This window comes from Mauremys reevesii, linkage group 1 (genome assembly GCF_016161935.1).
Source record: "Mauremys reevesii isolate NIE-2019 linkage group 1, ASM1616193v1, whole genome shotgun sequence".
Lineage (NCBI taxonomy): Eukaryota > Metazoa > Chordata > Testudines > Geoemydidae > Mauremys > Mauremys reevesii.
Window position 1 is genome coordinate 246484855 of NC_052623.1, and position 60948 is coordinate 246545802.

At 44.7% G+C, this 60948-nt stretch overlaps 1 protein-coding gene and 1 long non-coding RNA gene across 4 annotated transcripts; both read right to left on the minus strand.

Annotated features, from left to right (window-relative positions):
- Positions 1 to 27130: 27130 nt before the first annotated feature.
- On the minus strand, positions 27131 to 46565 carry MGST1 (microsomal glutathione S-transferase 1). Of its 2 annotated transcripts, none has more exons than XM_039504371.1 (4): positions 46418 to 46565; positions 32439 to 32586; positions 31177 to 31271; positions 27131 to 27518 (listed from the first exon to the last, which is right to left on the minus strand). In XM_039504371.1, exons 2-4 carry the CDS (start codon positions 32562 to 32564, stop codon positions 27272 to 27274), a joined length of 468 nt encoding a protein of 155 aa, XP_039360305.1. In that variant the 5' UTR covers positions 32565 to 32586; positions 46418 to 46565; the 3' UTR covers positions 27131 to 27271. The 2 variants fall into 2 exon arrangements, with proteins under 2 accessions (XP_039360305.1, XP_039360306.1); XM_039504372.1 differs by lacking the exon at positions 46418 to 46565 and adding an exon at positions 46119 to 46140.
- Positions 46566 to 49442: 2877 nt separating this feature from the next.
- Positions 49443 to 56216, minus strand: LOC120385695. 2 transcript variants are annotated; one of them, XR_005589390.1, is made up of 4 exons: positions 54667 to 56216; positions 53774 to 53861; positions 49924 to 49979; positions 49443 to 49760 (listed from the first exon to the last, which is right to left on the minus strand). It is a non-coding gene; the product is annotated as an uncharacterized LOC120385695 (long non-coding RNA). The 2 variants fall into 2 exon arrangements; XR_005589389.1 differs by having other exon boundaries at positions 53774 to 56216.
- Between the last annotated feature and the right edge of the window lie 4732 nt (positions 56217 to 60948).

The following is a 60948-nucleotide window of genomic DNA, read 5'->3' on the forward strand; positions in this document are numbered from 1 at the left end:
GTTCTTTGAAGTCTAGCATGCTGACTGATTCCCCAAAGGAAGTTGAGCACTCTGAAAACAATTAAAAAAAAAGAAGAGTACTGTTGTTAAATTAAGCAGTGAGAGTCTTGGAATAGTCTAGGGACTAAACAAGCCATTGAATCACTTAATAACCGCTCTTCCTCAACACAGGACACAGCAAGTGCCAACCAGATTCCTCCAAACTGAGACAAAACTGATTGAAAAAAAAAGAAAAACAAAACCAGAATTATATAAAAGAAAATTATTTTTGGAATGTAATAGGAGATAACAAGGCACCAAAACTGTCAGTAGTTACTGTAGCTAACCCTGTATTTTAAGATTGATCCTAATGTAAAAGTACTGTGCAATTTAAGAAATAAACATAATAATCCCTGCCATTTTACACAATACTTTTTAACTATGCTCCCCATTTGTATAAAGCATTGTATTAAAGCAATTTTGGGTGGCGCAAAAATCAAAATGTTTGTTTCCCAAAGATGTTATTGTGATACTGAGAAATATATTTTAAGGGGGGGGTGTTAAAAGATATTTCATGTGCAACACTGAGTAAACATAATTATATCCTGAATCTGTACGTACCACACAAAGAAAGACCTTCTGTATATTAAACAGTAGATATATTATATTGTGAAATGTATACTGTGTGGCATTTAAACCATAATGAAATGCATACATTGTGTATTGACAAAGTGTCATTATTGCTATTTTATTAGTAGTATTATGGTAGTACCTAAGAGTACCATTGTGCTACATATACAGAAAAAGTAACTGTACCTGCCTCACAGATCTTATAATCTAAATAGACAAAAACAAACAAAGATGGTGGGAAAGAAGTATATTATCCCCATTTTACATAAGGGGAAGCGAGGCTCATACAGATTAGCCCCTAAATGAACGGGAGTCTTTCCATTCTCTTCGATGGGCTCTGGATCTGGCCCGCAGTCACTTGTCCAAGGTCACAAATGACCTTGCTGGTGCTTGTTGTTTAAAACACACACACACACACACACACACACACACACACACACACACCTATACAACAACAAAACACCCCCACAGTTCAAAAAGAGGAAGCAAAACATAAGCAATCAAATAACTTTATTTTATATGCATTCCTGCTTGATACTAAGTGTCCCTCTCCTGGGTAGCAAGTGAAAATATAGGGGATTTTAAATGCTTTCTCCTCTCAAAAGAAAAAAAATGTCTCCTAAGCAATCAAGCCTAACTGTGAGAATTAAAAATATCTCTTCCATATGTTCAAGTCTCCAAGTAAAGTAATATTAAGTATGTATAAGAAAGTTCAGCTAGGAACAGCAAATGATTAAAACAAAGTCCCTAGGGTTGAAACGCAACAGGAGTGGACATAGATAAAGTGCCAGGGAAAGGAGATGAAATACAAACAGGATGTGCTGTGGTGTCCAAATGAGACACATTACTTAAAAAAGGTTGCATCATTAACCACTCCATCAACCAGGTCTGCTAGGGCTGCAATGGACTTTCCATTGCCAACACCAAGTTCACTGGCAGCAGAGAGTCCTTGGAGAATGTGAGGATCTTAGTGCTACTGTCCAGCATGCTTGCTATTTCTCACTTTAATACTTTAAAACACTTGAGAGAAAAAGTTTATAGTTCTTACTTTAAAAGAAAAAACCTGCTACATTAGCAGTTAAGAAATTACTTTATATCAAACATTTGGGCGTGGGCCCCTTGTTATACAGGTCCCATTAACGGACACCCCAAAGGAAGTCAGATATTGCTCCAGAACAGAAGTGGCAGGGGGTGTTAAATTCTATGAAGAACCAGCAACAATTTGCGCACTGATTGTGCAGCTTTTGTCATTAGTACTTGTCTGGCCATTCTCTCCTACCCTTATTATTCCTTCTGCATGCTACCTCGCTAGCTTAGGGTCTGCGCTTTCAAAGCACCACTGTCGCGGGGTAGATACACCCCATCACGGGTGTCAGGTCATGGACGGTCAAAAACAAGGGATGTGCTGGTGGCAACTAGATTCTATACTGGTGACCCTGACTATAAAGCGGGTTATTATGGTCTAGTGGTCAGAGTCCCTTGGACTGCCCTCACTCTCAGGGCAGCATGGTGTGACAGCCCAAGTCACTAGACGGCCCTTCCTTACAGGGCTGCGTTGGCCTATTGGCCAGAGTCACTAAAGTTGCCCCACCCCCTCTATGGGGCTGTGTGGCCTATTGGCCTCAGTCTATAAAGTTGCCCACCTGCATGGGGCTGTGTGGCCTATTGGCCCATCAGGGAAGTAGGACACCACCTAGGGGTGTGTGACATCTGGGATAGGAGGACTCGGGCCCTCCCTACTCCTCTGAGTCCCAGCCCAGGGCCCTGGCAGTGGCAATGGTGCTCACCACTGAGTCAGCAGAGATCCCCCTGAAATATGCTGACATGTTCCCAGGTTCTACAACTGGACAATCTCTAAGTCCCCAGGGCTGCTTCCTACCCTGTCTTCGGCTATGGTGATCCATGATTCCCCTGGGTCTCTGGGGTCCTTGGCTTGTGCAACTCCTGATGGCTCGGTCCCCTCTGTGAATTCCACAGGCAGCCTGGGATCCGTCTCAGGCTCGGCATGCCTTAGCACTGTCGTCAGGGCCTGTAGCAGCTCTCAGGAGAGAGCTTCCAATCTGCATCCTTCCCCTTCAGCAGCCTGCCCAGACTGATTGGGGCTGCTTCCCTTTATAGCCTGTCTCCAGGCTGAGCATGCCCTGGAGGGGCAGAGGGGCGTGGCCTCCTCAGCCTGCAATGTGCAGTTAACCCTTTCTGGGCCACAGTAGCATAAGTAAACCCCATCACAACCGCCTATATTTAAGAAAGGAAAAGAGTGATCTGGAAAATTAGAGGCCTGTTAGTTTGACCTCAGTTGTATGCAACATCTTGAACAAAATTTTGAAAAGAGAGTAGTTAAGGATATAGAGGTAAATGGTAATTGGGATAAAATACAACATGGTTTTACAAAAGGTAGGTTGTGCCAGACCAACTTGATCTCTTTTTTTAGAAGACTTCTGCATTTCCTTAGTCTAGAAAATCAGTTGATGTAATCTATCTGGATTTCAGTAAAGCATTTGATACAGTTCCACATGGGAAATTACTAGTTACCTTTGAGAAGATGGGGATTAATACAAGAATCTAAAGGTATGTAAGGAACTGGTTAATGGGGAGATTGCAACAGATCACGCTGAAAGGTGAACTGTCTGGCTGGAGGGAGGTTACTAGTGAAGTTCCTCAAGGATCAGTCATTTTTCATTAATGAACTTAGCGCAAAAAGTGATGTGTGCTCATAAAATTTTCAGATGACACAAAGTTGGGAGGTATTGCCAATACAGAGGTGGACCAGAATATCATTTAAGAAAATTTCTTTGACCTTGAAAACTAGACTAATAGATATGGGATAAAATTTAATAGTGTAAGGTCATTCACTTAGGGACTTACTACATTATTTTTTTCCATAAGCTGGGGAGTACCATTTGGAAATGACAGAGGAAAAGAAAGGCCTGGGTATAATTGTTGATCACAGGATGACCATGAGTTGCCATTGTGATGCAGCCATGAAAAAAAGACTACTGCAATCCTAGGATGCAGTAGGAGAGGTATTTCCAGTAGAGATAAGGAAGTATTATTACCTTTATATAAGACACTGGTGAGACTTCATCTGGAATACTGTGTGCAGTTCTGGTCTCCCAGATTTAAGAAAGATGACTTCAAACTGGGCCAGGTGCAGAGAAGGGCTACTAAGATGATTCAGAAGAGTGGAGAACCTACCTTATAAGGGGAGATTTAAGGAGCTTCGCTTGTTTAGCCTAACAAAATGAAGGCTGAGGGGAGATATGATTGCTCTCTATAAACATATCAGAGAGATAAATACCAAGGATAGAGAGGAGTTATTAAAGTTAAGGGCCAAAATTGTCACAAGAACAAATGGATATAAACTGGATCACAGGCTTCAGCTTCCAACTTTCCCCAAGGGTGTTCAACCCCTGCTCAGCCCCAGATTCTGCCTCATTCCATACCTTCCCTCAAACCCCCACCCCCACCCTGCTTCTTCCTGCCCTTGCTCCACCCCACCCTGCCTCTTCCAGCCCAGTTCTGTCCCCTCCCCCAAGTGCACCCCATCCCTGCTCCCCTCCCTCCCAGCGCCTCCTGCATGCTGTGAAACAGCTGTTCCAAGGCAGGCGGGAGGTGCTGGGGGGGGGGGAGTGGGGAGGTGGCTGCCAGCGGAAGCTAAGCACCTGCTAATTTTTTCCATGGGTGCTCCTGGAGCACCCATGGAGTCGGCACCTATGAACTGATCACCAATAAGTTTAGGCTTGAAATTAGACAAAGGTTTCTAACCAAAGGAGTGAAGTTCTGGAACAGCCTTCCAAGGGTTGCAATGGGGGCAAAACTTATTTCAAGTCTGAGCTTGCTAAGTTTGTGTAGGGGATGTTCTGATGATGCCGCCTACAATGGCACATAGCCCATCTGTGACTTATATTAGCAAATATTTCCAGTGGTCAGAGATGGGACCTGGCTGAGGGGTCTTGGCCGCATGCACAGGGACTAACTGATCACTATATTGGAGTCGGGAAGAAATTTCCCCTCAGGTCAGATTAGCAGAGACCCTGGGAATTTTTGTTGTTTGTTTTGTTTTTGCTTTCCTGTGCAGGATAGGGCATGGATCACTTGATGGTTTGAACTAGAATAAATAGTAGATTCTCTGTAACTTGAAGTCTTTCAGTCAAGATTTGAGGACTTCGGTAACTCAGCCAGAGGTTACAGACTTACCACAGGAGTGGGTGGGTGAAGTTCTGTGATTTACAATGTGCAGGAGGTAAGACTAGATGATCTCGATGGTTCCTTCAGGCCTTAAAGTCTATGAGTCTATGTGTCTTCTGTTCCCAAGGAAGTTGAGGGCACTAGGCAACCCACAAGAGGCATTCAGCACCTTGAGGGCTAGGCCCTTTGGTCTTGCTCTTGCAGAGTGCTGAGTGCCCTCAACTTGCACTGAAGTCCATGGGAACTAATGGCACTCAGCAATTTGCAGAATTGATCCCTTAATGAAGAACTCAGAGACCAGCTTCCTTGATGAGCCCCAGTACAGATCTACAGTCTGACTCAAAATGGAGCTTGTAGAGCTACACCAAAGACCAGTTTTGAGTAATCTTGAATGCTTCTGGATGCACCCTGAGCTCCACTGCACATTAGAATGCACAGTTATCTACAGACCACAGTTTGGGAGCTGTTACAGGAGTTGTATATCTGAGAGACAGAGAGAGATGTAGAGATATGTGACTATATGTAGACAGTAGCGAGGTACGTATAGCACAATCAACTGTCATGTTCATAAGTTTGTAGGACCAATAAAGTCTTGGTTGTACAGTGCAAATGGCTTCCTGATTATATTGCTCCTTCCAGGAAACATCGGGTAACAGTAAACACATATAGGTAGGAGAGGTAATATGGAAGACTCATTAGAGCAGACTCCAAAACTTTTCCATCGTGTTGACCACCATTTAGTTCTAGTCTTTTCAATCTCTCTCCAAGTGCATGTTTTTACATACCTCTATCTTCTTGCTCATCACTGAACCACCTTGCTAGACCAGCTCCTCTCCCAACCTCCAATCACAATCCAGTTTGCAACACCACAGTCCCCAGTAAACAAACCCATGCCCACCCTACACTCCATCACTTCACCAGCACACAAATTCAGTTCCCCCACAATCCATTCTCTCCCTACAAATCATTCTCTCCACACACCATTCCAGGCAATTTAAACCCATGCAAACTTCCCAATTCCCTGCCTTGTCCTACTTGTCCATCCCTCAAATCCTGTCTCTCCTGCTCCCAGACTCTTACTTCTTCCCCACCCTACCCCATCTTACCCCTTCCCCAGCTCCACTGTCTATCTCCCTCAGTTTCTTCTCTAACTCCAGGTTCCCCAACTGCCTCACGTTAGTCCCTGTCTCCCTACAGACATTCCCTTCTCTCACCAAGCCTCAAGCCAAGCTGTTCCTCCGATCCTCCCCTCAGTCCTTAGTGACACTGGTCCCTGCCTTTGTTCCACTCATCCACTCTTTTTTCACCTTTTCCCCTGCCCTGTCTTCCTGACTTCTCATGATAGCAGTCTCTCAATGGGAGGGGCTAGCCACCAGAGTATGTCCCTGTCCTAGCTATACTCAAGCAGCTCGCTCCTCCTGTTGCTTGCACCACTGCAGCTATATTCTATTTTTAGTGTGCTAGCTTGATCAGAGCTAGCATGGGTGTGTCTACTTGAGCCAGGAATCACATCCTCAGCTTGAAGCGTAGACATACCCTGTGTCTAATCAGATTCAATTTCCCCTCTCAGGTAAGTTAATTCACACAACACCTTAGACTTCCAAGCATTGTAAATACTTTGGTCTAATTTCAGTTGGCGGGTTTAGTGTGTGGGTGGCTGGGTGGTGTGGTGGCCTGTGATACAAGAGGTCAGACTAGATGATCTGGTCTTAAACTCAACGATTCCACGAACGAGTTAGTCTCCCTTTTAGCACAGTTTGTTCTTGCACCTAAAAATAGAGGAGAGAAAGAAGCATTTTAAAAAAATTGAAGTATCTGATTGCAATCCCATAAAAATTGGCACAAGGACTCAGGGGTAGTATCTGAAACTACATTTGGCTTGTTGTTAATATCAAGTTGAGAGTGTCCCTGTAACATTGTACAGAACAAAACAGCTCCACATGACCAGAAGGGTACATTTTCAAGTGGCAATCTCTCCTGACCCCTGCTGAGATATGCCCCATCAGTAACATGAAGCCAAAGACCACTTGCTGAGATCAAAAATATGAAAATGGACTGGACATTTCTAGTAACAGCAATTAAAACACAGGTAAAGCTCGGAGGGGTGGAGACTCCATGACAGGTTTCAGCTGAGATTTCACAATATAATATCTTGTCCGTGCAATTGCTGTATGTGGTAAAGGTATTTTAGCATTATGTAAATAAAGGGAATACTGTACAGCCTCGAATGCTGGGCTAGATCCAAATCTCATTGAAATCAGGGGGAGTTTTTTCAATGAATTAACTGATCTTTGAATCAGGTCCATGATGAAAATGTCCATGGTGATGGGAACTTAGCTCAGTTTTGTATTTTTTCAGTATATAACATATTTATCATGGTAAAATGTGTGATTTTTTTTGCATGTAGTTATTTGCAGTGTTGTAGCTGTGTTGGTCACAGGTTATGAGCGAGACAAGGTGCGTGAGGTAAATAAAAAGTATTATTTCACGAAACTCGTCTCTTGTATAGAGTGACACATTTCTGGGGCACACTTCTCTTCTTGAAAGCACATATGCATGGGGCTCAAAAAAATACTACAATCAGAACTGCATGAACTCAGGATGCTATTTCAAATGGGAAAGCTCTATAGAATTTAATAGAAAATTATAACTAGTCTGTAGGTTGCTTTTTTTTAAATCTCCTCTAAAGAATTCTATTACTCCTATTGAATGGATGTCATTCTTTAGTAAATGTGTGTGTTTTTAGAATAGTATCCATAGACCCCCTATCTGTTTCATTCTGTACATTCTATGGGACTTCCCCATGAGGTAGATCCATACTAGGGTTGGATGAACTGGTTCAGAGTGGAGGACGGGGGGAAAAAGCCCTCCATGATCCTTCTTCCCTTTCTAGAAGAACTAAAAATGAACCTTTGCACTTTTTTATTATAATTTTGTTCTCTTACAGCGAACAGGTAATTGTCCACGAAAAGTTCAAATCCATTAAATAAAAAACTCAATTTTAGATATTTTCCCTCAATCCAGCCAGGTCCTATTCATTATCTTGACACTGTGCTGCACCCCTCTGCCAAGTAGCTCACTCAAAGATGCCCCCAGCCACTTTATTTGGCATTTGGCGTGACAGGTAAATCTGCTACACATACACTATATTAAAGGGCAGCTTCGTTTTACAAAGACTCAAGTCATTTTTTTACATTATCTTTAAATTCTCCAGCTTGAACTCTGTGTATGGCCAGATTCTTCTAATGAAACCATTATAGAAAAGAGTTTTTCCTCCTAATCTGGCACTAAAAGCCAGGGAGAGGAAGGCAGAACTCCTGGGTTCTATTTCTGACTCTGACTTGCTGTTGGATTTTAGACAAGTCCTTTTTTCTCTATGTCCTTTACTTTACCCCACTGCTAAATATGTGCCATATTTATTTACCTCTCAGAGATATTGTGAGGCTCTTTACTTTTTTTAAATAAAGATTTGTACACTAAGAGCCTCAGATAAAAGAAGTTATACTTTTCAGTTACTTATTATTTCACTCATTTAACGGCAAATTTAAAAATTGGTCCAGCGCTTCAGCTGTAAATTAAAAATATTTTTCCATTTTTTCCCCACACAAAAGCCTTCTCCTAAGGTTCTTCAGTATAACGCTACTGTAGCCAGGCACCAATTTGCCTTGATGTCTGTTACGAATTTGTTCTTTGCAGCAAGCGAAATATTTGTTTCCTACAACCCAATCTGCCAGGACAGCAGAACAGCACTGTTTCGCTCTTTACAGATTGACTTCTGTTGCAATACTGGTTTCCAAAAGAAAAGCCAAAGAGGGACATCTAGTGGCTATATAACATCAGCAATTGACACAAAAATAACCATGTAGGTAGCCAAGGGGAGAAAAATTGTTGTACTTATGGAAAGGTGAGCAAGAAGAACTTCATTTGTCCCTAATAATAATAAGAAGAAGGCAGGGAATTGCTGTAAGTTTTTTTTAAAACAACTGCTTATTTTATTATTTTCTAATGGACACCTCAAGAGCCCAGGGGAAGTGGTTTGAAATTAGAACAATATGTCTCCTGCCAAAGGTGATGGCCCATAAAAAGTGAGCCAGCCTAATGAATTTAAAAACAATCATACAAGACAAAGAGGAGAGCTAGTGAAAAAAAGATTAAATCTGGATAAAGGCAGACAAAATGGACAAAGATGAACTGATGCCAGGTAGAAAAGTCTTAGGGTATGTCTACACTACAAGAGTAGTTCGATTCAACTTAAGTCGAATTTGTGGAATCGACCGTACGAAGTCGAATTTGTGTATCCACACTAAGGACACTAATTCGACTTTGTGAGTCCACACTAACGGGGCAAGCGTCGACTTTGGAAGCGGTGCACTGTGGGAAGCTATCCCGCAGTCCCCGCTGCCCATTGGAATGCTGGGTAGAGCCCCCAATGCCTGCTGGGGGAAAAATGTGTTGAAGGTGCTTTTGGGTACCTGTCATCATTGAACCATCAATCACGCCCTCCCTCCCTGAAAGCGCCTGCGGGCAATCTGTTTGTGCACTTTTCTGGTCAGTGACAGCGTGGATGCCACAGCACTGTGAGCATGGAGCCCGCTGCAGTTATGGCCGTTTTCACCTCCTCGCACCTTATCGTCCACCTCTTCCACAGTCAGCTGCTGAGAAATCGGGCTACTTTTCAATGGTGCTGCAAGCACTGGTGGACCATAGGGGACGTTTTACCAACATCAACGTCAGGTGGCCAGGCAAGGTTCATGACGCGCGTTTTCAGGAACTGTGGTCTGTTTAGATGCCTGCAGGAAGGTAGTTTCTTCCCGGACCACAAAATAACTGTTGGGGATGTGCAGATGCCTACAGTGATCCTCGGGGACCCAGCCTACCCGCTAATGCCCTGGCTCATGAAGCCCTATACAGGTGCCTTGGACAGCGACAAGGAACTCTTCAAGTACCGGCAGAGCAAGTGCAGAATGGTGGTGGAGTGTGCTTTCGGACGTCTCAAGGGGAGATGGCGAAGCTTACTGACTCGCTCGGATCTCAGCGAAACCAATATCCCCATTGTTATTGCAGCTTGCTGTGTGCTCCACAATCTCAGTGAGAGCAAGGGGGAGACCTTTATGGCGGGATGGGAGGTTGAGGCAAATCGCCTGGCTGCTGATTACGCTCAGCCAGACAGCTGTGCGATTAGAAGAGCCCAGTGGGAAGCGCTGTGCATCCGGGAGGCTTTGAAACCTAGGTTCCTCAGCGAGCAGCGTGACCTGTGACTGTTCAGTTTCTTTTCAGAGAAGCTGAACCTGCCCCTGTTTCTTTACCCAGTTACTGTTGACTATCCTCTGCAGTTACATACCCCATTCAACCCGTTTCCCCCACTTCCAACACATGTGTAAAAATAAAATACATGTTCCATTGTTACTTAACAAAGGTTTCTTTATTAATGACTTTGCGTTAAACGGTTGAAACTGGGACGCAGACTGTGCTGGGTAGGGTGTGCGGTGATGTAAAGACCGCCTCTAAACTCGAGGAATGACAGGATCCTACTCCTAGAGCGGTTCGCAGCGCCGGACTGGTTGTTTCAACGGAGCCTGCCATCCCTCCTTTTTGGGACTCTGTGTGCGGGGGCTATATGACCTTGCGGCGGGGGAGGACGGATACAGATTCCCCTGCTGCATGGCCCTGTGGTCCAGGACAAAGACCACTGCATAAGATCTGTAACCGCCCTCCCCCGCTACAAAGTCACGTACCCCCACCCCACCCACACAGAACCTGGAAACCACCTCTCATACCGACCAGGGTGCCTACTGACTGCACTGTGTGTGTGACCTGCTGCTGATCCTGCCCCCGTGTCTGTACCCTGGTAAAGGTGACTGTCCTATGCAATTACCAACCCCCTTCCCCACCCCACCCTTCAAACACAGTGTTCTGTAAAAAAACATGATGGAAACAGTAATTAACAGCAAAGTATTTTTAATAATTAACTAGACAGTTAGGGGATGAAACTGGGATTGGGGCTTGGGTGACTCAGGAAGGGAAGGACTTCTCAAAATTTAGGGTATGAGAGCTTTTGGGTACTTGAGCACTCTGCTGGGGTGCAGTGACAGTTTTCACGACCCCTGGCGCCCCTCCTTCTTGTTAATTTGGGTGAGAGGGGTATGGGACTTTGTGGCGGGGGAGGGCAGTTGCAGATACACTTTGGGGGGGCTCTGTCCTCCTGCCTGCGGTCCTGCAGAACATCCACAAGGCGCCAGAGTGTGTCTGTTTGCTCCCTCATTAGTCCAAGCAGCGTTTGAGTCGCCTGCTTGTCTTCCTCACGCCACCTCTCCTCCCGTTCGCTGTTTGAGCGCTGGTACAGAGAGAGGGTCTCCCTCCACTGGCTCTGCTGGTCCTCCTCGGCTCGGGAGCAGCCGAGAAGTTCCGGAACATCTCATCCCGTGTCTTTTTCTTTCGCTGCCTAACCTTTGCCAGCCTCTGTGAGGGGGATGCTGTGGCAGGTCTGGAGACAGTCGAAGCTGTGTGATGGGAAAAAGCGAGTGAATTCCTTGCAAGGCTACATTTCTGCGAACAGTGAACACAGTCTAGTCTGTCTCTGTGAACAAGACCATGCACAGCACTTATCTCGTGCGCACTCCTGCTGCAGGCAATCCTGAAAGCATAAACTCTGCCCCTGTTCCACCCCATTGCAGTCTCCCCCGACCCTTGGAATTCTGGGTTGAGATCCCGGTGCCTGATGTGGCAAAAATCATTGTCGCGGGTGGTTCTGGGTAAATGTCGTCAGTCATTCCTTCCTCCGGGAAAGCAACGGCAGACAATCATTTCGAGCCCGTTTTCCCTGGATTACCCTGGCAGATGCCATAGCGTGGCAACCATGGAGCCTGTTTTGCCTTTTGTCACTGTCACCGTATGTGTACTAGATGCCGCGGACAGAGGCGATTCAGCGGCGCTACACAGCAGCATTCATTTGCTTTTGCATGACAGCAGAGATGGTTATCAGCCATACTGTACCATCTACCATGCCACTGTAAATTGGCAATGTGATGACGGTTACCAGTCGTATTGCATTATACCTTCTGCTGCTGTCATAGGTGCCCCATGCCGAGATCAGCCGGGGCCGCAAAAGACAAAACTGGGAATGACTCCTCGAGTTAATCCCTCCTTTATGGTAGTAAAAATAGAATAATTCCTGCATAGAATATGGGGCAAGTGTAGTAGAGATCCAGTGTATCAGAGATCCAGAGAGCACAGCCGCTCCGTGTCAGATTTTGCAGGAATGATGAGCTGCATGGCATTCACAGGGGGTGCTCCTGCAACAACCCCACCTGTTGCTTCCCTCCTCCCCCAGCCTTCCCGGGCTACCGTTGCAGTGTCCCCTGATTTGTGTGCTGAAGTAATAAAGAATGCAGGAATAAGAAACAGTGACTTGTTAGTGAAATGAAATGAGGGGAAGGCAGCCTCCAGCTGCTATGATTGTCCGGACAGGCCATTAAGCAGTGTTGGGGAGAGGAGAACAGCATCCTGCTGCTATAACAGTCCAGGCAGTACAGAATCTTTTCTTTACACATGAAGGGCGGGGGCTGATGGAGCTCAGCCCCCTGTTGCTATGATGAAGACGGTTAGCAGGCCATCTACTTATGGGCTGATGATGACGACGAATATCAGTCATACTGTACTGTCAGCCACCCATGAGGCGGGGGCGGGAGGATGCTACAGTACAGTGCCGCAGCATCGCGTCTACCAACAGCATTCAGTACACATAGGGTGACATTTAAAAGAGTCAAGAGACGATTTTTTTTCCTTTTCCTTCTGGGGGTGGAGGGTGGGGGTACATTGACGAGCTATGCCCTGAACCACCGCGGACAATGTGTTTGACCGTACAGGTATTGGGAGCTCAGCCAAGAATGCAAATGCTTTTCGGAGACTGCAGGAACTGTGGGATAGCGTGCGTCCTCAGTCCCCCCTCCCTCCCTCCATGAGCGTCCATTTGATTCTTTGGCTTTCCATTACGCTTGTCACGCAGCAGCGTGCTGAGTCTCTGCTACGCCGTCTGTCTGGAGATTTTTTAAAAATACTTCAGACCAGGCGTAACATTACAGTAATTCCCCTAATTAGTTGCAGGAGTCACCGAGCGAGATCACCCTGAGGAGGGTCACTGAAGGAGATAGAGAGCGCATGCTGAGTGAAAGCCAGCACAAACCAGGGGCCTATGCTGCCATGCTCGGGTAGGCAATGCTCCCTGAGTACCTCATGAAAGCCTGGCGCGGAAAAGTGTGCTACCACGGAGCACCCAATAAGGCACCTCTCCCCAGGAACCTCCTGCGGAGGCTTTTCGATTACCTCCAGGAAAGCTTCGTGGAGATCTCCCAGGAAGATTTCTGTTCTATCCCCATATATATAGACCTCCTTTTCACATAGTTCAGATTCCTGTTCCATTAATAATAAAAGTTTACATGTTTAAAGCACTTACCAACTGATCCTTCCCCTGATTCAGGGTCCGGGTTAACGGCCGGGGATGGTTGGTAGGGGATCTCCGTGAGGGTGATGAAGAGATCCTGGCTGTCGGGGAAACCAGCGTTGTAAGCGTTGTCGCCTGCCTCGTCCTCCACAAACCCTTCCTCATCTTCCCCATCCGCGAACATCGCCGAGGAACTGGCCGTCAACACTATCCCATCGTCAGAGTCCACGGTCACTGGTGGGGCAGTGGTGGCAGACCCACCGAGAATGGCATGCAGTGCCTTGTAGAAGCGGCATGTCTGGGGCTGGGATCCGGAGCGTCTGTTGGCCGCTTTGGTCTTGTGGTAGCCTTGTCTCAGGTCCTTGATTTTCACGTGGCACTGCGCTGTATCCCGGCTGTATCCTCTGTCTGCCATGGCTTTGGAGACCTTCTCGTAGGTCTTTGCATTCCGTTTTTTGGAGCGCAGCTCCGAAAGCACAGACTCATCGCCCCACACAGTGATCAGATCCAAGACTTCCCGGTCAGTCCATGCTGGGGCCCTCTTTCTATTCAGAGCTTGCATGGACTCCTCTCCTGGAGAGCTCTGCATCGTTGCCGGTGCTGCTGAGCTCGCCCCGATGTCCAACCAGGAAATGAGATTCAAACTGGCCAGACAGGAAAAGGAATTCAAATTTTCCCGGGGCTTTTCCTGTGTGGCTGATCAGAACATCCAAGCTCGGACTGCTGTCCAGAGCATCAACAGAGTGGTGCAGTGTGGGATAGCTCCCGGAGCTACTAAGGTCGATTTCCGTCCACACCTAGCCTAATTCGACATGGCCATGTCGAATTTAGCGCTACTCCCCTCGTCGGGGAGGAGTACAGAATTCGAACTAAAGAGCCCTCTAGGTCGAATTAAATAGCTTCGTGGTGTGGACGGGTGCACGGTTAATTCGAATTAACGCTGCTAAATTCGACATAAAGTCCTAGTGTAGACCAGGTCTTAAGCACAACTACTGGATGGGGGAACTCCAGCAGACAGTGAGGAAGGGATTCCACAGTACTTGAGATGACTGCCCCCAGACTAATCCGGTGGAGGGAAGGCCAGCACAACTAATTTCATCTGCTTTGGAGCAATATAGGTGAGATACAGCCGCTCAAGTACCTCAAACCTAATTAACAGCTCTCTGAAATACCAGCAGGACCTTTGATTACATACCAGATTGACAGGACTTTCTAAAGCCACACAGAGAGCAAAATCCAAAGCATGCCTTAAAATATGCACTATGAACCCTTCATCAGAGGATCACAAAGTGCTTGACCCATGTTAGTGAAAATCCTCACGACACACTGTGATCCTGGTAAGTATTATTAGATCCATTTCACAGATGGGGACATGGAGAGGTTAATTCCTACCTTTTCTTGCTGAAGACATACTGAGCAGGACTAGCTCCAGGATAACAGGGGAAATGCATAATGGGGTATGGATATTTTAAAGAGGAACAGCAGGCACCCCCAAGCTAACATATGATGTGCCACAGCATCTATGCTAACCCACTAGGTCCCAACTTTACCCCTTTGCAACAGAAAATAAACCTTGTGGGATTCTGCTGGGTCAGCAGCTTTACTAGCTGGTTTGCCTCCCAGCACTAGGTGGCCCTGCTGCCACATATGTATGCTTCTGAGGGCTGAGCGTGAGAGGAAAGGGGAGCCTATGCCCTCTTCAGCCTCTAGTGCATTTGCATCACATAAGGAAAATTGTGCCCCTAAATGACAAGTCCACATGGGAGCAGAACAAAATCCAGGATCCTGACTCTTAGTCCCCTGCTGTAACCACTAGCCATTGCTTGGCTTTCCATGGAACACCTTGAATAAGGGGACTGGGAGTAAGGAGAGTTTGGCTCTCTTCCAGACTCTGCTACTGACCCACTATGTAACCTTGGTCAAGTCAATCAACCTCTCTGTATCTCACTTCCCCCATTGTACAGATAGAGATCATACTTAGATTCCATCGAGAAACACTATGAGATGAAGGTATTCTACAAATATTAAGTATTATAAATTCTACAGAATTGCCTTTAAGATTTTAGGGCAGGGTCAAGCACACTGTCTGCACTTAACAAATAATAATTAATAATTAAGACTTGACACAAAGTAATCCACATTGCTGACCTGCGGATCTATGACCTATGATCCCACAGACAAGGATTCGATGAGGGTTAGTTCTTTGGTCATGCTACCTGGATTGGTCTGAAGTTGTAGCTAGAGCAGGATGATACTGACCAGATTAAAGTCTTAAGAAAGGGTAAGTGTAATGAAAGGTGCTTCCTCCTGGCTGCTCTGGGGATTAGCTCTTTCCAGGTCTGACACCATCTTCCACCACTTGTTGTGCACCCTGCCGCCTCTGGCCAGGTCACTATGTGCCTTCCCCCTTCCAGGGTATCAAAGTGATTCTGTAGAAACTGTCTGCGACAGTCTTCTCATTCACTGCCCAGATGATGCCACCTCCCCAGCAGCTTGTAGGGGAACCCTGGCTTGCCCTGTACTCTGAGTTCCAGCTCAGGGTCCCTCTAATCAGCAGCCAAAGTCTATATCACCTTACTCCTTGCTGCCATTTCTCTGAGCCTCTTCCTACATCCTCCCGCCACCCATGTTTCCCTCCTTCTCTCTCTCTAGTGTCCAGAGAGTGGCTACAGACTTCCTCACTGTAGCCCCTTTCTGCTGCCAGCTTCCTGGCTTTATACTAGCCCCACTGTTCCTTCTCAGTTGGGTTCCATCATCATTCAGGGGACTATTTAGGCCACCTATTTCCCCTCAACTGTGACCTATCCAGTTAATTGACCCCTTCTGAGCCTCATTAATCCCTTCTAGGGTAGTGTGGGTGAACACCCCATCACAGTGATGCTTTTTCTCAAATATGGTCCTGGCCCTCCATGGATTTCCACATGTTAAACACCTGCTATTGAAATCAATGGAACCACGTGCAAGTGCAGGGATCCACCCATACAGAATCACTAACCTGCAGGATCAGGGCCCATGAGTACAGCAGCTGGGTTGAGGACTACAACGTTAGGTTTCATTGTTTACAGCTGGCTTTTCTGTGGGCAAAGCAAATGTGTGAATAAACTAAAGGAGAACTTAGATCAATGTGTAATAAACAATTCTGACTATGCATAGCCCCCACGGAGTCCATCATTTTACTATGAAAGTCATTGTGGTGCACTGGAATGAGCCCCAGGCTGGGAGACAGGAACTATGCTCTAATCCCAGCCCTGCCACACCGACTTGCTGTGTGTGGTCTTGGGCAAGTCACATCAATGCCTGCCTCGGTTTCCCCATCTGTACAAATGCAGACAATACTATTAACCATACCTGTGCATAACCCTGTTGTGAATGTAAACTAGTAAACGACTGCTCAGTATTTTGAACATCATAAGGAGTCAATATTATAATTATAGACAGTAAAGGAATGTATTAAAAAGAGCTCCACAGCATGCATCAGTTGCCAGAAAATGTGCATCCTGATGCACACTTAACAGTTATACATATATATGGGAGTCATGGCATGCGCCTAGACTATAAGGAGATCTGCCTCATCTTAGATACTTATATGGCCCCTGTAACCATAGTACCTGAGCTCTGCACAATATATTAGTCTTTACAAAGCCCCTGTGAGCTTGGAAAGGATTATCTTCTTTTTACAGATGGCCAACTGAGGCACAGAGAGACTTTGTCCACCATCCTTCAAGGAGTGTGGTCAAACGGGAATATGAACGTTGATCTCCCACATCCCCAGGTAGCATCCTAATGCCTGGGCCATCCTTCTTCTTTGAAGGCCTGTCATGTGTCACTTGAAAGGCAGTTTTCCATGAATTTGCAATAAAGTCTCCCGTTCTAACAATATTCTAAATGTCCTGCATTAATGGTTACACTATACAATAATATGTCAGTGATCAGACTGGCGTGGTAAAAATATCTCTTTTAATTAAAAGGAATAAAATCATTTAGTAGAACTCTGCGTCTAAAACTTTGGTTTCTTTGTTTCTTTCTCAGATAAGTAACTCTACTAGTCTATAATTGCCATCTAGCACTTTATCAAATTGGCCATTTGCTTTTGGGCTGAGTTATCATTAATATGTTTTTTTTCCTTCTTTTCTTAGTAGTTATGTTTTCTGAAGACCTGCCACTACCCTATGAATTAATTCCTTCTGAGCGGAGCCACAATACCTACAGTAACAAGCAAAACTAGAGCTCATAGGATGCTTTTTTTCAAAGCAATGCTAACTTTATGAAACCTTTTCTACTTACATTTTCCCAAAAGCACATCAGCATGTCCAAGACACAAAATAAAGTGGCTACTAATTGACACTAGTGGTGATGCAACTTGGGATACGCCAGTATAGCTGGGCTAACAAGCTAAAGCATTAGCTTGTGATCCTATCCTGCCCATTGTTAGAATCGTTTCACCTTTAATGCAATAAAAATAAATGGCTCCCAAATCTGACAACCCTCAGAAAGGTAGATTGTGGCTGTAGAAGCAATTGCCATGTAAGGGGCTATGGCCCCACCCCAACACCAATTTTTGAAGGTTTTCTGCTGGGGAAGCTAGTTGTTAATCCTTTAAAAGGATCCAGCATGTACAGCCTCTAGCACATGAAGGCATGTCCTGCACCACTCGCTACACTATTACTCGGGCAACACACGATATGGGATGCTGGTTGCCTCATGTGCAAAGAAAAACATAATATGGGCCTGTATGAGTGTGTAAATACCCACATATGCACTTCCAAATGCTGTACTGCATTAGCAATGTTAAAGGTTTAAAACTGAGATAGTACACCTGAAATTTCTCCTGTCTGCTCTCAAAGCAGAAGTGTATTATTTCTGCAAGTGTGGAAGATTCCTCAAAAATCTGTTCGGCTGGTTTTCATTTTTCCAACAGAGTGTGGGGAGGAAGGGGCGCGCGGTAAGAGAAATGTGTCCATTTAAAATGTTACCGAGTTTTTTTCTTGCACTCAGACTTGTTTTTAAACGTCAAACCTGACACATATATACACCTGAAAGAGAACTAGTGCCTTTGTCTCCTTGAAAGAAGTGGTGGATTCTCCATCTCGGCTGTCTTCAAACCAAGACCAGCAGCCTTTCTGGAACATATGCTTTAGTCAAACACAAGTTATTGGCTTATTACAGGGGTAAGCATGTGAAATTCTATGGCCTATGTTACACACACAACAGGTCAAACTAGATGATCTAATGGTCCCTTCTGGCCTTAAAATCTATTAAGTTTGGAAGTCACTAACAAAGCTTTGGACATCTGAAACAATTATACAGAGTATATTCAGTGACATTGTTCTCCCTAATTTAAATGGAAGTATGAAGGGGAGTTTTTCAAAGTGTTCATGCCTGAAGTTGTTTGATCATATGGTTATTTTAATGTGCAATCAGTAAAAGGTTGTACTGACAGCCTGTAGCACATGGAAAACCACCTCCTCAGACTGCACAATATTTGCACTGCAACAGATAATAGAAAACATCTTCTAAACGAGAAGCATTGACACATTTTTTTTACTTCAGCACTTCTTGTTGGAATTCTGTCTAGTTTTAAGAAGTGCTAGAGTTGATGGGGGTATTTTTGTGGAATCTCTTTTTCAAGTTATACTTTTCCATTTTCAGTTTGAGAAAGGCTTTGAAATTTCTACTGTGAAATCAAAAAATTTCTAGAAATTGTTAATGATGCAGGTGTAAGTTGCTACTGTGAGTAACTGGGCAAAAATATGGTAAATGCTGAATTATTCAAGAGCAGGTCTTTCCAGGAAAGAAAGCTGTGAGAATAATTGGTTTTTTCGATTCACTTGTACCAAAAATAATTAAAAAATCATTTTGGGTCAAGTCAAAACAAATGTTTTTCAGTTTTTTTCAGCAAAACAACATTCCCCACCCCTCCACGCTCCCCCCCCAAAAAAAAAATTCAGGTCAACCAAAATGTTGTGTTCATCCCCAAATGAAATGCTTTTTTTAGCTTTCAGGTTTAACCCTTTTAAAATAAATTAGTTTTAGTCAAATTTCAAAATGAAATGTAATTTTGAAATGAAAAACCAAAATATTTTGTTAGAAAAAGTCAAAATGATTTGAGTTTTTCACATAAGTAACTTTTTTTTCAAGCTAAAACTAGTCACTAAATTTGATTCAAATTCACAAATAGCATTGGTGGACCTGAAACTGCCTTTTTCAGCTAATAAAATTTGTCTGAAAAATTTCACTCAGCTCTGCTTCCAAGTTACTATGGGTAAAGTTTTCAAAAAATACTTAAGTCAATTGGAGCTTAAATCTGCCCTCTGTTGAGACTTATATGTCTACACTGCACACTCCTTACAGTATCATATAGAGTACATACACTGCACCGCCACCTTGCACAGGTACATATAGCAGTGTAGACAATAAGACACTCTTAGGTGAGCAAATGCACCCTTGAACCCTTAAGTGATCTACCACCCAACTGGTGCCCCCTTCACCCATCTACACTAGCAATATAGTATCCTGCTATCTCTATCACAATGAAAGGCTCTGGCAGCTCCGTGTTGCAGAAGCCTTTCCCCACCTCTGGGCCCTGCCAGAGTTTCTCCCTGCCAAAGCCTTTCATTGCATCATGTAGCTACACACTGCAGTGTGGGAGCAGCCTGGTTTTCACTACAGCATGTAGCTATGTGTACACCACAAGCTGCCGCCAGTGCACTGTAGACATAGTCTTGGGTGCCTAAGGGCACATCTACACTACAAACTTTTGCTGATGCATGTTACCCCAGCATAAAGCTGACACAATTAGTATATCACTTGTGCGAGTTCATATTTGGCTCCTTGCATCGATGCTGTGCTTACTCACCAGGAATGCTTGTCAATGCACAGTACAGAGCACCAGGGTTAGGTGTCCCAGTGTGTATATTGCCACCGATCAGCACACTGTCTTTTGGGAAGTTTTGGCAATGCATGGTGGGGCAGAAATAAGTTACATAGGGGGTGACTGGGATTATGGGATCAAGTTCCCATCATGCAATGTTCTCCACCCCATAATGCCATCTCTAGCCCATAATTTTCATGTCTATTTTGAAAATCCCATGAACCCACAATGGACTTGTCAGTGTCCACCATCTCTGACAGAAGCCTGGAGCCTGCAAAGCTCTGCACTATTGTCATGAGCACGGAAAGCACGGGTCACAGGATCCTCCCATATTTGCAGAACTGCAAGAAGAGGTGTAGGAAACATGATGATTTCCAGGAGGTCAGATTGCTGTGGGACATAGTGAGAACCAATTCAAGATCATTAGTGGCATTCATGGAGCAGCTGTAAATAGTGGGCCATTTTCATGCAAGTGTGCAGGGCCATTAATCGGCTCCTGGTCCTCAGGACTGCAGCTCTCAGCAATGTGCAAGATATAATGGATGGATTTGCAGCAATGGGGTTCCTGAATTGTGGTGGAGCACTAGATGGCAGAAATATCTGTGCGTTGGCACCAGAGCACCTTGCCACATTGTACAACAAAAAGGGCTATTTTCCAGGGTTATGCAAGCACTGGTGGATCACTGAGTACCTTTCAATGACATCAGTGTTGGCTGTCAGGGAAGGTGAGTGACACACATCTTTAAGAACACAGGACTGTTCAGAAAGCTACAAGGGACTTTCTTTTCTGACTGGTGAATTAAAATCAGTGATGTTGAAGTGCCAGTAATGATGCTGGGGGACCCAGTCTACCCCTTACTCCCCTGCCTCATGAAGCCATACACTAGGCACCTGGACAGCACCAAGGAAAGCTGGCGCAGAATTACAGTTGAATAATGCTTTTGGTAGATTGAAGAGGCGTTGTTCACTCACAAGATTGTATTTCAGAGAGAAAAGTATCCTAATGGTTATAGCTGCCTGTGTACATAAACAATCTTCTCCATGTGCCCCTCCCCCCCAGTTTTACATAAAGCAGATAACTCTATGTCTTTGTTGTACTGATACCTCTTCTAGTACAAGTAAATTAATGAAAAGGCAATAGCTGTGTCCTGCTATGTTGGGGGCACCATCACTGTAACAGGAAATACATTTATGCACTTGTTTGAGGTTTCTTCCCCTGCACTGGTCTTGCTGGTGCTCGAATGCTGGGACCGACTGGAGTCTCAAACAGGTCCTGCCTCATGGAATAACTGTTCCCTCTCATACACACTGCAAGTTCTCTATCCTCCTCTTCTTTCTCTTCCCCCTCTCCCTGGCTGTTTATGTCAGATTCCTGTATCTCGGGCTCCTCTGAGGTATCCACTGTGGTCTGAAAGGTGGTGGTGGGATCTCCGCAAAGTATGGCATACAGATCTTTGTAAAGTGTCAAGTCTGCAGCTTGGCACCAGATCAACTTCTGGCCTCCCTGGCCTTCTGGTATGCCTGCTGCAGTTCCTTTGCTTTCATGCAGCACTGCTGTTCAGCCCTGTCAACCCCTTCTCCTGCATTCCCCAGTGCAATCTGCTCATAGATGTTCACATTTCTATGGCTGGTCTGTAGATGTGCTGGCAAAGCCTCTTCTCCCTACAGGCACAGGATACCTGTGGGGGGGCAGGGGTCCCATCAACTCCTCCACAGGCCCAGCTTCACGTCCTTCAATGTCTTTCTCTCCCCCACCCCTCGGCCCCCAGACACCCAAGGGGTTCTTGGAGCAAACAAACCAAAGAAAAGTCCTCTCCCCTCATTCTTCCCTGTTAGGAGAGGGGAGCCCATGGGAAATTGAAAAGAAACAAGATTGACCTGAACTCAGGCAGTCTTCCCGGGTCAGCTCTTAGGGCTTAGTCTACACAAGGTCCACCTTCAGCCCCTCCTCATGGGGCATGCTGCCCTGAGGCTGGGTAGTACAGCTTCGGAAACAGTGAGGCTTGTTGGTCTCTCTCTCTTAGGTCTAGTCTACACTGGCAATGTTAAAGCACTGGCTTGGCTTGTGTAGTCACAGCAGAGAGCTAGGAGAGAGCTCTCCCAGTGCTCTAAAAAACCCACCTCCATGAGGGACCTAGCTAGTGCACTGTCTACACTGGTATTTTACAGTGCTGAAAATTGCTGCGCTCAGGCGTGTGTCTTTTCACACACACACACCCAACCCCGAGCAAGAAAGTTGCAGCGCTGTAAAGTACCAGTGCAGACAAGCCCTTAGAGAGCCCCTATCAGCAGTCTGAGGCAGGGCAACCTCCTCCCTGGTCATCACCCCTTCCTGTGGCAAGTTTTCCCTCTTAAGTTCCCCTGTCCAGGCAGAACAAGCTTTGAAAGTGTGCCTCATTAGTGTTGAACTGGCCCAGAGGTGCTCATTAGTCTCCTCTCTGTCAGTGCGAGGGTGTGCCCCAGCCCCTTCACAAGATCCCATGCATGGCAAGATCCCATGGGCAGATGAGCAGTTGTGCAAACAATGGAGAACTGCTAGATGTGCTTGTCAAACTGGACAATCAGGAAAAGGGATTTAAAAAATTCAGTGCTTTAAAGGTGGGGGTGCCTTCTAGTATCCATGACTCCTGGGCAGTGGAGTTCACAATTGTGGCCAGAGCAGTCAGTGTTGTTGGGCATTGTGGGACAGCTGCTGGAGGACCAATATAGGGTCCAATATAGGTAATGCAGTGTTTACATTCATGCTGAGTGAACCTCAACACATCAACCATGGTTGAATGCCATTCAGGGAGGTGAACTGACTGCACTGCTGTAATAGGGTGCTTACATGGGTGGGAAACAAATTTAAGTGTAGACACAGGAACAACTATGTTGACACAAGATGGCTCATGTTGACCTAACTTTGTAATGTAGACCAGGGCTAAATTACTTGGGGTAAACATTTCAGAAATACCTAAGTGCTTGAGAAAACAGCCTGTGTCCAAAAGGAGGATTGGACCAGATTTTGGTATTTAGGCACCTGAAGATGAAGACAGGTGCTGGTGTGATTTTCAAAAGCAATAAGGCAGTCATGAAGGCAGAAAAAAATGATTTCCATGGAAGTTAGGCACTTAAGCCCTTTCAAAATCCCACCAGCCACCCATCTGTATCTGTAGGTATCTAAATACCTTTAAAAATCTCACCCATTGTGACTGGACATCCTGTCACACCTTTATAGCAACTTTCTTGATTGCATTTTACAAACAAGGTAGGCATGTATCATCCCATTTTACAGATGTGGAAACCAAGACACAGAGGTTTAAGCAACCTTGTTTGAGGTCACAAAGGGGGTCATCACTGAAGCTGAGATCAGAGTGCAGGAGTTTCCAGCTCTCTGGTCTTGAGCTCAGGCTACTAGTCCACACTTTTAAAATCTGTGCAGCATATCAGCTTCAGTGGGAGTTGCACAGCTCAAGTAAATAAGACTTTTACTTTTATTCCATACCTGAGCATGAAGCAGGGCTACACTTCAAGGATTTGCCCAAGCTCTAAGCAAAGGCAAGTGCCTCAGATGCCATGAGAAATTTGCACAGAAGAGACTTCTGGGGTCCATCATGGCCCTTAGAGACTGGCAGGGGTTTGGGGCAGCAAGAAACTTTCAGTGAGAACTGGCTTTCTGAAGCCAGCCAAATGGGTGAGCAGTTAGCTGAACCTTTTTCCGTGGAAACCCAAGAACTGCATTCCTAGAATAAGAGTATGTTTAGGCCAGCCAGCCCTAGCCACTCCCATGAGTTCTCTGCTTATCTGGCTGCACAAAATGGCTAGCCTTGCAATCAGAGATGCAGGTATTTCATGAGAAGACAAGAGTGATAACCACAGTGCCGTCTTGCTTCCAATACAGGAAGTTGCATTGTCTACCTCAATCCTAGTATAGTCCAAACCCTAGCAGCACCAACTTCAAAAAAAGCCATCTCTGCTAGATCCCCAGACCCACAAGCCCCACTCCTTCCATATTTTCAGATGTTGCAACTTTTTGCACATTTGGCTGACCAAAGAGAGGCAAATGATCTAAGCCAGAAGCAAGCCTGAATTAGTTTTATCCTTCTTGCTTTATTGTCTAATAAATTGGTACAGGAGCTAGTCATGTTGCTTAAAAGTAATGGATAACTTCAAATGGAGTCCTTCCCAGATGTCTTGCATCTTGCACTGAAAGACACTTGTCTAATATTTGAATACATTAATAGAAATTTAAATAACAGAATCAGCTAAGATCTGACCTATCTTACAAGTGACCAGTTATACGAACCATTTTTCACTGCAATTGTGGGAGGAGGAGTTACATCAATGAAGAACTCAACATCCCAATGCCTTCAGTGCACTAGAAGTCACTGCAATGTGGTTTTAAGGACATAAAAACAATGCAATACACCATATGGCAACTTATGCACCTTATCTACTGTGATTTAAAGATGTATGGTTTTATGAACTCCTCGGTCCCCAATAAGTCAGTAAAATAGATTGTATCCCAAAAGGGTTAAAATTAGCTCACCCAATTACTACATTTCTCTATCATAGCTTGTGATCTCTTATTATCTTTAAAAGGATCCATATTGTTTTAATATCTTCCCAGTGAAAGTGACATGGGCACATCACATATCCTAAAGCAGAGAGACCTTCCCAGAAAATCTACTCAAGGTCCTCCCATTGAGTTGGAAATAGGAGTTTCTTTGAAACTGATACAGCAGTAAGTAGGTTTTGTAGGTTAATCATGGCTTACAACTATGTGTACACAGATTTTTGTTTTGCTTTTTATGGGGAGAAAGGGGGAGAGGAAGACAAAATATACTTTTTTAGTAATCAACTGTAAGAGAAAAAGAATATTGTACAACCATAAGTATCTAGTTTCTCTTATTTCTTAGCTAAGAAGCATGTGTTCAGAGCTTTGATGCTGATTAGCAAAATGGAAAGGACTCAAAACTAGTTTTTTTGTTTCAAATGTAGGATCACAGAAATAAAGTTGGCCCTAAGTATTTATTTTCAGAATGTTTCACCTCGGTACAGGAGTTTGATGCAGATGCAGTTAAAGATCATATTCCTGAATACGATATTGTCGCTTTTTTCTCCTTGCCAAAGTGTAACAAAATGAGACTAGCTCAATAGCCTGGAAGCTGTAGGATACACCGCAGCAAGGAACACTCCAATTCAGAAGCAATGCTGCAACTCTGTCACTTTGCAACTAAAAGAACACAAGATAGGGCGGGGACATGGGAAAATGTCAATTGGCTGCAAGAGTCACTCCTGCCTGCCAAGCTATTGATTTTCTTGAGCATCCATAATTAACATGCCTTACAGCACTGCAACCTCACCCATGCAGAAGGGAGGGGAAATAACAGTCTCTGGAAAGGGGAAGCAGAGAGAGTGTTCTCAGGACACTGCCTGGACTGCCTTTCATAGAATCATAGGCCTGGTCTACACTAGGGAGGGTGTGGGGGAAGAGAGAAATCAATCTAAGATATGCAACTTCATCTACGAGAATAGCATAGCTGAAGTCGATGTATCTTAGATTGTTGCAGCTCCCCACTTGACTTTGCTTCCGCCTCTCGCCGAGCTGGAGTTCAGCAGTTGATGGGAGAGCGATCGGGGATTGATTTATCGTGTCTACACTACACACGAGAAATCAAGCCCCAACAGATCAATCGCTACCCACTGATCTGGCGGGTAGTGTAGATGTACCCAAAGAATATCAGGGTTGGAAGGGACCTCAGGAGGTCATCTAGTCCAACCCCCTGCTCAAAGCAGGACCAATCCCTAGACAGATTTTTGCCCCAGATCCCCAAAATGGCCCCCTCCAGGATTGAACTCACAAGCCTGGGTTTAGCAGGCCAATGCTCAAACCACTGAGCTATCCCGTTCAGCATGGCTCAGCTCTAGTAGGAGAGAGAGAGACCCCACATTTTGGGGTAAAGCAGCAGCAAGATTAACTAATGTAACTATTAAAGAGCAGTTACATAGTAGGCATTGGCTTCTGATGCTGGAACTTATGCTCATTCTTGGTAATGACCTATGCACCACACACCGTAGGTTAAAAAAAGTAGCCACTTCTTCAAACACATCTGAATGTGAATCCAGTGATCTTAACTGAGTAAGACCGACAGAGAATAGACATGAAAGATTCAAGCACTGCTTTGGTATTTTATGAAACATCTGTGACATGCACACATTCAGATTAACATCAGCAGCAAGTTTAAGCTTTATCCTGCACTTTCTGAGCAAGATCTTCCATTATTGATCTATTTTTGAAACACACCACAACATATGCATTCAGTAGATATGTGTATTCCCAGAAGATACACAGTCACCTAAGCAAAGTCTAGCTCTTTCTCTTATGTGGTTCTTTCCCATCATGAAGAAGCCCCTCCTCAAAAGGGCTGCTACACAGCCATAAATCTGGAGTAACTCCAAAAAGTTAATTAAAATTTTCACCTGTGTAACAAAACAGAATCTAGCCCAGAAAAAAAAATATATATACACACACAATATATTAAATATGCTATTAGCCTGAGAAAATTGATCTGCTGGAATTTCATTTTGTAATCCCATAGTGGATTACACCAGTAACAATTTCATCAAAAATTCTTTGCAAGGCCTGGCATTATTTGCTATATCTTATTATTAAGGTAAACGTTCCTCAAAAGAACAGTATGATTTGAATCTCTCTCTGATTCATTGTGACATCCTATTTGCTGGCTGCAGTTAGAGGAGTCAAAACAAAAACAAAAACTCAAACACACTTATTTTTTTTTTCTTGTCTTTATTGATTTAGGCTTCGGAGATACAGCCCAAAAGAGTGCATCTGTAGAAAATCACCATACATGCTATAGATACAGCACTGTCGTATGTTCAGAATCTTAAGCCTTCAACAAATCACAGAGAGAACATTCAAACTAGTGTTTTTTGGCAGAGCAGACTGTGAATAGAGAGGACATGGGGAGGGAACTTTTTTGCTTTGAAGAGAAACATTTCAAACAGGAATGAAGAGCCTCTTTGTTAAAAATGCAGCCCTAGTCACCATGTAAAAATTGTTACAAAGATTTGACAGTTCATTTAAGATAGCCATGTTTAATCTAGTGTACTGTTGGAAACTTCATGTGGAATGTCGAGGGGGTGATGAGGCTGTGTTCTAGTTACAGGTACAATCCAGTTGTCAGCACCCTGTATGCCATTGAGATGGTAACTGCATACCCAGCTGCCCAAGACAAGCCTCTGCTGGGCTGGGGGAGAGGTGTCAAATACGCAATAGTGTGAAAGATTCTAGCCCCAACGAAGATCCTGAAGTGCAGCAAAGCTGTGGACAGAGCAGGGCCACTCAGGGCATAGAGCAGACCAATGCCAATAAACGGGACAATGTTTTCAAGGTCGTTCAGGTGGCACCTGGGGAAAGAAAGTTGTACAGAATAAAGCATTGGTTTAAAAAAAGACTTAGAAAGTTCTACTGCATCTTCAAAGCAGTGCTAACAACTAAGGACCAGATTAACACACATTTATCTTTATGCTCATCAGTGGTTTTGTACTGGTGATCCCTTTCACATAGCAAACCTTTGAGTATGACCCCCCCCCGATAAATATATAAAAAAGTGTTTTTAATTTAACACCATTATAAATACTGGATGCAAAGCAGGGTTTAGGGTGGAGGCTGACAGCTCATGACCCCCCCCATATAATAACCTCGCGACCCCCTGAGGGGTCCCAATCCCCAGTTTGAGAACCCCTGATGTACAATCACAGACTCAATAAAGAGTTAATATGAAAAACATATTTTCTACCATTGCATGTCCCTCAATTCCCTTCCCTTTCCCCTGGCTTTAATTTTGTATTTTAAATTTTATAACTGTCTAATTCCTGGAGTGCACTGGAGGTACAATTTAACTGAAAAGCACTCCAAAATATTAAAGCTGTATTGGATAGTCAGTCTAATTAATTCTTTAGAAAGTACTGTAATATGCATTATTTCAGCTATCCTTGATAGTCTGCAGCATTGCTTTTATGAATTCATTTTCATGATAAACTTCAATGCACAAATAGTTTTATTCCTTCCAATCAAAGTGCCTGACAGTCAGCCATCTTGCAGAACAATCTTTTTTGAGCACTCTGGCCTAATGAGTGTCCCATTTGTTCCTCTAGTTGTTTCTTCTCCACCGGTAGGCCACACAGTTTTCAGCTATTGTAATTTTGATGCCATAAATCAAATTATCTGAAATGGACCCAAACCAAAACCCCAGATCTGAAAATGCTCTTCCACACCTCCCGTTGAACTCTTCCTCTGCTTCCACAACTTTGGGAAAATTTAATTCAAGCAAGAGCTTTGCTGTTTGGCACTACCATTAATTATTTTAGGTTTTCCTGCTAGCCAGTAACAGATTAGGAACTGTTTGCATTGCTTTTTATCATAAAAGCAGAAACGCAATAAAAATATACATTAAACATAGAAATGTCATTATGCCTCTTCTTACACTAATAAATCCAACTGAAACTAAATCACTCTTACAGTATGCTTCATTCTTCACAGTTGTCATGAAGTTTGCAAAAAAACAGCAACCCATAATAACTATTTGCCAACACCATATAAAGTTAACCACTGCTGTAAAAAGAATGTGTGTTGCAATGTTAATTGAGTAAGTTGAACTGGGCTGAGTTAACTGTTCTGTGGAAGCATCAACACTGGAATCAATGGCCAGGACCATAACCAGGGTGGGGCGAGCGGGGCAGCCACCCAGGGTGCAAAGCCGCTAGGGTGGAAAAATAATGGGGAAAAAAACAGTAGGGGGCATAAATATGCTTGCTCACCCCGGGTGTTAACATGCCTAGTTATGGCTCTGTCTATGGCTTTAGGGGAGGAGGGCTTAGGACAGAATCTTAACACTGATTTGTGTGTGTAATTCTAGTAGGTTGTTTGTGGTTTTTTGTTTTGTTTTTAAAACAGTGTATCCTACATGGACAATTTACTATGGTAGCAAAGTTAATACTCTACTTTCACATGGCCCTTTTCATCTTTTTGAAGCTATACACGTACAGGAATGACTTCTCACTGAAATGCAGCCACTTTGGTGAACATAATGCAAGTGGACACTAGCAAACAACTCACTGCACAACAGAGGGGGAGATGGGGAACTTTTGGCCAGTATCCTCAGGGAAACCCCTCAGGCTTATAAAGAAGTGCCCTGGACTCCTTGGTGGCCACTCAGAACAGACTTCAGGGAACTACAGTAGATTCCACTTATTAAAAATCTCTATGTGGCCAGCAAAAAATTGCTACCATCCAGCAGTTGCTAATAAGTGGACAGCGAGTTTGCGAAGCTGCAGCCAGAGAAGGTAGTGCTAGGACATGCCTTTCCTGGCTGCAGCTCTGCAGGCCGGACAGTGGTAAGGAGAAAGGCTGCAGCCCAGATGTCAGGGCTTTCTACATGGAGCAGAGGTACTGGGGCTGCACCGTACTTCTCCCTGAGCTCTCTCTTAGGGCTCAGCATATCACAGCTCTTCCTTCCCTGCATGCAGCTCCCTGCAGCAGGGCGCAGCTCGAAGAATTCAGGCACTCTGCATCTCTGGCATCCAGGCTGCATCCTCTTCCCACTACTGATCTGCCCACAGCCTCACTTCCCAGCCTGCAGCCTTTTACTGCCTCTGTGCAGGCAGGTTTGCAGAAGGAAGAGCTGGGACAGCTGTGCACCAGCCATAAGTTTGCAGGGCTGCAGTGAGGGAAGATGTCCCAGCACTTCCTTCCTTGGCTGCTGCCTCACAAACCTTCCCTCACCTGGGGGCTTTCTTCCCAAAAGAGTTGGTAGTAAACCGGTGCCAATATCCAAATCCCATTCACAGTGATGTTAATGGGATGGGATTGGTTCCCAGCAATACGTTTCCATTAACTGGAAATCAGGATATATGGAATCCTCTCTACATAACTCTACCTTTGCAAGGATGCATTTGATTCCTAGCGATGGTTCCAAAGAGTCTTGTTGCTTATGTTAAAAGAATCTTCCCCGTCACTGACATTTGGTAGCTTGCTCCCCAGCAGCGGGAATAAAGATATAACTTCATATTAAAGCCATTAGGAGAAAGAGTTGTGGGCCATGTTTATTAGCCATTTTTATATTGATAAAATCCCTTTTGCTTTAATTTTTTTTTTTTTTTTTTTTTTTTACTATATCACATAAGTCACTAGTCTTCATTAAAGTTGAATGAAATGAAAAATTTCCTTTTTCGGGGGTACAGCAGGGGGATTAGTAATGGTTTGTCAAAAAAGTATCTGTAAGTAATATTTTTGTGAGAGTACAGATGAATGTCACTGCAAGCTAAATAAAAGCAAAAAAAGTTTCAAACCAATATTCAGCCCCTAGAGAGAGGCTCATGGCAGAATGGAAACACTTAAATTCCAATACACCGCAAAGAGACACATCACCATTTTTTTAACAGAATATAGGATTACGTCTTCCTGTATGCATCTTCCTGTATAACTAGCACAACAGTAGGGAACCTGTGGATTCCATTATGCAAAGAGAGAAGAGGCCTCAACTCCCACTCAGTACAACACCTCGCCAGACTGGGCCCTGTGATACTATCTTGAATTCCATGATTTGAATAGGTAATACACCTGTGCCTCTTCCCCGCCATTTCCTTTGCATTAGCAAGAGTTGAAAAGGAAAGGTCAGTAATCACAGCTGTTCGTGTGCAAGTTGCATAAGCAGCTTATTTATACTTACTATCACCCACTGAAGTTCAGTCCAGTTTTTAAGCTTGGTTTACAATCTTCCCCACGCCCCCAAGTCATACACACATTGGATATTGCTCAGGATCAGGCTTTCATTCACAGTCGGCCCTTGCCCACTCAAATAAATAATATTTAAATACATATATAAAATTAACTAATACATATGCTGATCAGATTGTGTTCTTTTTAGACACTTGTTCCATTAGATTACCACATAAACAAAACAAATTATATATGGGACCTAGAGAAAATGGGCTGTAATTCATTCTCTAAAATAGCTTTATTCTGCTACCCAAGAATCGTTCTGATAGACTTCTGTGGTATTACCTGCGCACACGTTCAACGTCTGGGTCAGTCCGCAGGTACTTCTTAGCATTCTCACCTTTGCCAAACGTTGCTGTATCTTCTGGGTTACTAAATGCCTGTTCAAACAAACACCCCCCCCCCAACCAAATGCATTAGAAGAAATGCAGCTCTTCTTGCTAAGATATAAAAGCTTCCTGCAGCTTGGTGCAAGTGTTCTCTTAAAGAACATCCCTAACATCCCAGTAATCCTAACCGATGTTACATACGTGCACCAAAGCCTTGTAAAATGCCAAAACTGAAAAAAAATCAAGGCTACTCTACATAACAGCTTTTGTACTAGTAGAACTACGTGAGTGAGGGGTGGGATTTTTTTTCCTATGTAGTTATAATGCTACATGCTCTAGTGTGGAAGCAGATATACGGGTGCCTTATATCAGTATAGCTTATTCCCATTCGGGAATAGTCATATTGGTATAAAGGTGCTTTGTATCAGAAGATCTGTGTCCACACTAGTAGAGCTGTACTGCTCTAACTGTAACAGTATAGCTTAATGCAATATAATCTGTGTGTGTGAACGAGGCCTCAGTTATAGTGAGGGCTGGAAGAAAGTGGAAGCTGACTGAAACTCAACCTTGCCAAGATAGAAGTGGTATGATTGGTCTGGGAAGCCATCTAGGTATAATTGCTGCCAGCTTGCTTGCTTTCTTCCCTCAGATTCCCATGTGGCAGCAGTAGCCAGGTGGGCTTCTCCCCTCCCATCTGCCTTTAAACTAGTTAGGAGGCCGTTACCTCTCCTCTCACGTAGCTATATAGTCCTTTGTTACTTCCAGACTGAATACTGCAATACACACAGCTTGGAAATCTGTGCATTTCCTCCCCACCCTCCCACCCCCAATTATTATTTGGTTAGTTTGACACACAAAAAAAATCACACAACATCTGCTTTATAAGATGTGTGCTCAAGAGACAGTGCGTTCTGCGCAACAAGAGAGAATCCACCAGTGAGAAAGGATTTCTATATAGAAGAATGGAATAGTTTCAGGAGCAGAAAGATACAGTAACTCAAATGTGTCTGTAAAAGAGACAGCCTTGTAATTACGGTGGTAGGCATTTCTATTAGTGACATTAAATGAAGCACCACCAGACTAAGGAAAGGAACTGAATATTATGAGAATAATAATAATCAGTATTTAAAGCAGAAAAGGGAAGAGATACTTTTGATACTTTTGTATTTTAATGTGAATCTCAATCGGTTCTGCCACATTACATCCCTCGTTTTTTACCTTTCTTGTCATTCTGAAGAATGCTGTTGTAACACTCATTAGCATCATTTTTAAAAGGACAATGGTTGTGTAGGTAGCATAAGCCAGGAACACCTCGCTGTCAATTAGCTGGGCAAGTTCAGCCATTTCAGCGTATCTCACTGAAGACCTACAAGAGAAAATTTAGGCCAAGAGTGTAACAAATGGAAGTATGATGATACATTCACTAGAACAGCTTTCCTTAGCAGCGCTGTAGCGACGCCATAATTAAGGCTGAGACTTAATAACTCTATGCCTAAACCCTCTATCTTCACTAGGCTGCAACTCTAAAAAGTCCTCTTGGTGCCCTATAGTTCTCCTTTTCAAGGAATTGTTCATTGAGTCATGAAAATATGCAGCCAAAACATTTAACAAACAACCACACAAAGAAAAACAGTTTAATTACAGAACATAATACACCTTCAGTCATCAGCACTATAAACATAGTCAAGACTTTCCCCTAGCATGAAGTTAGACTGACTTCTTCAATGTCTTTTCCTTAACAAGTTCAGTGGGTACGATGAGACAGTCCTAGGTTTATCTTTCCACTTAATATCATATAATGAACTTTTATTACTAGCGGCATAATTAAAGTTGCATGCACTTGAGCCTGCTCAGGATATAGATATGGGTTATCAAAAGTCTCCACCAGACTATCACTGGAAGAAAAAAAAGACAGGAGAAAAAATGTATCTAATCTGTCTTGTTTTCATCAAGAACACGCCATAGAGACTTATGTCTACTTCAACTGGAGGCACCGAAGAACACTCCTATGTGTTGGGGATTCAGTAGGTGGTACTTGAGTCAGAACAAAACAGATACCCCAACAAGGCATTACGGGGCACTGTAGTGGCAGATCGGGACTAAGCCACTCTCTTACATAAGTTATATAGTATTAAATTCTAACCACTTCTTGTTAGAGATTCCATGCTATTTTGTGTGTTTAGATTTTTAAGAGTAGGAGTGGTAAACCAAGTATCCCAGGCAAAAATCAGAACTATATCAAAGCTATATATTTTCTGGTGGAATATTTGACACTTTAGCCACTTCTTCTGTTTTGTCCACAAATAGGATGATTGAATTTATTTGTTATTTAAGATTATTCACCAAACAATTTCTGGAAATAAATCAAAATATGTTGGTTTGCTATGGCTGGTTACATGGTACTGTCTGTTACCTGACTGGGTGAATGTAACTTATTGCATGATATTTCTGGGACAAGTTCTTACATCCACAAGTTCAAAATATGCTTCCCAAAAACACTCATTTACAACTTGTTTTTCCCATAAATATCCACAAGATCATAAGCGTGGCTGTAGAGGGTCAGGCTCATGATCCATATAACCCAGCGAGGCATGCCAGATGCTTAAGAGGGAATGAACAGAACAGGGCAATTATCAAGTGACCCATCTCCCTGTTGTCCACTCTCAGGTTTTGGCAGTCAGATGTTCAGGGCTATCCAGAGCATAGGGTTGCATCCCTGACCATCTTGGCCAATAGCCATTGATAGACCTATCCTCTATAAACTTATCTAATTCTTTTTTTGAACCAGTTACACTTTTGGCCTTCACAATATCGCTGGCAATGAATTCCACAGGCTGACTATGCACTGTGTGAAGCAGTACTTTCTTATGTTGGTTTAAATCTGCTGACTACAAACTTCATTGGGCGACCTCTGGTTCTTGTGTTCTGTGAAGGGGTAAATAACACTTTCCTATTCACTTTCTCCACATCATTCATGACTATATAGACCTCTGTCATAGCCGATCTCTTTTCTAAGCTGAACAGTCCGAATCTTTTTAATCTCTCCTTGTATGGAAGCTGTTTCATACCCATAATCATTCTTGTGGCCCTTCTCTGTACCTTTTCCAACTCAACTATATCTTTTTTGAGATGGGGCAACCAGAACTTCATACAGTATTCAAGGTGTGGGTGTATCATAGCTATATATACAGCAGCATTATCATATTATCTGTCTTATTATTTATCTGTTTCCGAATGGTTCTTAACATTCTGTTTACAGCATTGTTGCAGCCATGTAAGTATCTTTTATTGGACCAATTTCTATTCGTGAAAGAGACAAGCTTTGAAGCTACACAGAGCTCTTCTTCAGGTTTGAGCATTCTGTAGTTTTGCTGACTGGTGCTGCAAATTGAGCAGATATTTTAAGTAAACTTGATTGCTAGTACAGTCAGGGCCGGCTTTAAGAACTGCGGGGCCCGATTTGAATACCCGGCGGTCCAGGTCTTCGGCAGCACTTCGGTGGCGGGGGGTCCTTCACTCGCTCCAGGTCTTCTGCGGCACTGAAGGACTGCTCCCGACGCCGAAATGCTGCTGAAGACCTGGAGCGAGTGAAGGACCCCCCGCCGAAGTCCTATACTGCCGCTGGGTACATAAAAAGAATTACAAAATTTAAAAGGCGCCTAAGGCATGGGGCACAATTCCGGGGAATCGGCCTAAAGCTGGCCCTGAGTACAGTCATTACATTACAAAAAGCAAAGGTAAAGAGTGTGAACACCGGAAGATGAGGCCTAAAGGAAAGCGAAGAGGGGACATAACAGTTTTCAAATATGTGAAAGGTCATTACAAAGAGGACAGTGATCAATTGTTCTCCATGTCCACTGAAGGCAGGACAAGAAGTAATCAGCTTAGTTTGCAGTAAGAAAATGTAGGTTAAATACCAGGAAAAACTATAAAATTAGTGAAGTACTAGAACAGGTTAGACTAGGGAGGTTGTGGAATCCCCATAATTGGAGATTTTAAAGAACAGGTTAGACAAACACTTGTCAGGGATGGTCTAAGTATATTGAATCCTGCCTCAGATGGGTGGGATGGACTAGATGACCTCTTGAGATTCCTTCTAGCCCTTCATTTCTGTGATTCTATTTATATATTTTTTTGTTTTGTTTTTTAAAAGGGAACTAAACCAGTTTCCCCACCCCCCAAAAAGAAAAGAATTGCAGTCTTTGCTATATATTGCAAAGAAGCAGGGTGCTAATCCATTCCCCCCACTTGGCTTTGTTGGTGATCTTTAAGTGTGAGCAGGGAAGGCATGGGTAGCTGCCAATACACTCTTAAAACACTTATACATACAAATGAACATTTATACTAAAAACCAAGTATTAGTGCTTTTAGTGATTCACTGTCTTGTGTGTTTGTCTGTCTGTCTGTCTGTGTGTCTCTCTCTCTCTCTCACACACACACACACACTTCCTCTCCCCACGTATAAATTGCTTGTACCCTGTAAAGAACAGAAGCATTAGATCTGGTATTTTTGTTTGTTTATTTTAAATTGTTTAGGAATCAGAACTGGTTACAGGGTACATGATGGTAGCCAGAAATACCATATATACTCGATCATAAGCCGGTTCATTTATAAATCGACACTCCCCCCCCCCCCCAAGATGAATAAATAAAATGGAAATTTTTTATAACCCGTTCATAAGCTGACCCTATAATTCAGGAGTCAGCAAACTTTGGCTCCCGGGCCATCAGGATAAGCCGCTGGCAGGCCGAGATGGTTTGTTTACCTCGAGTGCCCGCAGGCATGGAGGTAAACCTAAGTAAACAAAGTGTCCCTGTGCGCCAGCTGCTTACCCTGACAGGCCGGTTTAGCAACTGGTGGGGAAATTTTTTAGGGGGGAGAAGCTGGGAGTCAGGGGAGTAATCCCTGTGACCACCCCGCACCCTACCCTGGGATCCCCACACTCTCCCCATCCCATCCCTTCCCACCTTATCTGGGGAGGGCCAAGGGAGGATGTGTCTGGCCCGACTGGAGCTGCTCCGGTGGACGGTGTGGCCACAGCATGTTCCAGTGGGCTGGGTCAGGTGGCACGGCTGCAGCATGCTCCAGCAGCGTGGCCACAGCCTGCTCTGGGGGGTGAGGCCAAGCGGCACGGCTGCAGCCTGCCAGCCCCGGAGCTGCAGCTGCTTCGGAGGCTGGGAGGAGAGCAGCCTGGCCAGAAGGGGAGAGACTCTGGCCCCGCCTCCTCCCTTCTGGCTGTGGTGCCTCTCCTTGCTCCCTCTGTTGGGGAGAGGGGCTGTGTCCCACCTCACCCCTTCTATACCTGTTCATAAGCTGACCCCCTTCTCTGGTGCTTCCCTTTTTTACTAAAAAAAATTCGGCTTATGAACTAGTATATACGGTAGGTCTCTTCTGGGTTGAAGAATGATTTTATTTTTACTTAGAAGTATGAGCAACATACTATATGTATTAGTATGATATTTAAATAATAGACATGAGTATCTCATTTTTTGCAATAAAGCTATTCACATATTTGAGTGAATTATCAGTATTTGAAGGTAACCACTTCATTTTCATCTACTCAGGGACACAGTGAGCCTGCTTTGTAATCAAAACAAAACTTGCCTAAGTATTTTACCCCTTTAGAAAGAATTTTTAAGAACAGGTTTTACCACCATTTGCAGGAAAAGATTACACTAAAAAAAAAAAAAAGTTGGTTAATGAGAAAAGAATAGGCAACTGTTAATTCTTTTCCCAAGGCTTTTAAAAGTAGTTCCAAGGAGACTGTTCTCAACAGCATAATGCTCTGGAGAGGATGGAACTTTATGTCAGAGCTATGTTACATAAAATAATCAAGATTAAATAAAACATTTGTATTGCAGTAGTGCCTAGGCTCCTCGGATGAGATCAAAGCCCCACTGTGCTAGACACTGTACAAGTATTCTGTAAAAGACAGTCCCTGCCCCAAAGAATAATTTGAAGAGTTATTTTGCTGTAGGTTTTCTGTTCATAAGTCACAAGAGCAAAGTCAGGTGGCTTATAATATCAGGGGGACCCTTGATGGACCTATAAACCAAACCAAAAAACAAAACAAAAAAACCCACCACCAACAAAAACCTACATTAAGGCCACCGTTATTTGGGTTGCAAAGTCATGCACTTGAAAGTTAATAAAGGTTAAATTTGTGGTTGCCCATGCAGCCATAATTCCGACCCCTCATGCAACCAACCTATGCATTGAAGGAGGCAGGGGTCCCGTAGAAAAAATAGTATGCGATCCTGTAATTAGAGACTTTATCATAAAACACACACATAAGGGGGTCAAATTAAGGTTGCTCGGGCAACCGTAAATCTGGCATTTCCTAACTTTCAAGTGTTTGACTCTGCAATTATTATTTTTTAACACAGCTCTTTTGTAGGTGATTTCGGAGGCTCGGACTTTCTTTTTAGAAAAGAGAGAAAAACAAGTTCTATCATGCGTAACCATCTTGACCTGACCCTTCAGCATTGCAGCATAGACTGCTTCTACTTGAACTACAGGACTGCATTAGCTAGAAGCAGAAGGCGGTTGTTATCCCCAGTTTTTGTGGGACATGAGCAGCTGTGTCCAAGGGATAGTCGGTGGACCCAGCTCAGCCAATGTCTGTCCATTGTCCCACACATTCACTAGGTGGTGGTAGGGCCTCTACTCTATGCAGTGCTGCCAGACTGGGGTACAGATCACTGGGGCCAAGAGCTAGACTTGGAGGTGAAGGAGCCAAGCCCATTCCAGCTCCCTTCCCCAACACGCCACTACAGCCGCTCTCAGATGTGCCCAAGGCAATGCGGCACGCTCGCAATAGTCGCTTGAGAAACGTTGGTGAGAGAAAAGAAACAGTGATTCTTTAACCATTTCTCTCAGCAAAGATTAACAGAATTTCATGGGACTGTTGCAAATAACGAAGCCAAGTCAGTCAATCTGTTCCAGTGGAGCGCCCCGAGCGGGGGTTTTCCACGTCCTTTTATTATAATCGGTTACATAAATCATCCTATTATGCGCATGTACTAACTCAGTCCAACTTCTCGCCCCTTCTCCTGATTGGTGCTTTATGCACTGCGTGTTCCAGTGGTAAACACCTGGTCGGCGCTTAATCAGTGTGTCTCCTGACCGAGTGTGGGGGGGTAGGAACCACTTCAGCCGCTCTAAATTCGGGTATCAGAGGGGTAGCCGTGTTAGTCTGGATCTGTAAAAGCAACAAAGAATCCTGTGGCACCTTATAGACTAACAGACGTTCTGCAGCATGAGCTTTCGTGGGTGAATACCCACTTCTTCAGATGCAAGTAAATTCGGGGGCGGTCTTCCTACCCCCTTAGTGCTTAAGAAGTGTAAAGTTCCTACATCCCCTCCTTTTCTGTTTTGTCGACCCGTGCCTGGTCCGCATGTTTCATGATTTTATATGCATACATGACGGCTTGGGGTGTAGGCAGGGGTTTGCGCCGAGAGGGTGTAAAACACATCCTAATTATATTAGGAATACACTGAGCAAAGCAACAAAAACCAATCAAGCAGGCGATAACAATCAAAGCATATTGCAGAACAGTTCGGACCTATCCCATGGATGGCAGCCACGCCCAAAGGTCATCCCCGTTGCATTTACAGCACTGCCCGGCGCCTTACATACTGGGACCAGGCAGGTGCCCAACAGGCCATGCATCTCAGGGGCTTGCTGTAAACAAAAGGAAGATTAATTGGCAAGGACCGCAAGTCGAATTTATAATGCATGCGGTTACGCAATTCGGGTTTGGCCCCAGCCGGTAACACACAAAAACAACACAACAATATGGTAAAAGAATTAGCGGTCAAACAGGCAAAAATAGCAGCAGTAAAATTTTTGGGGGTAGGCTTGGCCTTGTTATTCTCCAGCGTTTGCTGAGCCTGCTGCGCCAGTCGTTTCACCTGCCCCCAGGTAACCTTTGGTGCCGTCTTTGTGGCTCGGCACACTGGAAAGGTCTCAGTTAGGTTCAGATTGAAGTTGGGTATTGGGTTCTTGAGGCTTTGATGCCACGTCATCGTGCCACGGTCGCACATTTTTGGCAGGGACCCACAACGGACCTGTGGGAGTAAGCACAGCGGCATGCCCCCGTCCCCAGATTATCAATGGAATGGGGCCATACCAATTAGGGTCTGGGTTCTGCCTATATTTGACAGATGGGCGTGGGAGCGGGGTTTCTGTCTTAAAATGTCGTTCAGTGGCTGTAAAATTTTGAAAAATATTTAAAGTATTTAGGGTAAACAATACTATCGCTAATTGGTTTTGCTTGGCGCCCGGGGTTGGCTCATCATCCCCCACTGTTTTGTTTTGCTTTTTTAGGTACTCTTTAAGTGTACGATTGGTTCGTTCCACAATGGCTTAACCAGTGGAATTGTACGGAATACCAAAGACGTGATTAATTTGCCACTGCGTGCAAAAATCCGCAAATCTGTGAGAAATATAGGCGGGGTCGTTATCGGTTTCTATCAGTCGGGGGCGGCCCATAATGGCCACCGCAGCAAGAACATGATTAATTACACGTTTGGCTTGTTCGCCCCGTTGGGGGGTGGCCCAAATATAATGAGAGTAGGTATCAATGGTAACATGTAAATATTTCCAAGGAGAAAAAGGGGGATAAAGCGTGACATCCATTTGCCAAATTTGGTTTGATTGAAGGCCGCGGGGATTAACACCCAGTTCGGGATAATGATGAAGACTTGCACAATGATTACAGGTTTGAACAATATGTTGGGCCTGAATTAGGGGGATCATAAAATGCTTCGCTAAAAATTTAGCATTTTGATGAAAAAATGCATGACTATCAATGGGATCCGAAAAGAACAGAATGAGTTAACTGAAAAAAGCTAAAGATAAGACGCTGGCCACAGTCAAGGACACCACTTACAGCTAAAACTTGGCGGACAGCCAAGAAAAAGGGGGGCTTGGCGGACAGCCAAAAAAAGCAGCTATGAAAGCGGCAGAACTCGGCCAGGCACTAACAAAATGTGTTAGCCAAAAAGGGAAGGGCAGTAAACTCAGTCATGAATGGTAAGATGTGATCCAAATTTACTTAACAAATCTCTTCCCCATAGGGATACAGCAATATCCATGATATAGGGTTTAAGGAGAATCTCCTTTCCCCCTTCTCGCGGAGTTATAGCAATCCATCGGGTGCTTTGTTGAGCAGCCTGCAATCCGCCCACTCCCCAAATGGCTGGCACTTCGGATTTGTCCCAGGTGGACGGCCACTGCCGGGCGGAGATGACTGTAACGTCAGCTCCAGTATCCACCAGCCCTTCAAGGGGGATACCGTTGCAGTAATAGGTACGCTTAAATTTTGCTCGTCCTATTGCTTGAGTGATCGCCGCCACCCGAGGATGGGCCTTCGCTAAGGTGGACCCGAAACCCCCAGCGTCCCGGGTCACATTTGTTCCCCCTGCGGGCAAACAGAAGGGAAGGATCACCATCTGGGCCCATGAATCCCCTCGATGCAGCTGTTTTGGCATATGAGCCCAGATTTGGACATAAATACTTCCCTTATAATCACTATCTATTACCCCGGGAACTATCTGAATGCCGTATTTTCCGGCATGGGAACGAGGGAGGATTAGCCCCATAGTGCCCGGGGGCAGGGGTCCAGAAAGTTGGGTAAGAATCGCCACCACCTCCCCAGGGAAAGTGAGCTCCCTATCTTCCTGCAACAACAAATCGATTCCCGCACTTCCTAGGGTGGCCGCCGGGGTATCATAGGCGGTGCCTCCTCCCACCTTTGGGCCGGGGCTGGGGGATCGCCCGTTGCCCAGTTTCCCGGAGGTTGGGCATGGAGCGGGGGATTGCTGCGGCATTGGTTTGCCCAGTGGTAACCCTTCTTACATCGGGGACAAATAGACCTTGGTCTATTGGACTGCTGTTGCGTCCCGGTATTGCCCCCCCCTCAGGGGCCCGACACTCCCTCTTAAAATGGCCTGGTTGCCCACAATTAAAACACTTTCCCTGGGGTTTGGACCCCTTCTGCATGGCTGCTGCCAGCAAATTCATCTGATGCACTTGGGTGCCCACATCCGTGCACGCTTTTAGCATTTCTGCCAGAGTGTACTCCGGTTTGGTCACAATGGACTGTAACACCTTGCGGCAGTCCGCATTAGCATTCTCATAAGCGAGTTTCCTCATTAATTCCCACTGGGCTTCAGGATTATCTACCTGCCTCTGAATAGCCTCCTGTAATCTGTTAATAAATTCCACATACGACTCTTGAGGGCTCTGGCGGGTGACGGTAAAGGACCGGGTTTCCCCGTCACCGGTACTTTAAACAGGGCCTTTAAAACACAACGCCCCACAACTTGGAGCATTACGAGAGGGATATTCGCAGCCTGCTCCCGTATGCTGGCAAACGGTCCCACTCCATACAGCTGCTCGGGAGTATAGGCCCCCCCCGATGCCCGCCCCTGTTGTAATGCTTCCTGTTGAAATTCACTATCCCAAATAACATACTGCGCGGGGCTTAAAAGCATCCTACAAAGATCCTTCCAATCTTGGGGGAGCATGCTATATCCATTTGCAATCCCTTCTAACATGCCTCGGGTGAAGGTGGATTTCAATCCCGACTCAGTAACCGCTCGTCTCGCCTCTCGGAGAACGGAATAGGGGAGGGCTGTGATCTCCACTTCAACCTCTCCCGCTGCGTTGCCAGGGCGATGTGTCACTGGGAACGCAGCCAATAACTCCCCAATCTCCTCACTGCTCAATTCTCCCTTCTCCTTTTCCCTCTGTATCATTGCCTGAAAAGGGGACAGCCGAGAAATCAGCCGTGAAGAGCCATCCGTACCCGGACATGCATCATGGCATTCGGGTACCGCCTCAGGCAGCTTAGGGGGCAAGATCAGAGGGTAAGGAGGGGGGGCTGAGGGCGCGGGGGCGAGAAGGATAGCCCTGGATGACGCTCCAATCCCGATTGTCTCCAGAGCCTCCTTACATCGCTGCCAAAGCAGGAGCCACTGCACCGCGGCTCGAGGCTCCGCATGCAGTGTCGCCCCTATCTTTATCCAATCATCTACTGACAGTGACCCGTGATCCGGGTACCAAGGACATTGGCGATTGATTTCAGCAAGTAGCTGTTCTAACTGACCCAGGGAGACTGGCCTGCCAGCCTGCCGTATGATAGCCTGCAGCTCTTTCGCATGAACTTTCTGCTGAGCTGACAGTTCCCCCCCCATACTAATGGAACGAGGCTTCCCAGCGATTTTCGGTGCACCGAAGGCTATTCCAGCCGGTGAGCAGGGGGAATCACGTCGGGGTCACCAGATGTTGCAAATAACGAAGCCAAGTCAGTCAATCTGTTCCAGTGGAGCGCCCCGAGCGGGGGTTTTCCACGACCTTTTATTATAATCGGTTACATAAATCATCCTATTATGTGCATGTACTAACTCAGTCCAACTTCTCGCCCCTTCTCCTGATTGGTGCTTTATGCACTGCGTGTTCCAGTGGTAAACACCTGGTCGGCGCTTAATCAGTGTGTCTCCTGACCGAGTGTGGGGGGGTGGGAACCACTTCAGCCGCTCTAAATTCGGGGGCGGTCTTCCTACCCCCTTAGTGCTTAAGAAGTGTAAAGTTCCTACATGGGACCATAAAAAAAAAAAAAAAGAAAGAAAAAAGAAAAACAAAAAAGGGCACTTCTGCAGCCTGAGAGAGTCTGCCTGCTGAACAGCCAAGGCCTGTTGCTAACAGTGGTATGACAGTTTCTCAGAGAAAGGGTCATAATAGTCCTAAATATAGGAGTCACAACCAATGCTCACTATAACATTGTATTTACCTATTTTCCGTATTTGTGAAAACTGATCTCAGAAGCTCCAAGCTTCTATTAAGTTTAGGCCTTGTCTTCATGGGGGGCTTGGGAGAGATGGAAGGAAAGGTGAATTCTTATGTGTTAAAATCCTAGTGAAGACAAGGCAGTTTGCAGTTTTCACATGTGTTATCAGATCAAAGAAAACACTATGGAGGAGTTTAGGGTTGACCTGCTAACTTGTGGTAAAACTCCAACTGCCTTGTCTTTACTAGGATTTTAACACCTTTTTTTCTTACTGTGGACATAATCTTAGGGTACATCTGCACTGTGATAGAAGACTCACAGCACAGCCATCGCCAGCTCATGTCAGCTGACTTGGGCTGCATGACTATAAAACTGCAGGGCAGATGTTCAGGCTTGGACTGGAGCCTGGGTTCTTGGACCTTCCCCCTTCACAGGATCTCAGAGCCCAGGCTCCAGCCTGAGCATCTACCCTGCAGTTTTACAGCCCCACAGCCTGAACCCTAGTCAGCCGACATGGGCCAGTCGCAAGTGTTTTATCACAGTGTAAACATACCCGAAGAATTGGTTGGATTCCACAAAGCTCAAGTGAGAAGATCTCAGAGATCTTGTCCACGCATGTAGCAGAACCATGTTAACTCATGCCAGTCTGTCACAGTTCCACAACAATTGTGATAAACAACCTATTGCCCATATTGTTGCAGCCAGAGGCTTTAGCATCAGTATGTCCAGTTTTTGTTTGGTTTAAATCTTGCTCTCTGCAATTCTGCTTTTCTCTGCTGTGCATAGATGCAAACTGCGGGCCTGATGCTTCAAGCCTGCCATGCATAGCACTCCTGTTAAAGTCCAGTGGGGTTCAGTACAGGGAGAAGCTACAAGAGGAGGCCACTCTCTGTAGAAAATGGTTTCAAGTGCTTTGTGGAATGGCCTTGTCTATACTCTACAGGCATGTTAATACTACAGACTTGAGTTGACCTTTGTTAGGTCAACTTAATGCCACTGTAGTAATTACTGCAGTGGCTGATGTCCACGCTACCCTCCTTCTGGTGGTGGTGCATGTTCTCACCAGGAGCGCTTCACCAACTCAAGAGGGGCAGTGTGCTGAGAGCCAGGGCTCTCAGATCCATGCAGCACCCTACCAGGAACCCAGCTGCCCCCCCAGGCTCTCACCTCTCTGTTCCCCGTGGGGAGCAGGGAGCAGCCACCTGGGCTTCTCGCTTTCCTGAGCAGAGAGCCCAGGGCTGAAGCCCTGAAATTGACAAGATAACCAAGAGCCAATGTAACTAACGCAGTGTCAACACTGTGACTACACAGACACAGCATCGCTGTAACTAAATTGACACGAGCCCTACGCCTCTCGTGGAGGTGGAGTTACTATGTCGGTCATAGGGCACTTATATCAGCAGGAACAATGCTGTAGTGTGTATACTAACATAGCTAGGTCCATGTAAGCTGTGTCATGTAGATCAGGCCCAAATCGCACTAGTTTAACTATGTGTGTTCTTTTAAAGATCATTTAGTTCAGTCTCAAACTTCTGTACTAGCGACCCCTTTCACATAGCAAACCTCTGAGTGTGACCCCCCCCAATTAAAAACACTTTTATATATTTAACACCATTATAAATACTGGATGCAAAGCAGGGTTTGGGGTGCAGGCTGACAGCTCGTGACCCCCCATAATAACCTCATGACCCCCCGAGGGGTCCCGACCCCCGAGTCTGAGAACTCCTGATTTAGTTAAACTAGGGCAAAACCACAGTGTGGACACATTTAAATTGGTTTAAAACTGGCTTATATCAACTGATCTTGAATTAATAAAGAATCAGTTAAAACTAGATTGAGATAAATCAATAAATTTGTTTAAGAGTATCCGCATGCGGGTTTTATATCTAAATCAATTTAAAAAACATTTTAACATGTAATATCAACATGGCCTCAGTATCTCAAGAGCAGTGGTTCAACCTTTTCCCCTCTTGCAAACATGGATAAAGATCTTGTGGTCTCCCTCAACCCCGCAGTTCCTCATACCACCTATTTTGATTCTCAATCTTTTTTCATTCTGTGGACCCACAAAAAGGACTTTGCATACCTCACTACAATTACCATCTGTCTAAAGAATTTCACAACTCTAGCACAGTACTCCTGCTCTGACAAGTTCCTCTTATCTCCAAAGGGGGCCAGTCCACTTGCTCAGGGCCATGACTCTGCAATTTCATCCTTATCAGCCTTTTCCTTGCATCACCCCTGTACACAATGGGCACAAGGATAGGTCAGTTTACTCACAATCATGCTGACTTGGTTGATTTTTTTTTTTTAAATACACAAGTAATTCATTCATGGCAAAAAGCATTGAGAAGAATTACTGCCTTACCCTGCATCTTGACAACATCCCAAGCTCTGAGTTCTTCCTCAGGTCAAAGTTTTAAATGTAATTACACTAACTTTCAAAGTTAGTTTAATTAATTTGGGGGCGGGGCAGGGGAGTAATGAATCCTCAGTGGAGGGTTTTGTTTTTTAAGTAATTTAAATCATTTGGGGCCCTGTTTATTTCAGAGCTGAATATTTGTAAGTAGCTTGCAATCGCCTTAAAATATTTCAGGTTTGTCCACACAACCGTAGGTAAAAAGAACAGGAGTACTTGTGGCACCTTAAAGACTAACAAATTTATTTTAGCATGAGCTTTCGTGCTAAAATAAATTTGTTAGTCTTTAAGGTGCCACAAGTACTCCTGTTCTTTTTGCGGATACAGACTAACATGGCTGCTACTCTGAAACAACCTTAGGTGTTTGTTATGTTTTGAAATATACAAACATGAGTCCCAATCCTGCAAATACCTAGAGAAGGAAGCAATTTTGCCCATGCAAAACAGCCTCACTAAAACTATCGGACAAATGGGTGGGGAGAGTTCCTTCGGTCACAGGGGGAGTCCCCTTCATCTGGATGGGAGTGCGTGCACAGGGAAATAAAGCATTACTGGCAGTCACAAGAATAACACGATCATCCCCTAAGAAAACAGCAGCCTGGTTTGCAGAACACAAAGCCAATCAGTGTCTCGCGACGGCACAATTCACTGATCGCTGCTCCCTGGCCCCTTCTCTTACAAACCTCAGCCAAAAAGGATCCACTTTGGGGATCCACTCGCGCCGGGCCGGCGGGACCCCGAGCCGACTCCCCGCCGCGCCCGAAGGAAGTTGCGCTCTGGGGCTGAACTTTGCGCCTGGGGCCCAGCTCTGCCTCTCGGGCGGGAGCTCGGAGCCATGCGGGGAAGGCGCGTTGCTGGGCTTCCGTGAGCCATGTAGCCCCCGCGGCACACAAGTGGCAACGGGGAGACACCCCGCACCCCACAGCGTCTGCCCGCCTCCCCCCCCGGCCGCGCCCCAGCCCAGGGGGCGCACTGAACGCACCTGGTTTCCGATCGGCTGGGCAGGCGAAAGGTTCACACGCACCGACCCCGCTCTGGTTCTGCGTTCGCAGCCCGCCCCCTGGAGCAACTCGCCCTCCTTCCTGGCACGCCCCTAGCTAAATTCCCCGCCCCTTCTGCCTGGCCCTCCCTGCCTGGCTTGTTCCCTTCACTCCAGCCCACTTTTCCTTCCCTCGGATACTTTCCTCGGCCGGCTCCCTCCTACCTACCTCTTTCCCCGCCAGTCTGGTCTGATCTTTCCCTACTCTCCTGCTATCACCTTCTCTCCTTCCCTTCCACCCACCTTCATTCTCTTGCTGCCCTCCACCCCGCTCCCTCACTTTGGAGCGTGATCACCCCTTAGCTCTGAGGATCACACTCCCCTACAAGTGTAGGAGTGTGTTGCAAGTAGGGAAGAGGCAGGGTTTGGATCTTTTGTAACAGCTCCAGTGTTTCAAGGTTAGGAAGGAACCTTGAGGCGGGCACTTGGCCAATAGCATGCAGTGCCCCATTCCTCTCTGGGAGTTTGTTAATGGTGTTTTGAGTTTTCCTTGCATTTTAACAGGCCTTGGGAATGTTTCCATTATGCTTGGGTTACAAGTCCATGCCATATGGTGAACGAAACCCTTACTCCCACTGGTGGGCAGGTGCCTACACAAGCAGTCTCACTGACTTCAGTGTAACTATACCAGCTAGTGACATCTTTGCAGTGCGAAGAAAGAGGTTCACAGTTTCCTGAGAGTTTGTTTGTTTCACAGTTTGTTTCCTGAGAGCGATGCCTGAATCATACCCTCTGAACACCCCTGGATTTTGGGAGAGTGTTGAAATCGAAAAGGTGCAATTTGGGCCCACCGCCATTACAAATACAGAATGGATAATGTTTTCAAAAGACCCTGAGTGAGTGAGGAGCCTAATTGCCATTTTCAAAAGTGACTTGGGCTTAGGCTCCTAAGTGACTTAGGTGCGTTTGAAAATTTAGCTCAGTAGCAAAAGTTTCCTTTACAAAACAGTGAGCAGGTCGCTCACAATTAGCTTTTGCAGGAAGTGAAAGGCTTGTACTAAAAGAGAGAAAAGAGAGATTCAGTACGTGCCATGGATTTTATCAGCCAGCGCACGAGGACTTGAAGAAGAAAGAGAGAAACTGGACTTTGAAACTTCATTTCCGTTTCTCCCTCAGCATCAGTGACAATGATCCTGTGACTGTCATTCTGATCATCGTTATGCCAAAGCGTTCAGACTAACCAGGTCAGAACAAGGAATCAAAACTGCAGTCTATCCAACTATCAAGAACTAAAAAAAGAAAGAAGAACTAACTCTGGGAGAAAAAGATTTCAGAAGCAGCCTCACCACCATGTGGCAGATCAGAAATAGGTACAAAATGGACACATTACATAAAATGCCAGCACTGCTGTCAAACTTGTCCTAGGCTCATAGGGGCTGGTTTTAAAGGGATTTAGGTGTTGTTGGGCTGAGCAGACCAATGCTTACCTCCTAGGAAGCTTGCCACCTAGTGAATTTTCAGCCCCGAGTTAGGCATCTCCATGCCACCAAGGCTCCTTATAAAGTTCATGGGGGAAGTTAAGTGCCTAGCAAAGGGATCCTCAGAAGTCAGCCTGATGAGCCAGGAGCTGTGCAAGCTAGCCAGGAGTGAAATGCCATGGAAAGGGGCTTATGCCTGGTGCGCCTGTCTAATGGACCAGAGATAGGCACCTCCCACTTCTTGTGATCCTCAGCCACAAACCAGCCTAAACTAGGTAAGTATCAGAGGGGTAGCCGTGTTAGTTTGGATCTAACGAATCCAACGCATCCGATGAAGTGGGTATTTACCCACAAAAGCTCATGCTCTAATACGTCTATTAGTCTATAAGGTGCCACAGGACTCTTTGCTGCTAAACTAGGTAAGTCACTTAGGTAGCTCATGCCCTAGCAGCCAACCCCTCCACTCCGATATTTATCTCCGCCTCCTGCTCAAACTTGACTCCCCTCTCACAGTCACCCTATATTTCCCCAAGCCCTGGTTGTCTTTTGTGGGGATGCTATGTTGCCCCAGCACGTAGCAGTAGCCTGCATCTGGCCCTGGTGCTGCGAGGTCCAACAGATAACAGAGCATGCCTACAGGACAGAGTCCTGCTGGCAAGATAAGCCACCCTGTCTAGTTTGAGAATTCTGCTTCTGAGCAGTTCATTAGTTGCAGGGTAGCAGCAGCGCTTAGGTTGCTTTGAAAATGCGGACAGAGGGAAATCTTGGGAGGGTAGGCAGCACCTGAGCTACAACTCTGAAAATGCTAGTGGTGCCTATGTGGTGGATTTAGGCATCTACCTACCTGTTTAGGTGCCTAAAGACCTTTAAAAGCTGGTCTATGTTCTCAGTGATTCACTGACCTTGCAACACATGTATACCTCATTACACCAATAAAATACCTGCCCTTGCAGCCCTAATGTGACTACCCAATCATGGAACTATTCACTTGAGAAAAGACTGCAGAGTCAGCAGTCCTGTTGTTAAAGTTGATACCCAAGGGTGAGTTTTGCCATCTTCATTCACATTGAGTAGCACCTACTCCGTCAATGGAAATACTCAGGCCAGTAAGTGTCACTCAGCAATAAGTAAAGGTAGCAGAACTGGGCCCACAAATCTAAGAGTTTCTGCCCCACCCCCCAAGAATGGAGAAACAAAAATACATAGAATTATTTTCACATTCTTAGAATTAAATTTGAACAGAACATTTTCTATGCTGGCAGAAGTCTCGGCGTGTAGACATAGCCAATGTTTCCTACATTTTAAAACAAATAAATAGTTTACAAAATAATATGAATCATGAAAACTGTATGGTTCAGTATTTCAGATCTTAAGTCAAAATATTTACTAACTAATTCCAAATGAGTATAAAACTGTTGCAAAAATATTTGATAATGGACCAAATTCATCCCTGGCACAACTCCATTTACTTGAGTGCACAGTCTTACTCCCTCTAGTTAAAAAATACTTCCATCACATAAGATGTTGAAAACTATGTAATTTCACTGTGGTTCACACACCCCTATTTCAGAGGATCTCTATCTGCCATCCAGGTACTCTGTGGAGTTGCTTCTGAAACATTGCTGATGTATCTGTCTTCAATTAATGATGCTTCTTATTAGTCATAGTCTGGTCCAGGACTGTTCTTGAGTCGAGAGGCTTTTTGGATCAGTTTATAGCTCAAAAACAGCCAAGTGACTCTCTACTCCATATGTGGATGCTTGATGTATTTGTTCAGGGTTTCTTTTCTTGTAAGTTCAATCATGATAAAATTTGAGAACAACATAGAAACTGAAGAAATCACCAGTACACTGGAGGACAGAACCAAACTGAAAAAGAGCCCAGTAGAGATGAGAACAGTGAGACCTGCCCACAAATAAATGTAAAGCCAGTAGACAGGAAACTCAGGAAGAGGAAACACCAATACAAAATGAGGGAACATCACCAAGAAGCTGCACTAAAAACATTGAAGCGTGTTCATATTCATCTTACCTCCTTCAGTCTGTCCTATTCATTTCCATGTCGCCACACAGCAGGGCGAGTGAATACTGCAAAACGGTATTACGTAGATTGAAAGCCCTTTGTGGCAAGGACCAGCTGTTTGTTCTGTTTGTACAGCACCTAGCACAATGGAGACCTGGTCCATGCCCAGAGCTTCTAGACACTCCAGTAATGCAAAAATAAACAACAATAATATTCACAAATGTTTCTTCTGATCCCTAACAGGCATTCAGTTTGACCATGTTTTTGCCCTTGTTCGCTTTTCAGCAAACATTCATTCATGCAGCTGTTTAGAGAACCTCTTGCCTTATGATATTTACAGATGAATATGGATATTTTCTATTTGCACTTCTCAGCTGGTTTATAAAGTTTCACTCATCCGACCATGGAGCAGAAAGAATACTCTGATTTAGGTGAACAATCACACACTGCACATAATGAACAGCAAATTGTAGAAGACAGAATGATAGCAAATAGTTTGCAAAAAAACACAAAAGCTGAAATATGTTCACAAACTGTTTATCTGTTCAATTATGAGTAATGAATACATTCATAAAAATCAAAGCCTGTTTACTAATCGTTTGAAAACTGAAAGGGGGCTAAACTGAGAAAGAAATATTCACTACAAATAGTTTGCTCACTTCTAGCAAGCTCTATAGTTGCTGTAAGGAATGTCTGGAATTGAGATCAAGAGCCTGGACAGGCAGGTATCCAGAAGAACATGGCTATCGTAAGAAGCAGTCCACCATATGAAAACATCTGTGAACTATTTCCCTATAGTACTTGACCCTTGTAGTCTTGATTGAGCAACAATTCAGAAGGCAGCTTCAGCTTGGTTAGTGCAGAACATTTCCAGATAGAAGATCCTTTGGTTCCTGTTTCTCCTTGCCACAGCACTCACATTCCTACCTTTCAATTGCTATTCTCTCCGGGAATTCCCAATTTCATTGCAAAATGGGGGGGAGGAGGGGCATCAGCAGTGCTGTGTGTGATTGTGGCGAGTGGGAGGATGAGCCTTCTCTGTATGTATGCATGTTTAGGATGCTGTTTGACTTGTTTAGTGGCTTGCAGAGTGCACATTCTGCAGTCATTGTGTCAATTCGGAAAAAATGCATGTGGTCTAATGTTATCTTTGCAGCTGACAGTAGCATTCATGGAAAGATATATTACAGGCCCCCGAAGACCCAAATTACATTGGGGGTATCAACCACAGCTGTCTGCAACATTATTCCAACTGAGCAGTCACTTTTAGTTGGAGTGTGAGAGTTCTGGGAATATATTTCAGAACATTGAAGACCATTGGAAAGTCAATTTAGGCCAAATTGTTAATAAAACAGGTTTTACACACACTGAGATTATAAGACGTTTCCTTTTTAAAAAAAAAAAATCCAATGAAAAGACCTTTTTTTAAAAGTTTAAATATACAGTGGTTGCAGGCCAAAATGCTGCCACATCGTGATAATGCATACCAGGCAGAAAGCAAAACAAAGCAGACACTTAGGCATTTCAGTGCCTAGAAAACCATAGGAACACACTGCAATCCACAAAGCCTGAGTTAGGTGTCTAGGTTTCCTATACAATAAATGGGGAGAGACAGGTCCCTTAGTCTGCAATCCATAAAGCCTACACACCAGGTGGGGAGCTGCCTCAGCTAGCCAATGGAAGGTGCCCCACTGGACGGATGTGTGCTAAGCCATCAACCCCCCTGAGATCACGGTGGCTCTAGGCACCAGCAAAGCAAGCACCTGCTTGGGGCAGCCCATTTGCAGGGGCGTCAGGGATCTAGCATGGGAGCTGAATACCAACAGGGGGCTCTGGGAGCTGTAGTTCCTTGGTTAGCTCCCTGCCTATAGAGCCAGCCCTGGAGCAGGGAAAGAACTATATTTCCCAGCATTCCCTTGGCCACTACCAACTGGAAAAGAAGGAGGGGGACCTCATGCAGCAGCATGCTGTGAGTGGGGAGTTGCACTGTGGATGGTAGGGATACCATCTTTTAACACCCTGCCACCATCCACTCCCTCCGACTGCCCCCCACAGAAACCCCAACCCATCCAACCAACCCCCCCTGCTCCCTGATCACCCCCTCCCGGGACCCCTGCCCCTAACTGCCCCCCCCCAGGACCTCACCTCCTATCTAAGCGCTGCTGCTCCTTGTCCCCAACTGTCCCCTCCTGAGACACACCCCCAGTTCTCCCCTAGGACCGCACCCCCGACCTGTCCCCTGACAAACCCCTGGGACTCCCATGCCTCTCCACCCGCGGCCTGGCCCCGGACCCATCTAACCCCCTTCTCCCTGCCCGACTGCCCCCGAACCTCCGCCCCATCCAACCCCCTGCTCCCTGACTGCCCCACAACCCGCTACCCCTTCTCCAACCCCCCCGCCCCCTTACTGTGCCACTCAGACCAGCATGTCTGGCTCCGTGCAGTGCCAGACACGCTGCTGCATACATGCTGCCGTTCCCCCCCCCACACACACACACACCCAGCACCTGCCTTCCAGATTTGAACACCTCAAAATTCAGGAGTGCTCAAGTTCAGTTTGGGCAGCTGTTACTTCATTTCTCCCAAATCAAATATACTGATCCACTGTAACTTGCTCTAGAAAAAGTAGGATAAAATTGAGCAAAAAATGCTTCCCAGTGGTTATTAGGACTGGAATTGCTATTTTCAACAGCCATTGCCTTTTTTTGTTTGTTTGTTTAAAAGGAAGACAGTGATATTGCATTGGCAAATTCCCCATAGAAAGAAAGAATGGAACAAAAGAATAATAAAGGCACCTCAACTTTTCCTCATTTGTGGAGGACAGTCTTATAATATGCATCCAGATATCCTCCAATCACACAAGCTGAAAATTGTTCCACTTTACTGCAGCTCTGTAACCATATGGGAACCAATCCTGTCTGTGTTCTGTGCACATCCAAAATTCCTGCTGAATGACCCGCCCTGGCAGCAAGTTACCAGTGACCCAGGGCTGCGGCGGAAGGAGGGTGCCGGTGGGGAGGGGAGAGCCCAGGGCTGGGGCGGCAGGAGGTGTGTGGGGGGCACTGGTGGGGGGACAGGGGGGAGCCCAGGGCTGGGGCGGCAGGGGGTGTGGGTCGGGGGGAGAGCCCAGGGCTGGAGCAGCAGGAGGGAGCCCAGGGCTGGGACAAGGGACAGCCACCATTTTTTTTGCTTGGGGCAGCAAAAAACCTAGAGCCAGCCCTGCCTGAGATAGACATCTAAGTCTAGGGTGACCAGATGTCCTGATTTTGGGGTCTTTTTCTTATATAGGCTCCTATTACCCCCCACCCCCATCCCAATTTTTCACACTTGCTCTCTGGTTACCCTATCTAAGCTTAGGCTACAGGGAGGCACCTAGTTCAAGGGGAATAGAGGTGTTTGGTTGTGTAAGTCACAAGTGGTGCCCAAAACAAAATAGCTGGGGGGCAGAACGAGGGAGATTCCCTGTTCAAGTCTCTCCTCCTGGGGAACTGATCAGTCTGTTTTCATTGTTCAGACTGAAAGAACTGCAAAAACTAAACAAAATGGTAAAAAGTAAAGGAGATTTAAAAAAAAAAATCTTTCAATTTTAATCATCTAAGATTGACCCCAACAAGGAATTGTTTGCCCTGTTGCTGTTCTGTTGCTCCATTCTAGTGGCACAAAGAAGCCACAGAGCCCATTTCACTGATTTCATGAGGATTGTTTCAAACAGTTTCATGGACTCCCCAGGTGCCCTGGAGCGGGCCCAGCAGCTGGGGAATTACTAGGGGGAAGGAAGCATGGTCAGAGAAAACCCACGCCTTGGGGATTCCTGGGGGCCATAAGCAATATGGCCTTGTGGCTGCTGGGAGAGGTTTACCTGCCGGAGAAATGGCTGCCTCCTCCCCTTTCTCAGGTGGGTCATTAGCATATTCACTGACACCAGGGCTATTGAAAAGGCTTTTATCCTGCCTTAAAGAGAAAGAGTTAGTTTTCACAAGTACAGCAGGAACAACATTTTGCAATAGTGGAACCAGGATTGGGGCACCTCTCTCTGTTGCAAAGGGGTCAGCTGTATGGTTGCTCCCTTTTGGGAGAACAGTTACACAGTTTCCTCTTAAAACCTGAGCCACAGGTTGGGTGCCTGAGAGCACAGATGCCATTCCAGTAAAATCCTCCGGGGCAAACCCTTCCCTGTAATTAGTGAGCAGACATTCCTGTACTCCCCCCACATTCCTCCTTAGCTTCCTCTAAGGCACACACCTGTGTGCTCCCTAGAGAGGAATCTATCCCCTGTTCAGCTGTGGGCTCACAGCTAACAGCCAGAGCAGACCCTTCACTGGTAAGCATTTTACCCTTCTCCTTCTTTGAATTGGGTTTGCCTCCAGTTACAGAGCTCATGGAATCCACACCCACTGCAGAACTTCATCACTTTTTTCTGGGCTTTCCTCTAGGACACATTTTTCTATGCATTTTAGAGTGAGTTCTGTTCCTTGCTTAACTGCAACTTCCTGCCAGCCAGCAACCTGAGCAGTCTTCCTACTAGCAGGCAAAACATTCCCATCCTCTGAGGGAAAAGCCCCGGGACAGGAGCAGTTCTCAACCATCCCAGCAAACTCCTTTGCACGGCTGCAGAGGAAATAAAGAGACACTCTCCCATTTCCTCAGCAGTTTTTGTAGCTTAATTTTTCCCACTGCGGCTTCAGCATAAGATTCCTCCTTGCTGCTGACAGACCCCTGGACAGCCAGAGACACATTAAAAAAAGTCATTACCCAAAATAATTTGTGTAGGATTATGAGAGACAGCCACAATGATTAATTCAGCTTGCAAATCCTGAGCTTCCCTGTGCACTTTAGCCAAAAGCACAGGGATTTTGTGACCTCCTACTAACAAAAGCTCTACCATCTGTCCTGGAAGTATATCTTTCTCCTGAACCAGGTCTCTTCTGACCATAAAAATGTCTGCACCAGTATCTCTCCATACAGGGAGCTCTTTGTCATTTACTCTGATTGCCTTTAAGTGCTTCTTGCCAGGTTCTGCAGTGGCAAACTTTACAAACCCCTTAAAATAAGTGGCAATGGCCTGAGGAGCCTCTGTGCTCTGGGTAGCAGCATTTCTATGAGTTACCTGCTGCCTGTTCCTACTCAGCGCAAGGCATTTATTCCTCAGGTGCTCAGTGGAATTACAATGATAGCACCTTATGGGCTGTTCTGCTTTTACAGATTTGAGATGAGGACAGGAGAAGTGAACTTGGGGAAGTGAGCATTCAGCCTCCTATCCATCCTCCTCCTCCTCCCCAGCGGTAAAACGGGGACCTTGCATCTCACCAAATTTAAACCCCTCTGCCTGTGATTTATTCCGAATAGATGCTTGGGATTGTTCAAATTTACCTGCAAAAGTTGCAAGTTCTTCAACCATCTCTACCTCTTTATCCTATAAACACTGTTTTACATCATCATTAGACATATTCAGGAACTGTTCCTGAGCAAACAAATCACACATTGCTTCAAAGCTTGTAATACCTTTTCCCGTTACCCACTTATCCAGTAGGTCTCTAATTTGGTTCACATAAGCCACATTACTTAATCCAGCCCCTCTCTTAAGGCTTCTAAATTTTACTCTATAAATTTCAGGTGTAATCCAAAACTGTTTTAAAACCAATTCCTTAAATTTACCATAATTGGAAGCATCATCAATTGACATCCTACTGAATATCCAGAGCTCTCCCAGTCAACTTTGCAAACAAAGTGGTCATCTTTTGATCCTCATGAATCACATTGAGCATACACAGCCTCTCAAAGGTGATGAAATATTCAGCAATATCCCCAGACTCACTGTATGCTGAGAACAACCACTCCCATTTGTGGATTTTTGGAGAGGTGGAGCCCCAGTGTGGGGTTCTGTCTATTTCACTCCATTACAGCCCGTTGATGCTTCCTCTTTTTCCTCCAGTTCTTTGTCTGTCAGTTCCAGGGCTAACTTCTGTTTCCTTATCAGCCTCTAGTTTTCTCCATTCTTGGGCTTCTTCAGCCTCTAGCTGCCTCAGTTGCATGGCTCTCTGATGTGCAGCCTTTTGTTCATCAATTTCCAGCTGTTTTAATTCTGTCTGTCTCTGGTGCATCTTTTCACTCTCCTCTACTTGTAACCTGGTAGAGCTCCAGCTTTTTGGTAGCTTCACTTTCACTCATTTTCCTGCTTTCCCTGTCCCTACATCCCTTATCCAAAATAAGCAAACAGAAAACAACAAACTAGTAACCACTTTGTCTGTTCTCTAGCCACCACACTTAAAACTCACTTAAAATCACCATCAGTGTTTAAGAGCAAAAAGTTGTGCATATTATCCTGCCGACTATGCCACTGTGATGGGTTGGACCCCTCCTTTTGGGATGCCACCTGATGTATGGGATTTCTCTGAGCCCACCTGCTCTACTAGCCTGATCCCCCTTTCCCTGTTTTGCTGAATCAGGCTCTCTGGCTGCACACACCCACAGGTAGGGACGCACCAGCTGTAGAATTGCACAGTCTGCAAGCAGCTCTCTATGGGAAGATTCAGCTAGGAAATTGCCCAGCACTCAAGTGCAGCTCCCCTCTGGAAAGTACATCCAAAATAATGTCTTGCGCTATGGAGAAATCTATATAACTTAAGCTCATAATTTTTTCCCCTCGCTCAATGTGGAGAAAGATATGCACAACCACTTCCCCACCTCCCCCACTTATAAATTGCACAAATTGGATTTTATAACAAACAAAAACAAGTTTGTTAACTATAAAAGGTAGATTTTAGTGATTATAAGACAGGGTTTCTCAAACAGGGGTCGCCGCTTGTGTAGGGAAAGCCCCTGGCGGGCCAGGCCGGTGTGTTTACCTGTCCCGTCCCGCAAGTCCAGCCAATCGCGGCTCCCGCTGGCCACGGATCACTTCTCCGGGCCAATGGGGACTGCTGGAAGTGGTGGCCAGTTCATCCCTCAGCGAAGCAGTGACCTCTGTTTGAGAAACCCTGTTATAAGGGATAGCAAACAGAACAAAGCAGGTTACTGAGCAAATAAAACAAAACATGCAAACTAGGCCTAATACACTCAAAAAACAGATTACAAAATGTAATTTCTCACCCTAAATGTTGTTTTAGGCAAGTTGCAGAGTATGTGTAGCTTAGAGTTCCAGTTATTTCCTTTTATAGACTAGACTCCTTTGTTTCCAGTGGAAAAGTACCAGCAGTGTCCAAGGTGGACTTTTTACCAGGTGACATTATTATCTGATCTTGTTGTTGGTGTCATTAGGCATAACCCTAGGTAACTCAGGAGGGTGGAAAACCATAAGTGTCAATAAAGCCTTCCTGTACTAGGCCTGAATGAACTAAAGTCACTCCATGTCTGACCAAAGCGCTTCCATGTTTATGTTTGAACTTTAATCGACCTAACAGGCCAGCAACAGAGAATGGTTATCAGTTGCAACACCTGTACCAGAAGGCAATAATGAGGCCTGCTATAATGAGGCGTGCTTGCTCCTGGCTAAGGGGCAAAATAACAGATCAAAAGAAATAAAACAAGATAACTGTTCACAGAAGAGTTACTAACGAGCTACAGTGGTTGTTGCCAAGTATGACTTAAGTGCTTAATGTAATTGCTACTTGCATGATGTATCTGCTATAGAAAAATAGACGGGAGGGGGAAGAAGGGGGGGTAGTGGGGGTAATAGGAATGCTTAGCTGAAGTTATGTATAAAGAGGGAAAAAACTGCTTGTAGGTGTGTGCTTGATCTGAGACGTGTCTGTGTCTCCTAGCACCGCTTTGAGATCTCAAATAAACTTTGTCTGCTTCTCCACCTTGGTGTGTTTATTGGAGCAAAGCACACCGGGCAACGAACCGCTGTTGCTGCCTCGGGCATTCTGTGCCAGCAACATTGTAGTGTCAAAGCAACCATGAAACCAGGTTTATTTGCAATGTTTACAGGAAGGAACTCCCAGAAGATGTGGGATCCACATCTTCTCATTGTCTTTTTCCCAATGGCCCACTAAGGCTGGCCCATTACTGTCTGGTGATTATCTCCAAGTATAATCACAGTTGTAATTGTTACATAGTCAATATTCCTAACTCCAGATACAGAAAGCATACATGCATAAAAATTAGACAATCACATTCAGTAAGTTATAACCTTTCCAGTGATATCTTACACAAGCCTTCTTACATAAAATATATCTTAGTTATGACATATTAATAGCATAAGCATATTTCTATAAAGAATATGGAGCATCACATCATACCAGAAACCAATGGACATCTTTCTTTGACTGAGGACGTGCCTCATTTAAATGACTGAAATCTTCCACTTATCAGGTTTTACACGTTCATTGGAAATAATGTCCCCAACAAAAGTCAGTTCTGTAACCCCTAGAACATATTTCCCCCTCTTAGTTTGAGGATTGCAGCTCTAGTTTTATCCAGGACTTCCCAAAGTCTACAATCTTGCTCCTTTTTCACTGAGCCCCAGATCATGTCATCCACTGAGGTATCAACATCATTAATATGTTCATAGATCATATGTATGGTGCTTTAGCTATGCCAAAGAGTAAGCATAAGAATCTGTATCTTCCAAATGGGGGTATTAAATGTGCATAGTTTTGAGCTTTCTTCAGTTAATTTTGGCTGCCAAAAACCTGAGGATGCATCCAATTTACTGAAATATTGAGCATTTGCAAACTGGGCCATAATCTATTCTCTGGTAGCAGTGCACCTTCCCTTCACCAATATATTTGTTCCAGAATAACCAGTTACCTTTATTTTTGTTGGTCCCAGTTTTGGTCCTATTTTCAGTCTCTCATAATCTTGTACAGACAGAATATTAACCTGAGCTCCTGTGTCCAGTTCAGTGGAGTAATTGTTCCATTCACTGTCATAGGCAGTATCCAGTCCCTCTCATCAGGCTTGGTAGAACCCAGTACAGCTATGAAACCAGATTGTCTTTAACTGAATGCACTTGACTTTGCTTGCTGCATTTGGGATCTGCAGCATTTTGCAACATGATTATTTTCCACACATTTATGAGAGAGTTTCCAAAGTCACCACAGTGTTTGAGTCCATGCTGTGATCCACACCTTCCACATAACTGTTTGTACCCAATTTTCCTCCTAGCAGTGGTTTTCATACTGAGTGGTTCCACTTTCTGATTTGACCTATTCTGGCTATATTCTTTAATACTTATTACATGGCTAACCACTTCTGGTTTCTGAATTCAGCTCTTTGGCTTGAGTTTTCAGTTTCTGCTGCCCTGAATACTTGGAGAACTTTTTCTAAAGTTAAGTCTCCTTCACAGAGCAGCCTCTCTCTTACCACATTGTCTTTAATACCACAACTGATTCTATCTCTGACCAGAGACTCTGTCAACTCACCAAAGTCACAGGTTTCACTGAGTTTCCTTAATTCTGTGACATATGATCCCATAGAGTAATCAGTTTTTTGCATGCATGTAAAAAATGTGTCTCTCTCAAAGGTGTAATTCCTTTTTGCATGCAATGTTTCTCACATGTAGTCAGTATTTTATTTAACTTCATGCTTTCACTGTCTTAAAACTTAAAGCTGTTATAAACATCCAATGCTTCCTCCCCAACAATATGCAAAAAGATTGATGATTTCACTTGATAATTTTTTCCTTCTACCCCATATGGCTGCTAAATACAATTCAAATCTGTTTTAATTTTTTAAATTCTCTGCAACATTGCCTGACAATTGCAGACTGGAAGGAGGTTGCAACACACCAATTCCTGCCCCACCTCCATCCCCCTTAAGGTAGTCAAGCTACTATTGTGCTCACCAAATACATGCAAAAGCTTCTGTGCTTGGTGCTCTATGTGCTTTTAAGGGGTTTACCTTAGTGTCTGCGTTCAATTGCAAACACAGGAGTTAACTTCAAAATGACTGCACTTTCCTTTCCAGTCAGCACTTCTGACACCGTGTAACGATTTTGGGATTCATTAAATAACCCACCATATGAATGAGAAAGGAATAAAACTTTTAATAAAACAAACTGGAGAGCTTCTGTCATGATTTGCTGCACGCAGCCATGCTGTATTCCTAACCCCCACCTACAGGGCACATCTCCAAATTCCTATGTTCATAATGCTGTCCCTTATGAGGGAGTGTCTCAAGGGAGTGTCTCTAAATTATAATCTTCTACAAACATATCTCTACAGACCCCAAAACACATTCTAGATTATATCGAAAATATCACTTCTCTATTGCATCACTGAAATCAAGTCAATAGAGGGTTGAGAAAACATCAATCATTCTGCACCTCTAACATTATAACATAGTTTCTAGATGGAGAAATTGAGAATATTCTAATGTCTCCAGATGAATAATAAGTAGAATTTTAGGTAGGCAGAATGTAATTACCCAAGTTGGAATTTTGCCAGGGATATTAGATTTCTGCATATATGACTTCTGTTTTTCATAGTACCCATTGTGTAGAAAACTGAAACATGAATACCCTGGGGTATTTTTGGATGCTTGGATGGGATTAAAGTGAATTTTGAATGCTTGCAATAGATACATCTAGAAAATTGAAGTCCTCAGTTTATCCATAGAATAGGTCAGCACAAGTACAACTTCCTATAAACTGCTCCCTACCAGCTAAAATTGACACTTTTTTCTCATTGTCCAATAGGATAAACTCAACTGTCACAATATGTTGTTATATCACAATAGGTTGTTATGGTATAAATGAATGCTGTGTCAAAACACCACTATGTTGTGTCAAAGGACACAAATTATTTCAGGACTCGTGAATGTTCCGTAATCAGCATTTCCAAGATTCAGAAGCCCAGGGTTAATACATGACAAAAGCAGAATTACCATGATGGGTGGCAATGTTGTAGCTGATGTATCTCTGTCTTGAATTTGCACTTCCAGTGGTGAAAGGCTGGTTTCAATTTCCATGACCCATTCAGTCCTTGGCCTCTCAGCTGACACAACAAAGATACTAATTAGTGACTGCTGTGACAATGGAGCTGATTCTCCACTGCCTTATATCTTGTGTAGTGATTAGCACCTGTGCAAAGG

Coding starts and splice junctions, on each gene's coding strand:
- MGST1 (XM_039504371.1), bottom strand. CDS start 32,564: ATGGCTGAACTTGCCCAGCTAATTGACAGCGAGGTGTTCCTGGCTTAT. Junction 31,272..32,438: donor TCTTCAGAATGACAAGAAAG/GTAAAAAACGAG, acceptor TTGTTTGAACAG/GCATTTAGTAACCCAGAAGA. Junction 27,519..31,176: donor GACGTTGAACGTGTGCGCAG/GTAATACCACAG, acceptor TTCTTTCCCCAG/GTGCCACCTGAACGACCTTG.